Genomic DNA, 60,948 nt, shown 5'->3' on the forward strand with positions numbered 1-60,948 from the left:
GAATCTTCACACTTGACGTTTTTCAAAATAGAAATCCAGGCAACAATATTCTTGATCCTAGTTTATATTCCTACACAAACATGAAAACAAATTGAAGCAAACCAACCGTCAAAACTCAAAATATTTAGGGATAAAAAAAGGCATTTGATAACATTTAGTCTAACTTTACTTAATAGCTGAGAAAAATAAGTTTAAAAAGTGTATGATTTATCTGAATCCAGGAAGTTAGTCAGAGTGCTAGGTCACTTTACTGGGGCCCAGACTATGTGTGAGTACGTACTGTGATCTCTTTATTCTTAACCAACTGCTCCTTCAGCCAGCCAGCTGGCTGCCTCCCTTTTTTTACCCCAGAAATGTCATACTGTAAAACTTCAGTTTAGGGTTTATAAACATATTTTTACATATATATTCTCATCCTTTCCCTGAATGGTAGGATTTATTAATCTCAGTTTTATAGATGAGAAAATGGGAACTCAAGATCACTCAAGATAACCAATTTAAGTAGACAGAACTTGAACTCAGGTCTTCAGATTCCAAACTTGAACCACTTTCTACAGGACTTCAGCTACCTTCCTTACACAGAACACAGGTCTCTCAGAACTCAAAGCCAACTGGACCGCAGAATTGGGGAAATCAGTAATTGCCTTAAGTTGTGAAACCAAAAGCTTCACTGTGAAAGCTGTGTGAGTCACTTAATTTTTTTAAACCAGTATTGTGCTTTCTTCTTCATAAATATAGATAGCATATACATATATAAATATATATATTTATATATATTATATGTATAGAATATATATTTATAAATATATATACTTATAAAAATATATATTTATAATACATTTAAAAATATATATATTTATATATATTTATAATATATTTTTAAAATATATATTTATAATATATTATATTATATATATAATATATATATATTATATATATATATATTATATATATATATATCAAATTCCTACCCTAAATATGGTTAGAGGGTTGTGGATTCTCACTTTGTGGCATGAAAGACCAACTAGCATGGAGCATACCCCTCATGGGGTGAGGTTTTTCAAACACTGTTATTCACTGTTGTCATACTATTGCCTTTTCAAAACTATGAGCTGTCACCAGTATGTTCACTCCTCAGTTAATCAGAGTGCCTCCATCCTTAGGCACTCGGGCTAAGATGGCACTTAGCATTGTCTCATTTCTCATAATAGCATTACAGAATTGGGTTTAGTAAAGAGTATGGACTTAGGAACCAGCAGACCTGACTTCTAACTCTGGCTCTGCCACTTGCCAGTAGGTCGATGTCTAATCTCTATGAGTCTCAGGGTCCCCATCCATAAAATGGGGACAACGAAAAAAATTGCTAGCACTGTACTCAGCACACAGTGATTCTCAGCTTTAGTCATCAGTATTATTAATCCATGGCATTTCATTAATTGGAAGGCATGTCCAAACCATTAAAGCACTGGAGGACAGAGCATTAGATAGGCATAGCCATTTGGGTTCATTCCTTGATCACACTGTGTACCTCACAGGGCATTTTTATTCTGAAAATTGTGAGCGTATTTTATCCCTGTTACCATTTAACAAATTGTGTTCCCCTTTCTGCTTTGATTGCTAGGAAGACCAGAACCAAATTTGTAGCTTCACCCTATTGATTATATAACTAAGTGAAAGTCCTATAGATCTTTGACCAGACTTGCCCTTTTTCTTGATTATCATGCTATTCAATTTATATTTATTCTGATCCTAGTTTCCATTTTTATTGTATCAAAGGGCTTCTTATAAATTACTTTAAGTCTTCTGTGGATAAAGTCAAGTATGTAGTAACTAGGTTACTGAGGCATTTCAACTTGTAGAAGTATCAACATGAAATGTTTTGATTTCTTTCAAATGCTGCTCCCAAGTTCCAATTACATTCCATCAATTCATACTTTATGTATTAACAGCATCTTAGATATATTCCATAACATTCTTTTCACTTTCAGCTGTTGAAATTTAGTCTAGTACAGTATAAAACTTCAATCTCCCACGTGGTTCAAATCTCTAAACCTTTCCTCTCCACTTGTCTGGCTCTAGCTCCTTCACTGTTTTGGGGTGTTGTATTAGTCAGCATTCTCCAGAGAAATAGAACCAATACAATATTATCTATCTATCTATCTATCTATCTATCTATCTATCTATCTATCTATCATAAGGAATTGATCCACGTGATTTTGGACGCTGAGAAGTCCCAAGTCCTGCAATTGACAAGCTGGAGGCCCAGGAGAGCCGATGGGATAGTTCCAGTCCAAGTCCGAAGGCCTGAGAACAAGGAGAGCCAATGGTGTACGGTTCAGTCTGAATCTGAGTCCAAAGGCGGGAGAAGACTGATATCCCAGCTCCAAGACAGGCAGAGAGATCAAATTCTCTCTTACTTAGTCTTTTATTCTATTCAGGCCTTCAAGATAGTGGATGAGGTTCACCCACACTGGGGAGAGCAATCTATTTTATTCGGTCTACTGATTCAAATGTTAATTGCATGTAGAAACACCCTCAGAGACACACCAGGATAATCTTTAACCAAATATCTAGACACCCTGTGGCCAGTTAAGTTGACACATAAAGTTAACCATGACAAGTGGGGAAAAGGGAAGGAGAAAGGACAAAGTTGTTTTTACTTAACTGGATGCGGTCCTCCCTTGTTGTACTGCTAATTATCCAGCTCATGCTCATCAACGTCCAGGCCTCTGTGTGACAGATGTTCATGTAGCAGTTCTTTCGAGGCTCCTGAAGACCCCCTTCTTCTCCTCCTGTTTTATAACTTTCTGATTAGATTTGTCTCCAGCTCCACCTCTTCTACTCCTAGACTCTCCTTCCACCTCAGCTCCACCAAGTGTGAGCAGCATATGCAACACCTTTTTGTTGTTGGGTGTTTGCATTGGACAGACAACCCTCTCAGGTGGGATAATAGCAAGATGGCTCAAACCCAGCTCTCTGCAATGCACTGTGCTGTCCTATGGGAAACTCAAGTTCATTGCCAGGCCCAGTGGTGGGCATGGAGCTGCTCCCCAGTGGTGGGTCATCTCTGCACCCTCCATCTATATCTCTCTACTTCTTGATGCAGAGGTTGATGAGCTGTCTTCTGTGAATATCCAACTGGGGGTGGGGGAGGAGATGCCAGCCTCTTTTTCATGTGGGAAGCCCCAATCTTTATACTCAATTCTCTTGCTGTCCCCTCATTACTTGGTTAGGGTAAGAAGCTGCCCCCTCCGACTCATCTAGGAAACTGTAGCAGTAGACACAGCTGATACTTTCTTAGACTTCCATTCTATTCCCAGTCTTTTCTTATAGAGGACAATGTCACCTCAACAGGGTGACACCATCTCCTAGGGGCAATTTGGAAATATTTGGAGCTGTTACTTGTTGTCACAGTGAATGGAAGATAGCATTGATACTTAATGGGTGAGGCCAGGGATTCTAGACTTCCAGCAATGCATGGGACAATTTCACACCAAGAAGAACTGTCTCACATCCCACATGTCTTTCTGGTGCTCTCCAAGCCATTTTATAATTATCTAAGCCCAGAACCTAATTCTATTTTATATGAAAAATGCAATTTTTCATATGGTGAGTGCTCAATAAATGGTAATAAACAGGTTAGGTTGGGGGAAAAGTCTCATTACAGTTTAGAATTTGTGGAAAAAAATCAGTATTTTTGTAGGGCTCTGATAGATATTGAATATTCCAGAAACATAACTACCATGTAAATCAAGGGAAAATTATATAGCACTTGTTTTTCTAGGAATTTTACCAAGAACTGTTGACCATTTGGGACAATGACATCACTGATGGCAAGGCCAGTTGTGCTGTTTAAGTTGCCAATATATTGATCTTCACTTTATCTGTTTCATGGACAATAAGTCTATATATACAGACGAATTTACTTATTTACTCTTTGTGTCAATATTTTAAATATAAAGACAAAGTGTCAGTGATACTCAAAACTGTCCATTGTCTTACATTTTTAAAAAAATCCAAACTTATTCATTAAAAGTTGACCCAAACAATCAATGACTTCATTATTTCTAGTGTTGGTGTGCCCCAGAAAATACCTATTAAAACACATATTATTTTATAAATTACCTCCCCTTTATTTACATTATTTCTATCAAGTTGGGGCATTCTATTGTTTTCTGGGGGAAATTATATGTATATACAAGTTATATTGCCTACCAATTACATTTTATGGTGGCAAATTGGCATTGAACAATATTTGTTATTAAAAGGAGGCATGCAGTCTGATGGAGCTGATAGTTATCCATACAGAGTGAGGAGGTGGTGTGGGAGAGGTGGCAATGTGGCTTCAGCAGGGCTACTTGTACCATCTCTTCCCTGTGGTAAGGTTTTGGCCCTAACTCTTATAGTGTATGGATGTTCTTCTTGTTTTTCAGTCATAGACGTTAGACAACAAACCTAGGGAAAGAAGGAAAACACTACTCAGTATCTTATTAAAGGTATAAATTAATAATATTTACTATTAGTTATTAGCAATTTCTGGATAGTGAAAATGTGGGATCAGGAGATGCTCTGTATCTCACTTCTTACAAATTTTAGCTCTGTTTCCGTTTTATTTCAATATTTCATTATGTAATATATTGATCACTAGGCCTAACATTACTTACTTTGGTCCAGGTACATTTAGTTCAATTCAATTCAAATCAATTCACTTCACTTTGTTTCACTTCAACTCAACTCATTCAATTCAGTTCCAGTTCAGGTGGAATCAACTCAATTCAAATTCTGAGAATTCTCAGAATTTCTGAGGTAGGGCCTCCATTTTCTCGCCTGTAAAATTATGCAGTTGAGCTAAATAGATCAGAAATGATATAATTGTGTGAGTGTGCTTTTACTCTTTATTCTGGTGTCCATACAGGCATGGCTAATCAATCACAACACTTTATCTTACCGAGTCTTAATCCACCCTAAGACTATTTTTCTAAACAACACTTCAGAGTAGTCATGATCAATTGATTAGAGTTGTCCCAGAAGAAGTAGCTCAAAGGACACTGGACAAAGAGTCAGACAGACCTTGGCCCAAGTCTTGGCTGTTAGTAACCAGGTATGTAACTTGGAGCAAATCACTTAATCTCATTACGTCTTAGTCTCTTTTTCCATTAAACTGGGAACAATAACCCTAACTCACAGAGTTCTAGCAAGGATCATCCAAGATAACAGATATCAGTCTTTGCAACTGGTATAGTGCTGGACAAATCTAAATAGTTCTTACTACAATGATCTCCACAACATTCTGAGATTTACTGAACAGGCCCAGGGGAGAGGAAGCAGGCTCCACATCTGGGATATTTGTTGCCACCGAGGCTCAACCAATTTTCTTTCTGTAGCTGGACACTTAGGTGGCGAGACTGCCCATGAGACAAACATTTATTTGAAAACAGACTGTAAGGTCAGCAGACCTGAGTCTGAATCCCAGAGCTCTTCCTTCCTAGCTGTGTGAACAAATTGCCTTAACCCATCAGGCTCAGTTTTTTCATTTGTAAAATAGTGAATAATTGTATCTGTAGTAAAGGGTGACTGCGAAATTTAAATTAGCTTTTAAACATTTATCCCAGGGTGTGGCATATGATGAGTGCTCAATAAATGGTAATAACAGGTTCGTTGAGGGAAAAGTCTCATTACAGTGTAGAATTTGTCCTAGGTGGAAAGTTTCACACCTTATACAGCCCTTCTGAAAGACTTAAAAACTTTTTCTAATCAATTTCATGAGCCATGAATTTAAGGAATAGTATTCCCTGCCTTTCTTGCTCATAAACACACACACACACACACACACACACACACACACACACACACGGGAAATACAGAAAAATGGAGCTGTACCCTTAACATTCTGCATTATAGCCTGTCCCCCTGGCCTCTCACTGTAGCTGCCTTAGGTAGCCGAAACTGGTGCTGTCCATTTTGAGGATTTTCTGCAGGTTCTAGAAGGAGTCAGTAAAAATGAATTCCCTGAAACGCTACAGAGGAATGCTTGATTTAGGAAAGCTCTTGAATTGAAAAAGTTATTTCCCCATAGGTGGGTTGAAAGCGTTTTAGCTAGCCTTTTGCTCAAGGAGCACCTTAGAAAAATACTTCTCAGATGGGTTGAATCTCAGGCAAATAAAAATATCCTTTATCCTTCACTCTAAGCAAGAAGCAATTGCAGTGTTCTAGAAGGTTCCTGGCTTTAGCCACAGAAAGAAATGAGCGGAACTCTTAACATTCCAGAACTCTTATGTGGCAATTTCTTTGAACATTCTTTTAAAAGAAGGTTTTTTTTTAAAAAAAACTTTCAATAGTTTCATTGTTGTACCTGAGCTTTCCTTATCCAGTGATTTACTCTAATTATCTAAATGATTCTAAGGAAGATGTTTTCCCCTCCAGTAAGGGCACAGCAAAGTGATCATAACAGAGGCATGAACGTAAATTGTGGGATAGAAAATTGACTGAATTGTAACAAGTGGCAGCTGCCAATAGAGAGCTTCTGCCACCTTTTATAAACTGGGGCCTGGCTACACCACTCTTTCCCTCCCTGATCTTAAGTGTCTGGACATACGGTGGGCTAGCGTTTGTGACAGTCCTGAGTTTCCTGTCCACTGTGCAGCATGCAAGCATTGCCTGGCTACCATGAACTCAATGGTGACCGAATCCTGTTACCATATTTGGGCATCCTTTATGCTCATTCCATCAATAGAAAAAGCATCACAGCAGCAGCAGCAGCAGCAGCCGCCGCTGCCGCCACCCACAGCTAGAGGAAAAGGCAGGAATAAGGAAGGGAAGGAGACAGAGAAAGGAAGAGAGAAGGGCAGACAGCCAATGACTGAGAGAAATATGCTGAGCCCCACGGAGAGACAACAGAGACAAGACTGTTACCCACTGGCTGATACTCAGGGAATGAAACAGAGGCAGAGTCAGACAGACCAGAGAAAGGAGAAAGAGAGAACACAAGGAACAGAGAGGGAGAGATAGAAGGAAACAAGAAGTTAATACCTATATATCTCTCTATATTTGTGTGTGTGTGTGTGTGTGTGTGTGTGTGTGTGTGTGTTCAACCCATTCACCCACCCAAAAGCCTTGCTGGTCAGCCCTAGTGGGGTCCACATCCTATGTTGCCACCGAGGCTGGAGGCATTTATTTGGTTTGGATGGAGAACATAAGGCACTAGTGAGCTCACCTACATCAACTGCCTTTTAAGTACAGGGATCTCACCTTAGTGTACCTGACAAAGGATCAGGAAGAAAGTGCTCTCTTCTGAAAAACTTAGAAATTCAGCATTTCTAACCAATTTATGGTCTGATTTACACTTACCAGAAGAAATAAACTCTAGCGCTTACTAGTTTTAGGTTTTCCTTTAGCATAACCTCAGATTGTGTCCTCTGGACGATTATCATTTAGAAACAGAGGTGCCCAGTTCAGAGACAACCTCTCCCCCTCCCTCCTCATTAGTGTCTTGGACCCTTTGCTCCACAGACCCAACCTGTGTCAGAGATGAGATGTGTTTAAGAACTGGGTGCTTTAGCTCCTTAATTTTGGGAGGAATTTCATCTCACTTGTGAGGAGCTCTAAACTGCATCCTTACTCTCTCGCCCAAAAATGGGTTAGATATGAGTTGAAAGGAAGTAACTGGTTTTCTTTGTGTTTATTTCCATTCCTATTAAGAAGGGGCTTAATTTTCTGGCGTAAAAGCCTTTCCTGGATTCATGCCCACAGTCCTGGAAGAGTTTAGCTATCAATCCTCTAACGTTTGATTGATTTGTCATTTTCTGATGCTGGAATGAGTTTTCCAGGGGGATTTATGAACACATTACCCTAACTGGCAAGAGCCTTGAGTGCTTGAGGATTTCCTGACGAGACACTCCAAGAACCAACTGTGGCTTTTTGGTTTTCCTTCGGATGTGGTGTGATTTTCATGGTCTATTTGTTATAATGCTTCCCTGTAAAAATACTCATACAGCATAAATAACCTCTCCCTGAAATACTTTGAATCTCTCAATTCTGGAAGTCTGAGATTAAGCTTCCTGCTTTAAATACACGGCACGTAAATTATTCATGGGAAGAGACAGCAAGTTCCCATTGGGCCCAAACAGTATTTTTTACTGTGTGTACCCGTTCTGCATATTTTGGCAGAATTTACATGGTGTCTCTTTGGCCATTACTTTATTTTCAACCTTTCAATATCATTTTGGTATAAGTGTGTCTCTTATAAATAGCTTATAGCTGCGTTTGTATTGTTTTACCCCACATAAGAGTCTTTATCTTTTATCTGTCTTTTAAAGGAGGCCTTTAACTCATTCATATTTACTGATTTGGACATACTCCTGACATTTTATTTCATATTTATACCCGTTCATTTACTATGTTTGGCAAATATTTTCTCTACTTTCTTGTTTCTCAGATACAGAGTTCTTGTAAATTGCGTTTGAGTTGTGGTTGTAACCATGGTGATGAATAATGGAAGTGTAACTTTTGATCCCATGCCTTGAAGAAAGACTACTACTTGTCTTGATGTTAATGACGTTTGAACTTGGTAAATCTTCCTGACAATGACTGCCGATGGGGTAATGCTTAGTTGTGATGGGTTTCACTACATCAGCGGTGCTCTGGACTTGGAGTGAGTCAGGTTTGAATTCGCAGCCGCCTCCCCCCCGACTCACACTTGCTATTCGACTGTGGATATTTAATTAACCTCGGCACCCACTAATTTCCTCATCTGTTAAAATCCCAGGGTGATTGAGGGAATTAACTGGAACAATATGGGAAAGCACTTTCCACAATTCAAGGCTTATTTCAGAGTCTTAACAATGTCTATAGAAAAATAAAACCCCATCTCCCTTGGTCTGGGGTGTGTTTCCTTTTCGGAGCTGAGGTCTGGTTGGTATGCAGGAAAAGGAGGAGGCATGTGAGCTATGTTATCTGCTTGTCATCACAAGAGGAGCCAAGTGGCAGGCCATGGACTGAAGCATATCCGGAGCACTGGTGGGCCTTGGAATTCCACAGTGAAAACTCCGAGATAAGGAAGCACCAAGGGTGGGGGCTGCTGCATGGCTTGGGCTTCTGCTGACCAGGGCTAGGTTCTTATGTGAAGAGAGATGAGAAGGGAATCTGTCTTCCAGAGCCACCAAATAAGGAAGGACATCATCTCTTTCCAGTTCATCCAAGTGCAGATGTCAGTAACCAGAGCAACTCGGCCCACACCATCTCATACCCCCTAAATGTGGTTTTGAAAGGACCTAGGAAACACAGGAACAAGTCAAACATTGCTTTTCTTTTTCGAGATAATTTCTAAACTTTCATTTTTTCCCCTCCTTTTCGTTCCTTGGCTGTACATAATTTTCCTAGAAAAGACGACAGCTGTCCTTTGAAGACAGGAGTTGCTTTAAACATCACAAAGCTCCCCTGATCCCAGCCCCCTCCCGTGCCCTGCCCAGTGTGATTTGTCCATGTTGGTGGTTCTGATCTTTTACAAACCCAAACTGACTCCGGAGGGAGCAATTGGGTTGTGCCCCCAGAGGTCATTTCCTTGCCAAACATTCCTTTTCGGTGAGGAGGTTTTCATCCCCTGGTAAACAATCCCCTGCCCGCACAAAGCCGAGAAGGGTGCCTGTCCTTCTTCAGGCTCTCCACTTAGTCCTGAGCTGATTCCAACCCTGGAGGCGTCAGTCTGCTCTATAAATTCCTTTGTGAAACCTGAGAGCCTGGGCTCCCAAGGAGAGCAAAGATCTTGGAGGAGTTACAGTTTCCCTCCACCCTACAAGATCTGCTTGTGTTGGCAGCAGAAGAATATGTCTTTCCAAACCAGCTCTTCCCTTTCTTTGTGAATTCAGTTCAGAAAGCACTGCCAGGCTCCTTCCACGTGGGAGAGGAAAGATCACCTCCCGTGCAGGTCTACACAGGAAAAGGATGACATGCCTGGGGGACTTTTCTCGTGAAAAGAGTCTGAAGCTCCTTTTCAAACGGTCACTATTAACAGGAGCATGGCTCCACTTACCAGGTGGCAGGGGAGGTGGAGGCGAGGTCAGCCAGAGCTTCACTTGCTTATAGTTTCAATTACTGTTCTTTTCTTTAAAATCGTGTGTGTGTGTGTGTGTGTGTGTGTGTGTGTGTGAATGAGAGAGAGAGAGAGAGAGAGAGAGAGAGAGAGAGAGAGAGAGAGAGAGAGAGAGAGAAGAGGAAGGATGGATGAAGGAAGGAAAGAAAACAGAAAGGAAGAGGAGAAAGAGAAAGAGGAGGAAAGAAAGAAACTTTTACCTGGCTGGCCTTCAGCTGAGCCCCCACAGTCTGTTGCACACCCAGTAATCCCTCACCAACACCTTGGGCTTCTCCTCCTGCACTAACCTCCCAGCGCATTGTTGTTTTTTTCATATTCTAGCCATTTCTTAATATATATGTTTCTTTAGCCCCGGCATTTGGAAATGAAGTAATAAGTCACGAACTGGTAGAATCTTAGAAAACTCATCTTTTTAAAACAATGTCCTGTTTTGGTGACATTAAAGGAGATAAAATGAAGAAAGAAGTCAGCTGTTGCCTTACTCTAAGCCTTTGAATTTCGCTGTTCGCATGAGGTCTATTGGATCTCGTGACCCCAGAGGTTTCCCAAACGTTCAAGTTGGCCCCTGAACGTGTGTGTGCTGACAAATGCCTATGTTTTTATACTCTTATCAGAAGCATCCTGCCATTTCCAGTTCCATCGTGGCGGCTCCGTGAGAAAGCAGGTCGCGGGCTAAGCCATTCTGGCTGAGTGACTTATTTCCCCAACCTCTGCCCAGCTGGCACCACCAAAAGCAGATGCAGCTGACGGAGCACTGCCGGCAGGAGCCTCATTCTGTGGCATTCCTGGGGCTCTGGCGGAGCTCTGAAAAACACCCACTGGCACGGCACTGTGCCCACAGACACGCGGGCTCCCTGGCTTCCGGTCCCTCCCTCTGACCCCACGCTGGGGCCGCCTTCTTTTTGTTTGTTTTTTATTAGACACATGTTTATTGAGTGCCTGCTATGTACCAGGGACTGCTCCAAGTTCTTGGCATACATCAGTGAGAGAAACGCACAAACAGCCCTTGCTTCGTGGAGCTTAAGGTCTAAGGTACCTATTTTACTGAAAGGTTTGATGTGTTTAGCTTAAAATTTTGAAACATTGAAAAAATTGAAAGACTAGTACAATGAGCACCTGTATACTCTCCACCTAGATTCAATTGTTAATATTTTACGTTTGTGTTCTCTCGCTGTCTCTCCACACACACATGCATACACACACACACACACACACACACACGCACATTTTTGCTGAAGGATTTGAAAGCAAGTATCTTGATGCCTCACCCTTAAAAAATTCAGAGTATATCTCCTAAGAATAAAAACATTCTCCTACATTACCTCAAAACTATTATTACACATAAGAAAACTATCATTAATAATGTCTACAATACAGTCTGTGTTCAAATTTCTTTAATTGTCCCCAAAATGTTTTTTTGGCTATTGTTTTTTAAATTACAGGATCGAACCTAAGTTCACACATTTTGTTTGATTGTTATATGTCTTTAGTTTCTTTTAATCTAGAACCAATTCCCCACTTCTCTTTTTGTTTGGCTTTGCAAGTCATTGCCCTTTTTGAAGGTCAATGAGATGCCCAGCTAGGTGTCTTGTTGAATATCCAACATTCTGGATTTGTCTGAATGTTGTTTCATGATAGGATTCAGGTTGAATGTTTTGGTAAGAATGTTACATAACTGATGGTGTGTACTTATTGCAACACTTCAGAAAATACATAATGTCAAGTGGTTCCGCAGGAATAGGCTAAATAAACATTTGTTGAATTAATAAATTATATATATATATGTATGTATGTATAAATTATATACATATATATATATATATATATATATATATGATGTATGTATTTTTTCCCCATAGTCTTAATAAGGCAGAGCCTTTAACAATCAAAATTCTGAGACCATGATAAGGATGACTTGTTTACTACAACTTCAAGGAAATATTAATATATATGTATGCTTATATACTTATACATATTCGCGTAAATCTAAACCCTAGGATGGTATTCTCAATTCTGGATGGAAATTAGAATTAGCTGGAAAGTTTTTAAAAAAATACTGCTACCTGGGCCCTAGCACTTCCTTTGACAATAAGTTTGGTCCCTTGTGAGGGGGAGGCCTGCTGGCTCCCTCCCTTGTAAAGGCGCTTTCTGCATCTTAGTACTCAATACGTCATCTCCGTGTGAGCCTTCAGCACTAGGAGAACATCCGGACACCCGATGCCGTTTCATAAAATAGTGTGAGCGTTCATTGATGGTCTTTGCTTGAATCAATGATTTCATTAGGGGTTGTAAAACAGTGAACTTTCGAAATTATCTTTTTCTCTAGATTAGCTGGCACTCTTCTGTAAAGAAGAGCTTTTCCTTTTCTCTTCATTGACTTGTTTACCTTATTTATTTATTTATTTGTCACTATGTACTCAAAAGATGATTTGTTTCATTCATAAATTATCATCATTATTCTTTTCCACATTCAACATATCCCAAATTTGGATAGCTGGAGCCCCTTCCCACTGCTCCTTTGGGCCAGTCCCCATTAGTCCAGGAGTACCTGCTTACTTTCCGACAGGGGATAGCCTACACTTAGCTTTTACCTTCTCCATCCCAGACCTGGAATCAGCTATTTTTCCAAGGAATGGGAGCCTATACCTATTTTTTAAAGTGATGGAGCTATGAACCTCTATATAGGAGAAGGGAGACAGAAAACATGAAATATTAATAATGTATGTATAGGTATTTACTTTGAAGGGAATGGAGTAATAGATATCAGCTATCATATGTTTGTGGAGAAAAATACTGACATACTTTTAATCTGGCCTGGAAATAGGGAGACCTAGATTTGTACCCCAACTCTGCATGTGATTTAGGACGAGCCACTTAACTTCTTCAGGTGTCACTTGTTCCAATGTGTTTAATTAGGGGATGGGCTAGACACTATTGAAACCTTTTCTGGGTTCCAAAATTTGATGTTCTGAAGAGCTTAACAATACCGAGTTATAAGAATGGTTTCAGGCTGGTGAAAGGGGGAGTAGTTTCTGTAAGATTTCAATGGCAGGAACTTCATCTTTTAGCTTTTTCTCCCTTGATCTAGCAAGGCTCGTTGTAAAAAGTGCTCGATAAATGTTTTTGACGGTGATGGTCTTTCCTGAAGCTAGAATGAGACAAACAGACTGAACTGCCACACTTTCCATAAACCACAAGGAACTACGTGGCAGTGAGATTTTAAGTGTCGGGATGTTTACAAAGGGAGGTTTTAGTCTTGAAAGTAAGAGGGTCCTGCCTGCCTGAACCTGGCCCTTCGTGATGACCAAAGAATGGACTCAATGACCACGCTGTTTTTAACTGACCTTAAATTTCTCTGCTTCCCGAAGATCCCATACTTATGATGTCTTGCAGGATTTTCTCTTTTATTGGGAAACTCCAAACTACACCAAGAAAATTTTTTCCCAATACTTCTTACTTGAAGTCAGAAATTGCATTTTAAAAATAATTTCCCTGCTTTAATAAATTGGCTAAAAAGGGTAAATGGATTTTCTTTCTATGTTTGCAGTCGCAGAAGCACTTGTCTCTCACTGCAAGCGGATGTCCTATGTAATTGGATGTGAAGTAATTCCAAAGTTGCATCACAATCTTTTCAAAGCGTTACTATGACAATCAGACTTCTTTTTTAAAAAAAACCACTTCGATGCAAATTCTCCATCATCCTACTGTCCATTCAGTGAAATTCCATCTCATGAAGTAAGTTCAGCTTTTCGGAAAGTTTAGGGGCAGGAGAATCATTATGCATTTACATTAGCTGATTCTCCCACACATCCATTCTTCTCGAAGTTGTACTAGAAAGTCCACGCAACCTTATGACAGTCTCAGAAAGTTGACTGTTAAAGACTCTGCCTTCCTAAGACTATTAAGAATTAATGCAGGGGCCTGACAAAGAACCCATTGTTTAAGGAAAGAAGAATTTTAATATAAGTTCACTGACCGCCCTTCCTGACCTTTAATCGCTAACTTTTCTAAACAGATTCCAGCAAAGGCAAGAATTTGGGCAGAGATTCTCAGAGGGCAAGGAGAGAAGAAGGCTTATCAAATTCTCTAAGGTCTGGGAAGTTTGGAAAAGCATATTCCAAACTACCATTGCTTTGATTTGGTTTAGGCCCTAAGTGCATCTTGACATTTCTATTCATGTTAACAGTTTCATATTTATCCTGTGAGGGCCTTAAAAATGGCTGAAACACACTGGGCTGACGAAAGCTTGATGGACCATTTCCTATTTCAGAGGCTTTGGAGAATCAACTCTGCTGTCCGCATGTGCTGCTTCAGTCATTCATGTTTATTTCTACCTTTTGATTCAGTGGTTTTGGGGCCTTGATGACACTTCAGGGCCCCAGAAATCATTTCGTTCCAACCTGTCCTTTGCTAACTTGAGGATTTGAGATTCTAAGAGGCAAGAGGAATTGTTCAACTAGCCACAGGGCAGAGCCAGGATTAAAGGCCAGATTCTCTAATATCTTATCTCATGCCCTTCATTCTTCACAACTTCATGCATATACTGCCTTCCCTGTCCCTCCTTGGCTTTGGTGGTAGAAGTCTGTTATATTGTGTGCAGTTTTCCTTAAATACCTCAGTAGAACTGTGAAAACTCCACAAGAGCAGGGGACTTTGTCTCTTGTGAGCACTGGTATATCTCAACTCTCAAAAAATTCCTGACACCTGGTAGAGCCAAATAAATAGCGAATGAGTAAATTGTACATGTGTGTGTGTCCCACAGTCTTAGTAAAGGGAAAGCCTTTAACAATCAAAATTCTGAGACTGGGCTAAGGATGGCTTGACTGTCTATTACAACTTCAAGAATAAATGTATGCATATTTACATACATATCCATTTAAATCGGTGGTATTCTCACCACCAAGTGGTGAATCAACTGGAGAATTTTTTTAAAGGCCAATACCTGGATCTCAGAGCAAAGATTCAGATTTCATTTACTTGGGGTGAGGCGTGGGCATCAGTACCTTTTAAAAGCTTCATAGCTGATCCTAAGATGCACCCAGGCTTCAGAACCACTGCCCTGGGACAGGTTAGTTGCCCTACCTGGGAGATTATACTTGTGGTTAGTTAGCATTTGAAATATGCTGATGAGCTGCATGTGCTCCACAACGCTACCTCTAGTAATAGAGGATTGTATATTAATTAGCATTAGAAATGTTACAAATTGTCATTGGGGGAGGATTTGAGATCGGTGATTGGCTAGAAAAGAATATTAGACTTGACAGGCGTCGCTAAATATTTGGTTCCACTATGTGTCAGGCACTGTTCCATGCCCTTTGGGAGTCCTAGGCCTATGCAGCAAGTACTGGGACCCTGTCAGATCTCAGGTTGGGCCATAGACGGAAGGTCCTGTCATTTGAAGGCTAGAAAATTAGCTGAAATCTGCTGCTAGAATGTGGTTTCCTTTATCTTGAATTGAACCTTTTATGCCGGACACTGTCCGAGGGCCTAAATGAACAGGGGGTGTCTGTACTGAGTTTACAGGATAGTCTGTGTGGCTGTGTGTGCCTATTGGATGACACAGGTTCATATGTGTGGCAGAATTTGAGTTGAGATACATTATTTAATGTAACAAGGCATGCACTGGAAGGTCTGGGGGCAAGTCCTATAGCTTTGGCCTACCTCTAACGTTGGAGGCCACTGATATCCGCAAGGAAAGGAAGTTTGTACTGTGTTGCTTACAGCCATGTGCGTGCATCTTCTGTCCAGAGCCCTGGGAAGAATAAGACATTAATCTTGACTCTGTGCTTTAAGAGATGAAGGCACATGCCACAATCCTGCTCAAAATGTCTCAGTACTTCTGGCTTTTCAAATAAAGGCAGATGATTCCATTCCTGGTTGGTGGGGGAGAGGAAACAACCTTGAACCTTGTTTGTTTCACTTTTATGACCTCCCTTTGGCATTTTCGAGTGTGTAACTGAGCCATGGCTTGGCCATAAGGATACTTGGATTCCTAGTCAGGCAAAGTCAGCTATTTCTCTGAGCCAGGGAAGGTGAGTAGCAGCTGGGCCTGGGGAGGCTGTTAAGAGCGACGGCAAAATGAGCAATTTTGAGTGCAACAACGGAACAAGGTGTCTTCCAAGTCAGAATCTGGCTCCAGGCCTTGGAGTCCTTCCTTTTAGTATAAAGGTGGGTGTTCTGAGGACAAGGAGTGTTAATAACAATAAAATTTTATGTGCTACAAAATGCCTTTGATAGTAGCAAATAAAAGTGGCCGTTTTGAAAAACAGCTTATATGTCCATAGATAGGAGAGTCGTTAAATTGGCAAGAGTATAGCCACATACGGAAATAAATCTATTAAGTTGTTTAAAATAATGAGACAGATTTGTTTGTGCTACTAGATGATCTTTAAGACATATTTTTGAGTGAAAAAAATCAAGTGCCAAATCAACACTCAGTGAGATTGCAATTAAGCAACATTCGGTATTATTTTAATTTGTAATAAAAAATTTGTACATTACTCCTATAGTTAAGAAAATATTAGAAGAAAAATAAAATGTCTGAGTAGAACTACCTTAACATTTGGACAGGTGAAATTGTCGTAGGGGCTGAGCCATGGCACGTGAACACAGGTAGCATTTGGGCACATCTTTCAAATCCTGCGTGACAGCAATGAGTGCTTTAGATCCTGCTCCTCTGCTTCAGTTTCTCCAGCTGTAAATAAGGTTATAATTTTGGACCCACTGAAATGCATAAATCCTGCAGGAAGAGGGGAGAGGCTCATGAGGAAACTCTGACAAAGCTCAGAAACCATTCCCCTACTCATTCTGGTCACAGACTGTTGACACTGGGTTGCTAAATAATTGTAGAACCAACTTGGAGCTTTGTTGCCTTAATGCATCTTGATAAGAAAAGGTTATGCCTAATTTGAGGCTATGATAAAGCCAAATATACAAATTCCAGAATTTACCCCACTACAGGAATTTTTATGGGAAGAAAACTTGTTAAAAACAAGTGACAGAGAACTCATCTTTCGTTGAGTAGTTTACTTCTCAATTTTGATGAAGAAGAATGATTTGGAAATACAATTTTGTCTTATGTGTTGTTAGGGAGCTAAATGGATCTAGAATCTTTTTCTGAAAAGCAAATCCTCTCATGTTTTCTAATGACAAACGGGATGGGAAAACGGGAAGTAGAGAGGCCCAGCAGTGATTCTGCTGGCCCTGAAGATGTTGGATCTGCCCAGTTCACTCCTTTCTTTAAGTTTGGCCTCATTCCATCAACCCTTCCTCAAGTGTCCTCTGCAAAGTTTTCTTCAAGACTTCCTGGAGCTTCCTGTACAGAACCAGTCAGCAGCAATTAAGGGACTAGAGGAAGGAATGGGCATGCTGAGCTATCCTACCCACTTTCAACTTGCAACTTTGAGGTGATTTGCCCACTGAAGAGCTTTTTAACCAGTTGTGGTAGGGCCCTGAGTGGGTCTAGATATGAACTGCACTAGAAAATCTGCTCTGGCTTCCTCTTCTATTGGATGGAATCCAAACTCTTGAACCTAGCATCCACCAACTAGCTGTGTATCTGCAGCCAAGTTACTTAATGTTTCTGTGCCTCAGTATCCTCTCTGTAAAATGAAAGCATTGGTCTGGCTCGAACATTGAGGGGCACTAACAGCTCTGGGATTCCATTTTCTAGACCCTTAACCCATGACTCTTCCCCAAAGACGTCTCCTAACACTCCCCTCAGTGTAGGTCTGGCCTGGAACAAAGGCATAAGAAATAGTAGGAAAAGCTTAAGTGTAAAAGTGATCAATGAACATGGTAATAACTATCTCTACTTCAAAGAAAAACACCAGGAAACTTCCTTTAAGTAAAACCCCTTTTAGAACCTTAGGAGACCAGACCGGATACAAGAGTTAGTGGGAGGGTCCCTCTTTGCTAGTGTTTAGTTTTGGGAGTCAATGTCTCATTTTGCAAGTTCCAGAAAAACTATCCACGGGCTGATCAGTTTAAGGGGGTGAGAAGAGAATGGCAGCCATGTCCGTTGAGCGGGTAAGTTTGAGGGAGTGACAGACACAGAAAGGTCAACACAACATCCTAATTAACACTCCGCTCCTTAAACACGCCCTTTCTCTCACTCTTTCCTCCTTTTTTTTTTACTGGAAAAAAAGAAAAAAATCAGATTTTAAATAGCTTTGAAGATATAATAACCCGTTTCTCCTTGAACCACAGAGACACCTAACTATTTTTACATAATTTAACACCTCAGAGATGGGAAACCAGAACAGAGGTCTTTTATCCCCCCCTTCCAAAGCAAAGCTCTTCCTTCTCTGGCGATGCATCTCAAACCTGACATGTCAGAATTATCTGAGTGCTTTGAAAAATACAGATTCCTAGGACTCACCATAAATCAACTCAGAATGCCCTGATGTGGGGCCCAGGGATCTGAATTTTTGACAAACTCCCATTGCATCTGAGAACTTTGGTTCTCAAAGGTCATACCATTGCTAAAAACTGGTCTCACATAATCTGTCTCTAGACCATTTGGATCTTTTTTGAATAAAAATTGCTCCAGTAAGTATGCTGTTTTAGAAGACAGGAAACATGTCATATGCTAATTATGGCCCCTGACACCATCAAACAAAAGTGCATTACTGAGTGCTTTCAATTTCTTATAATGATGGTGAGATGGCATGTCATGGGGCCTTTTTAGCCCCAGACATCACTCCAGAGAATTCCAAACAGATATAGACAAGGGCCATGTGGACTCGAATCCTTTGCTCTCAGCATGTTTACCCACAGGAATAGGATGTCCTGAAGCAACACTTCCCCCAAGTGAAGTGTTGATAAGTCTGGTTATCAGAAAGATATTATTGGGAGTGTGATATGCAGGGTATTTACATTTTCTTGATATGCTCAGTCATATGAAAGCTGACAAAGAAGGAAAGGGAGCAGCATTGTGGTGCAATATCAACAGGCAGCTGTCCCCTGGCTTCCCGATAAATAGGATGACTTGCATTGCTGAGCGCTGTGTGGTCACTGCCAAAGGAATGGCCCTCTCACATTTCATCTTGATTCACATATTCAGTGAGGTTACTTGTCATCCCCTCCCTCTTCTGCTTCCCAGACACTGAGTCTGGAATGAAAATTCACCTGCCTCTGAGTTGGCCCCTGGTGGGGGCTGGGGTGTTACTTGGGTTCCCAGGTTGGAAGATTATCTCACCCAGTCCGAGCTATATAAGCTGACCGGTCTGGAGCTCAGCAGGGCCAACTCAAGGGAGTCATTCCACAGGAGGAAACATACAGACAAACTTCGGGCCAACATGATGATGCTGAAAGTAGAGGAGCTGGTACGTAAGACACATTATTTCTACGCAGTGAAAGTTGCTGGTTCAGTCTTAGTTTTTATTTAAAAATTGAAATGTCCCTTTCTTTCAGGCATAAGGCACAGGTACTCTGAACATGTCATATATGGAAAATGGTTGGTTTATGTGATGAAATAAGTGAAATTGGGAAAATGGAGCTGGCAGTAATGAATTTTCTACCTAGTTCCTCTTTATTATCTTCTCCTTTGGTTTTATTAGTGAAGCATAGAATCACATGTAGTTACTGAAATGCCTTAGGGAAGAAGGTCTATTGCCAGAACACATGTCTGAAGACTTTACAACTCAAGGCCAAAAGCCATCAAAAGTACCTAAAATGGAAGAATGTTAAATAATCAGAGGGGAGGAGGGTTGTGATTTTTCTAGGAGAAATGTGATCAAGCAGATTTAAAGTCGATTTAAACATATCAATCTAACCTAAACCTTTACTTAACTAGATAGCACGACAAGCACCTGAAGGCAATCCTGGCAGAGCACAGCAGTGCGCTGCAGCCTGAGGTCTGGCGGTGTGCTGCAGCCTGAGGTCTGGTGGTGCACTGCACGGAGGCAGCTGTCACCAGGGAGAAAGGACAGGAGCCTCCTGCAGCATCCTCTATGGAGAATGAACCCAGGGCAGGCCCCTGCTACTTCTGATCCTGCCATCTTCTTCCCTCATAGGTCACTGGGAAGAAGAATGGCAGTGGAGACACCGGGGAGTTCCTTCCTAAGGATTTCACAGATGGAGAGTATGAGGCTGCTGTTACTTTGGAGAAGCAAGAGGACCTGAAAACTTCCAGCCCACTCCATGATCCTTGCGGAGCAACAGTGGAGAATTGAGAAACAACGAGAGGCAGAGGTAAAAACCTTCTGTGGAATTCACTAGTAGGAGGTTGGGGATGGAGTAGGGGATGGAGGTGCCAAGCAGGAAGGAGGAAAGAAACAAAATGCTACCGTTCCAAAGATGTTTCTTTACCAAATTTGAACCCATAAAGAGGTAACTTCTACGGGACAGGTTATGGGAAATAATTCCTTAGCAAGATTATGACCCTCTGGATTTTGAATCAATGATTGAATATTCAATGACCATGTTCTACTTGAAAGATCTGGAAAGAGAAATGTGTCTAGCGAATTTCTCATGTCACATGCCATCTGGTTAATTCCAAGCAAAGGAGATCTCTCTTTCTCAGTAATGTGGTTTGTGGCCCATGGATCGTTGTTTGACTGTATCTGCTATTTGTGTTGACAATATCTGTGCTACTGGGTGAATTTTCATTACTTACTAACCACAGATAAAATATTCATTAGTTAGCTGTAGTCTCAGGACAGTCTGTTTCATGGGCCCTGATTATGGACCACCAGAAAGAGACTGGCACTGATATTTCAAAGCTTAACATTTATTACAGGATTCTTTTGGGTTAAAAAAAAAAAAAAAACCCTTGAGTGTGATAAAAAATATTCAACGGAAATCTGGGGTTTATGGCAGTAGTTACAAAATTATCACATAGGGACTAGATCCTCCTAGCTAGTCAAAAGCTCAGGCTACATGCAAGAGAAGTGAAGATGAAAGGAATTAGCTGAAAAAATTAGACCCCCAAATACCTGAATAAGAAATCACTGAATCAGAATCAAAGATTTACTTTTAAAAATTTTTTTGCTGAAACTGTTCCCATACGTATCTGAGACCCAGCAGATTTTGTTTAGACACAACCAGAATGCTTGTCAGTAGAACTCACCATATTTTGAAATATGGATTTCTTTTTCAGCTCAAGAAGAAAAAACTAGAACAAAGATCAAAGCTTGAAAATTTAGAAGACCTTGAAACTATCATTCAACTGAAGAAGAAGAAAAAATACAGGAAAGTAAAGTTCCAGTTGTGAAGGAACCTGAACCCGAATCATTGTAAGCGCTATTCGGTTTTGTAGTATGCTACAGGGGAATAAGTATCTGTGGAGAGTTTGATTGGATGTTGGAATGCTCATGGTAACTCTCACTATTTTTGGCTTTAGACAGAACCTGTGGATGTGCCTCGGTTTCTGAAGGCTGCCCTGGATAATAAACTGCCAGTAATAGAAAAATTCTTGTCAGACAAGAACAATCCAGATGTCTGTGATGAGGTAAGGCTTATACAAAGCACTGAAACATCCAGCTCATTAATTTTGTGTTTCTTATGCTTTACTGCAGCCTTGCTAATGTGGTGCCAAAAAATCAGTCCACCTGAAACAGTTTCCCCAGCTGTTGCTACATATGGCGGGCAACAGAAGAGGAGAGTACCATGCACGAAGGAAAAAAAAAATGCTGGATTAGTGCTATGAATTGAATTATTTTTTGCACTCTCACATATTTTTGGCTGATTTTTCAGTTTGTCTTTAACGTCTTACATCCTTGGGACAGACTTTTAATAAGGAAAGGCCCAATAAGTCAGCTTTGCAGAAAATATATTATTAGCCTCATCTCTGATTGGACCCCAAATATCGGTTCTAGACAGGGAATCTGGAGACTGGAGTTCAAGTGCCGGCTCTTTCATTACTTTGCTACTTGATCTTTAGCAACTAATTTTCATGTTCTAGACCTCAGTTTCCTTATCTGTAAATAGAGGGCACTGGCGTGCAATAATGCCTAAAGTTGTTCCAGCTTTAAAAATTTATTCATCCATTCATATGAAGCCAATTTACCAGAAATCACTAATCTTTTTTGTATTCTTTCCCGCCATGAATTGAAATGGGAATTTCTGAAGTTGAACTAAAAATGAGTTTCCCATTTTCTTAAAAATGAATATCAATACTTTTTGATATTCAACATAGCAACAGTCCCAGATGGAAGAAAACTGTCTGATCTGCATGGCAAACACCGCACAAACAATGAACACTGCACACAATAAAGAAAGGGAAAGCCAGCATGTAGGTAGTTTTGAACCTTTGAGTTCACATTCCTCGATGTAGACCTCTAGGCACTTAGAAATGTTCATTGCAGGAAACTCAGATCTCAGTTGCAGGATAATTGTTCTCGTTCTGCAATTTTAGTGAATTTGACATTTCTTTTCTAATTCATAAAGAAGCACTCGAGTTTCTATCAATTAGGTTCATCAGCGCCTCCAGATTCATACCTCCTAGAAAGGATTTATGCACAGTTTTATATGCCTTTTTTTCTCTTTCTCTCTCTCTTCTTTTTAATCTCTATTCTGACAGTATAAACGGACAGCTCTTCATAGAGCATGCCTGGAAGGGCATTTGGCAATTGTGGAGAAGTTAATGGAAGCTGGAGCCCAGATTGAATGCCGTGATATGGTAAATATATTTTTTTGCTTGGAAATAAGCCAAAATGAGTAGACTACATGAAGCTTGAGAAAACCTACAATGAAACACTGGGCTGAGTGGATTGAAAATTGATCTGAGAGAACTAGGCAAAAGCTTATTTCTCTGTACAAAGGAAACTTGGAGATGGGACAAGGTCATGTGGAAAGTATTTTCTATACATACTGAAAAGGAGAGGAGTATTCCAGGGAAAAGAAGGAAGTGAACACTGTTGAACAGAATTCATATCCTCATCAGAGAGTTGGGTCATTATCAAGTCAGTAGCATTACTGAGAAGTAATACAGTCGACACTTGCCTTTCAACATCCCTGTCCTTCTATTATACACGGCCTTCTGCTCTTTGGCTCCTGGCTACCAGCAATGAATCAGAATTCTCTAGCTGCTCACCTTATATGATAGATGCCGAGGGCCCTCAATGAGATTTGGGGCTAGACTGCATACTAAATGAACTGCATCTATGAAAGCAGCCGCTATTCAGACCTCAATAATTCAACCACAGTGATTTCTACAAAGACCAGTGTACAGTGTATTTTACGAACTGAAATTGAGCTGGGAAAATGCTTTATTTATTTATATGCAGCTCAATTTGACTTTATAGCAAAGTGGAAAAGGATATCAAGAGTCCAAAGGATTTGGCCGAAGTTGAACCCAAAGACAAACACACAGAAAAACAATCTAAAGAAACAAAAAAATAAAAATTTGCCATGGAAAGACACTAAAATTCATGAGTGTGGGATTTGGAAGGCCAGGGACATCGAAACAGATCACTGAAGAGGGAATCTTCTAAGTGCAGTGTGCAGTGACCACAAGTGATGGCAGTCGAGGTAAGAGGCTGTGCTGGCACAAATGACAGCAGAGAACCAGCAAGAGGAAAAAACAAGGAACACAGGAAGAGGTATCAGATCGATTAAAACCTTTTGGAAGGGACCATGTTTATTCTGCCCGGATTTTTAAATACGTTTCTCTAGAACTTTTCAGTATACATATTTGGCAAAAGTGGTTCAAGTTCCAAGCAGCTGCGGGTTTGAATATCTATTCTGCCCACTTACTTACTAGCTATGTCCTTGGGCAAGAAACTTGACTATTTTGGAGCCTGCTTTTTCTCATCTGCAAAATGAGCGCAGTCACCACTAACTCACAACGTTGCTGGGAAGATCAGCACAACAGGTCTAGGCATGGTAGCACCATGTTGGCACACAAAATTCTCAGTAAATTATAGTTCTTAGTCTTTTTTAAAAACATAGTTATTAGGTTGATTAAGAATTTCCTAATGACGCACACATATGAGGGTACATACTCACATTCACATACATAGAGTTTAGCTAAAACATTGGCAACGAGCTGAATCAGCAATCTAGACAACCATTGCTATCACAATGCCCTAGCAAATCTGGGGTTCCTGGGCCTTAGAAAGCAAGTATGAATTCATCTGACCGGAGTCTTCTTTACATTAATTATGTCCTTTTTCCTTCCGGTATAGCTTGAATCCACAGCCATCCACTGGGCGAGCGTGGAGGAAACCTGGATGTCTTAAAATTGTTGCTGAATAAAGGAGCAAAAATCAGTGCCCGGGATAAGGTATTTCTCCTCTTTTCCTGGTCCCTTTCCCCCATCCTCCTCGTCCCTCTCTTCCTCTTCTTTTCCCCTCCCCGCCCCTTCTGCTGCTTCTTCTCCCGACTCCCAAACCCACCTCACCATGCTGTGTGAGGCACCGGAGTGGCCACTCCCCCAGCCCCCTGCCCTCCATGCCTTGGGGTCTGGAACAGCCCCCCAGTCCTCACACCCAGTAAATCAGCAGCGTCTTCAATTTCCCAGTTACTCAGCACAGCGCTGCACGTGGCAGTGAGGACTGGTCACTACGAGTGCGCGGAGCATCTCATCGCCTGCGAGGCGGACCTCAACGCCAAGGACAGAGTGAGTAGTTGCGTAGACTTGGGCCTCCTAAAGCTTCACTCCTCATTTATTCGGAATCACTCCCCAAGCCGGGTACCCTCTCGGGACCCACTTCCTGTCTTCAGGAAGCCAAATGTTTATAGCCTGTTCACTCTGCTTCTCTAGGAAGGAGATACCCCCCTGCATGATGCTGTGCGACTGAATCGTTACAAGATGATCAGACTCCTGATCACGTACGGCGCCGATCTCAATGTCAAGAACTGTGTAAGTGCCTCCAAAAAGGGGCCCCGCTTGCAGCCTTCCTAAGCTACAAAGCGTTATCTCACAGACCCGGAAATAGTCCCACAATGGTAGTATTTCAAGATAGGGGTCTTGTCATGGTTCAAAGCCCCTGTCCATTCCGTCATGACACTGCTTACCTTACTCAGGTCACCTGGTCAGAGATGGGGGACGCCACAGTGACTGCTAGGGCTTCAGTGTCTAGGACAGTGGTCTAGGCTTTTAAAATTTGATCTTGAAAATAAAAGGTGGTCAAACTGCTCACCTTCGCAAACACCAGTTGCCATCTGCCTTGGCTGAGCAAGGCCTGGGCTGTCAGGAGTACAGACACCCCTCGTTCCTGAAGTGGTCCGCGCAGCCAAGAGCCAATGAACTCAAGTCAATCCATATGTAATCTGAGTCAATTGAGAAGTCCTTCCCTCCTTACCACAGCATGACGCGCACCTTCAGTGGGAGCTGTGCTTCTGCCTATATTTTTGAGATAATTTCCATCTATTCTCCACTTTGGTTTATCTGCACATCCCTCAAAATAACTTCCTATATTTAGGCTCTGAAATGCTTGTACAAGTGCCTTCTACAAGTACGTATTAATTTAGCTTCATCTGTAAGCAGGAAACCATAACCGACTTCTCATGGGTCCCAATTCCCAGGCAAACATCATCTATATAAGCTTTAAATATATCACCAGAGGAATGGGTGAAAATTACTGAAGAAATAATTTGAAAGCTTTTGGAGAATCACTTTAAAAAAAAAAGGAAAAGAAAACCCAGTGATCATATAATGTGAATAATTTCTTCTCATTGTGTTACTCTGAGACTGAGAGGAATATTTCATCATTAAAAAGAACTAGCTTGGTAACAGGAACAAAGAATAAATGCAAGGAATAGAGACTGCTTAGGGTATTAAAGTGTTAAGAGTAGGGTTCCCTTATCCTTGATATTGGGATTGGTTTTTATCTAGTAATTTCAATAAAATATCAGAAAAAGGGTAGATTCAATGACACTCCAAAGCTGCAGAAAATATGATATTTTTTCGCAGGCAGTGAGACAAGTATCAGCAGAAATACATAGCATACTGATTTGGGGAGAATGTGTAAGTAGCCAGAAAATCAGGAGATAGATTTCAACAGGAGGAGGGCAAGGAATTTGTGGAGGAATAGCCAAAATACACACATAGGGCTCACGGCTCTGAATATGTTAGACTCAGGCATAAGGGTTCTGGAACTATTAATGTCATGACCCAACGATCATTGTTCCCCCAAAAGACCAGTAAGCTATTGGCCACCCCTTGAGGGCACTGGAGACAACACACACAGTATTGTTGTCAAAACTCTTTCTTCACGCCTGCTGCTAAGTGTTCTCAAGGAAGATGCTAGAGGCGGGAAATTCCGAAGTGAAGTCCACAGGACCACTAACGCAACACGCACAGGGCAGGCAGATCATACAAATGACTTACATGGGTGGCTGCGGAAGTCTGTGCACGTACCTTGGAAAGGCAGAGGTGCAACCCAATCCAGTCCATTGTTGCCCTAAGGAACCACGAGTGTCAAACTGTCAACTCTTCCATTTTTTTCAGAGATCACAAATTCAGTTGGAAATCTCTAATTCGACTGTTGCCAATTAATTCCAACTAAAAAAAAAAAAAATCGAAGCTCTGTTTGGGCCAAAACAGGTCTCTACACTGATTTTCACCTCAAAGTTGCCAGTTTGCAATAGCTGGGTTAAAGAGAGGCTTCTGAATAGAGATGGAAAAATTCAGGGACTTCCCATATTTAAAGACAAGAATTGAGAGGTGGCATGGTTTTAATTTTTGTAAATATCTTGAGGACAGGTTCATAGAGAAGAAAATGGAGGTCTCAAAAATGTAATCACATATCATTGATATCACCTCCAAGAAAAATAAATTTATGGGAGAGCTGAATGCAAATTCTGAGCAGTTGTGAAAAACCTACCCCTGGAGGAGGAATAGTACTGAGAAATACCTGAGTACTTAAGCCAAGGCTTTGAAGCACCTTGATTACCATCAGTTTTTATCACTCAAGGAATCATTTTCCAAATTGACAGGAACTGGTTTTTGACTACAAGGTCAAAACTATCGTGTTTTCCCAAAAAATAAGACCTAACCAGAAAATAAGCCCTAGCAAGCTCTTTCAGGATGACATCCCCTTGAACATAAGCCCTAATTTTGGAGCAAAAATTAATATAAGACCCAGTCTTATTTTCGGGAAAACACGGTACCACCCTGTGCCCATTCTGCAGAATACTGGAGATTATGGAGGCATTTTTTTGAACCTCAAAATGACTTGGGGTGCTCTTGCCATGTTTGTTCTAAGGACCAGGAATTTTTATCAATACCTGAAATAGTCTCATGGGTGGGCGGGCGGGGGGGTAACACTGCTAGTCTGAAATGACAAAGCATTCCCGTGGGAACCAGTGAAGGACGGGTTTGACAATAAACAGCAAATTACTCATAGAGAAAAGCATAAACGACTTCAGTGCCACACACCTACCCATTACCTCATTAAACACACACAGAGACGTGAACTTACAGATGCCTCCTATCTGGAAGTCAAATTGCCTCATGTTTCGATTAGGCTGGGAAGACACCGATGGATCTGGTGTTACCTGGCAGAATGGAACCAAAGCAATCTTTGACAGCCTCAGAGAGAACTCCTACAAAGCCTCTCGCATAGCTGCATTCTGAGAGAAACGACCACGGCCTCTTTCATCAGCTGTGCTTCCCTGGCATTTGGAAGGCACAGCCCCGAAGAGCAACTAGTGGGTAAAACCCAACCTCTTTTATCAACCTGTTGTCAAGCGGCACCTCATGAAGTTTGGAGAAAGCACGAGGATCTAGGTATTGAAATTTCCCTTAGTGAAACTCACTCTATTTATTTGTATTTATTCTTGTTGTATTTATTTATTTATTTTTAAGTGTACTTCGATACCGCTGATACTCAGACCCTTTATGGCCATCCATCTGGCGAGCAAAGCTGATTCACATATAACTCTTCAGAGCCTTCCTGTAGATAGCTCTTAAACCATGGTGGTGAGCAGTGTTCTCAGCACCTACGTATGGGTTACCTCACTCAGGTGGGCCATTGCAAGGGTGTTTTTAGAAAGCAAAGGTGATTATTGCAGCCCCTCTTTTTATTCTGAAGTCTGAGGCAATGGAAGGCATGTAATAACAGAAAAGGAAAACAGTAGAATGAAAGAGAGCCTGTGAGGACAGGACAGCCAGCCCGGTTTTTTGTCTGGGCCTGGTATTTCTTACCAAGTCACACACTGCACCAATGTGAAAGGAACGTCCGGAGAGTACGCGGAGCGCCGTGGAGGGAGTGGGGAGTTGGGCCATGCTGAACGGAATTTGCTCAAAAAAGATGAAAGCAACTGCAAATTGTAAATGTGTAAATGTATAGTATGTCATACGTATATTTTATATTCATAATAAAAGCAAACAGATTCTAAACCTCTTTCTAAGTACTTCTTTAAGTATAGTGGGAAAGAGCCGTGTGAAAAAGGCCATTTAGATGTTTTTCAGATTAGGAATGTCGTGTTCTCAGTATCTATTATGTATACAGATCACCTGAGTATCTTGTTAAAATGCAGATTCTGGTTCTGCCCATCTGAGGCAGGACCTGAGATTCTCCATGTCTGATGAGGCCCAAGGTAATGCAGAGGTAGTGGCAGGCCACAATCACACATAGAGCAGCCAGGCTGCGAAAACCCTAAAGGTAGAAAGGAGTACAAGTTCTTTTGCCCCCATGATGGGGGAAGAGACCCCTGGTGGACAGAATTATTACTGCAAGTTCAACAAGTGCTCCCTGAGACGTTCCATCCAGGCTCCACTAATGAAGTTGAACAATTCCTGTGGACTGTGGCTGATAGTGCCAAAGCCCTCACACAAGAAAACACACCTGATCAATGATTTCTGACCTCCAGGGATTCTGTTGCCAGGTGCTGGTCCAGGTGCTAAGACCTGTGATGAGAAAACCAGATTGTCCCTGCCCTGCCTTCCTGGAACAGGTGAATACTAAAGAAATAATCACAGAAATAAATATTAATATATAGCAAATATTTGTGATAAGTACAATGAAGCAAAAAGTACAGAGTGCTGTGAAAGTCTCAGATGTGGAGGCACATCATTTGACGTGGGAGGGGATTTCTACAAAGACTTCTTTGAGGTGGTGGCTTTTCAGCGGAATCTCAAGGGTAACCTGGAGTTGTTCCAGCACAGAATATCCCAGGCAGTAGAGAGAACATAGGAAAGGGCAACGTTATGGGAAAGAACTTGGCACTTTAGTAAACGTCTGAAGGCCAATGTGAAACACTAGCACTGGTACACCTCCCCCAAAACTCACTCCAGACAGGATCATACACATAACCTCTTAGCTTGCCTCTAACACGGAGAGGGCGTATACGCACAGTCCATACCCAGGTCTCCCAGATAGCAGGCCATGGACACACTGGGAGTTGTGAGGATGGTCTGAATATTTTTCAACCTTTTCTTTCTAGTCCTCCTAACAATCCACAGTCCGAGGCCCAGGGGCATTGGGAACTTCCTTCTCTGTTCTCTACCCCCACCTCACTCCCTTTTACCACCCCTCTGCCCTCCTTCTAGGGTCCTGGCTCTAACCCTCTCACATCCTTAAAGCGCAGGGTCCTGCCATTTCTTCCAAGGAAAGCACCTGCAACACAGGGCAACCATTCTCCTGCTAACAGTGACGTCTCCCGTGGCATAATTTGGGTGTGCTATTACGTGACCAAGTTCTCTCTTTAGGATGTCTTCCTCAAGTCCCCCTCCCCACAAGAGCTGGGAGGGTGACAGGAGAGAAGACAGGAAGGGGTTAAAGCATGTTTGTGTCTTCACATATAAAGATGTGCACTAGTACAGAGGGTAAAGGGCAGGACAGTCTACATGGAGTACTTCCCACAGAATAAGGCCAACTCAGTAACCTCTGCTAAAGGAAAACATAAACACTTCAGGCAAAACTTCCAAGTTTTCTGTCACACACAAGTTCTTTAAGCTCCTGGTCTCCCAACTTGAGCCAGCTCTTTGCCCACAATCTGTCTGTGTTCTTTTCTTAGAACAGAAGAGAACATCCCATTAGCCATAGACTCCTGGAAGTTGTCCTCGATATTCTTCGCCTCACCCCTCTCTCAACCAACCACACGATTTTTGTATCAAGCGCACTGCCCTCTAAGCTGCCCACTTCCTCTCACCCCAAGGCCACTCTGCTAGTTCAGATCACCACGCATTTCCCTGGATTACTCAAATGGACCTCTCTGGGCTCCTGGCCTCTGGTTTACTTCCCTCCAGTCTGTTCTTCAAGTTGCAGCCAGAGTTATTTTTCTAAATGCAAAACCGGTCAAGTCACTCTCCCCTTTAAAAGCCTCCAATGGCTTCCCATTTCCCTCAGGATGAAAACTCCTGATGTTTTTGAAATCCTAAACTCTGTCTGTTAAGTCTACTGTTATCACTTTCCTAACTACCCTCTAAATTTCAATTCTAATGAATTTTCAGTTCCTTAAAAAAACCAGGCACCTGTTTTTTGTTTTTACATACTGTGCCAGCTCCCTGAAGGGTATTCTTCCATCCCACCCCAACCCAATGCATGAACTTTTCCTCCTTCCTCCCCTTCAGGTTAACTGGAAGTCATCTTTGACCCTTACTTAGACTTTGTTATTCCCAAGTGTGTTCCTGTTGTACTTTTTTCTTCCATGTCATAACATCTATCATAGTGCCTTTATGCCCAAATGAAAAAAACGTCGTCTCCCCTTAAATAATACGTACTCATGAAGTTATTAAGCCAATTATAGAAATGGATAATGAAAAACGCAAACATCTCTAACAATCTTAATTTCATAGCACTGATTGTTTCTGTGCACATTACATAGTTTTATAACTTCGTTTTCAACTGAACGACTTATTCTGTACCTCTTTATAAATGGTATTCTTATGTTTTGATGTACAATGGATCATTTAACTAATCCTATAATTGGGCATTTGGGTTGTTTCCATTTTCCTGTATTTTAGACATTGTTACAACAAATATCCATGCACCCTTTAAACCTAACCAGTTATTTCTAAAGAAATACATTTACAGAAGTTATCTATAAGATTGGTATCAAATTACACCCCTTCCATTTTACTTGCCTTTCCCCACAATCATGAAAATACTCATTTTATAAATCTTTATCTTTTAACCTGATCAGCAAAAGATATATTTTTGTAACTTTCCCCCAATTACTAAAAAGTTCAGTATCTTCATGTTTACTGAGCTTTTCTGGGTCAATCTTCTTTGCCCCATTTTTTATTAAGTCAGGTTCCTGGAAGCGGCGCTGGAAATGAGGATTCTTGTACTTGTTGAGAACAAATGAGAAAAACAGGACAGGGCAGAAGAAGTGAAGCTGTGGTTTCGAGAGAAGTCCCTTCTCAGCCTAGTCCCAGGGAAGCTTGGAGCATAAATTGCACCACTTGGGCAGAAAGGCTGGGCTCAAATGCCTGGCCATCTGGCACTGGCTGTGGGCCGACCTCAAAGGGTAGGAGTAAAACGTCCCAGGCATCTCTGGCTTCCAGCAGGTGACTTCCAACAGGCCAGGACAATCCTCTGAGGATGAAGAGAAACCATTAGTTCCCAACATCTGAAGCAGCTGAGGAATGGGTCCATCAGTCTGGTAAAACGGATCTAGGTGAACGCTAATGGCCTTTGTCAGGTGGGCATGTTTTTTAAAGTAATTTCTTAAAAGCTTCAGGATGCTAACCCTCTCTGGAATACACATTGTAAATGTACTTTCCTAGTTGTACTTTTCTAACAGAATACTTTTATAGAGACAAAGCATTAAGTTTTTTGTTTTCTGGCTTGGATGACCACATTTAGATCTTTTCTAATCCAAGCTTACTAAAAAAAAGTATTTACATTTTTACATTTTTTAAAAAAAGTGTTTCGGGCTGGCCTAGTGGCTCACGTGGTTGGAGTGCAGTGCTCCTAACGCTGAGGTTGCCAGTTCGATTCCCACATGGACCAGTGAGCTGCACCCTTTACAGCTAAGACTGTGAACAGCTCTCCCTGGAGCTGGGCTGCCCGTGAGCAGCGTGACCAACTACCACCGACTACCTCTGCTGAGGGGAGCAGAACTGAGTTGGGACAGGGGGAGGCAGACGAAGGGTGGGGGGAGTTTTTCTTTAATCCACCTGAATTACTGTGTGTACTGAGTATGAGATAGGAATTAGACTTTGTCTGTTTTTCCCTAAATGATAGAATGATAGCTGATACTTAGTAGGTACATCCTCTGACAGGTCCTGCTCTGAGCTTTCTACAAATATTAATCTACTTAACTCTAGCAATAAAGATGAAGAAAGTGAGGCACAGAGTGGTTACGTAATTTGACCAAGATCACGGGGGGTTTAAGTACCAGCAAGTTGGGATTTTAACACAAGTAGCGTGTCTTCAGTCTTTGCACTTAACTGGTATGCTGTTATTGCCTCTCCCACATAAGTAACCAGTCGTTTCAGTATCACATACTGAACAATCCATCATTTCTTCTTATAAGTGGAGTGGTTCTGGACTTCCAACTCTTTCATTTATCTTTAGAATTTCTGCACCAATTATAGTTTTATTAATAACTACTAGAGTTCTGTTGTACTCTGTACTACTGAGCAGTACAAGTCCCTCCCCTTGTTTTCCTACAAAATTTCTTAGCTATTCTCATATTTATTCTTTCAAAATACCAAGTCTAAATCCCAAGCCTAGACACAAGAAAACAAAAACATATACTTTGTTTTGTAAAATCATAGATTAGAGAATTTGATGTATGTCTCCTTCCCTGTATCCTGTCTTTATTAATTTCCCTTATTATTTTCATTTAAGAGTTTTTTTCATTATTTCCTACATATTTGTTGGTAATTTATGTCTCTGTGAATAGGCTAATATTTTATAACACATTATTGTTAATTAAAATTATTGGTTTTTGTGTATGTATTTTACAACTAACTTGCTGAACTTTTATTCAAGGTATGGTCATCTTTGTTGCAACTGAGTCAGCAGTGTCATGTTCTACTAAAAGTACCCATTAGAAGGAAACCCGCTGGCTGCCATTCACTGGTGACCAGCCATCACGCCCTCCTATTTTGAACAATGGGATAAGCACATATTCATAAATAGGAAGGCAGGCACAGCTGCAAATACATAACAAATGTGCGTAACTAAGAAGCATCTGTATTTCTGATTTCTCACAGTTGCTTCTCGTTTTTCAAGAAGACAGTCAACATCTGCAATAACTTTACCTTCTTTCAATATAAGATGAAAGTCCTCAATATTATATCTGGTTGCAACTGGGGCTAATATACATATAGTCAGTTGGCTGAAAAAGTAGATTAAGGTGAGCTTCAGAAGAATCGAACATACACCCCCTTCAACATTTGAGCTTAAAATACATAAATGTACCCTCATGTGCCATTCTTTTAAAGAAAGGTCAAAGCCTGTTCTCGTGAGCATTGATGCAATGATGGGAAATCCAGGGATTTTTGAGTTCCAGTCTCTTTAAGAAGAAAGAGAACTTAAGACTCTAGTGAAGCAATCCAAGCGCAGACTTTTACTGGATCTCTCCCAAATCTTATACTGCCGCTCACACCTTTTTTGACAGTTCTTTCTAATGACTCATCTTTTTCAAACCTTTCAAAAGCATCAATTTAGTTTTCCTGGGAATTCTTCTTTTGTCCCTCACAGTGCATCAGTTTTCATAATTTTTAATTATATAATTTTACAATGCTAAATATGATATAGACAGACTGTGTGTAAACACACAGCTAACTTTTGGTTAATCCTCCTGAGGCAGAGGAAGAAGCAAGGCTTCCTTAAGTGGCAGACTCCTGGTGTGCGGGCCAGCGGCTGTCAACTTTACAGAGGAAACGGCGGAGGCTAATCCACCAAATCGCTCAAGTGCTAGTCAGTCAAAAATGCTTATTTTGAGAACCACCATGGTTAATATATACAACATATAAGTATACATATATGAACATATATATGTATGTGTATGAAACAGACTTCTACTTTTGCTTAATTTTAAATCAGGAGTGGATTTTAAATTTTATCAAATGTCTTGTTAGCATCTATTAAGATGATTCTGATTTTTCTCATCTGACCTATTAATATGATCAAGTACAGTACATTAAAAAGAACTGAAATATCCTTATATTCTTAGAATAAATCTCACCTAGTCATGGTATTGTTTTAATGGTTTCTCTTTACCAATATTTTATTTAAGTTATCTATATATATCACGAGGTTCATACGAAACTTTCTCTTTTTAAAATTATCTTTTCTCTGACTCAGTGTTCTTTTTCTTATTTAAAGAATTCTTTATATCAGCATAGCAAAAATGAAGATATTGCAAAAAAAAAAAGGCTACTTCTATTTAATATAAGATCCTGCTCTTAAAAAATTATTTCCAAAGTTGGTTAAGCCTAAGGCTTTGGTTTTCTTAATACAAATATTAGGAAAATCAACATTAAGTTTTCATGGGCTCACAACTCAACGGAGGGAATCCTATTTCAAGGACATCATGGAGTAAGAAGCAGCAAAGGAAGAAGTCAGGTGTGATTTTGTGCGCACGTTCCCTCTCCTCCCAGAAATTTTTATAGCAAGTCCTTTTAGAAAGAACTTCCACTGATGAATGAAAGAGAGGCTTAAAACAAGAACAAATCAACTAAAAGCCAACCTCTGAATATAAGTTTTAACAGTCCACAAACTAACCACTTTTTGAGTAGTAATGTTAAAAAAAATAATGCACATTAAAGCAAAAAGTATGTTTTAAATGAACAAGGAATATTTTTAAGAGGCTCTTGAGATATTAAAACATTTCTAACTTAATTATACCTGCCATTTTATCACTTACCCAAGAATATAAACTAGACTGTTTTTTCTCTTAAAACATATCTAAATTCATTAAGCTGAGTCTTTTTTTAAAAAAGCTTCATCAGGTTTTGTTTGTTATTTTAATGGCTTGACTAAAAATCGTTTTGATAGACTATTGATTTCTAGCACCATGAGAAAACAGTATATCACACAAAGATTTTATTTCTGTTGTGGCTGATGGACTACAAAAGGGAAGAAGGAAGTGTTGACAGAGACTGGGCGATTCTTTTCAGTCCTCACACTTGGCTTTTTTGCAGGCTGGAAGAGAATCATCATCTCCTTCTGATGGCCGAGGTTTCTTCACTGTAGAAATAATCCCAAAAGCAGTTTTCCTAGTTTCTATAAACAAACAAGGCAACCACAGTGCTTGAAGTTAACGCATGATTTAAAAAGGGGTTTAACAAGTATCACCACGTTGCTCTGGTTCACAGCACCAGTGAATGATAACACCATGACGAACTGCCGAGTGCTGACAACATTTACTGTTATTAGCTCTCCCCCCTGCCCAACACATACAAGTACCAATATATCATTAACATCTAATTCATTCCTAAGCATGACCTCAAAAGTAAAAATGCAGGACAGGTGATATCTAATGGCTTGCCCACGGTATCTTATGCAGCCAGAACCTAAGTCCTAGACCTTGGTACAACAGGTGCTTTACGTATGGGAGAAAGACGGATGAATCCCAGCAGGAAGCACAACAGTCAATGGTAGTGCTCCTACGGTGGTGTGTGTGCTCACTGCCTATCTGTTCAATGTATCTCTGAAGAATCGGTCATATTGTACTGCCAACATCCTGGTTATGTAACAGGTGTTTAATAAATACTTGTTGAGTGAATGAAGAAAGCAAACTCACGTTTATTGATCTCATATATTGGTGATGATGGAAAAAGAATAGGATTATTAGATGTTTAGGTCAGATGGCAGCAGAGTTCAACTTAAATTTGGCCAACTTCTGCTAAAAAGTCTAACAGGGCAGGCACTGTGTTATCTATAGAGGGTACAGAGATGCCTAACACAGTGCTTCTTCCTACAACACACTGAGATAAGTACATTGGGGCAGAAATAATAGGAATGGAGGTACCCACAAGAATTAACTCTGCCTGGGTCAATCAAGGGAGGTATCATAAAAGAGGTGACACTAGAAATAGGGAAGAAAAAAAAATACGGAGAACTATTCCTTTGCAAAGGCATGGAGAAAGGGGTAAGAATAACCTACTACGGTTAGGGAACAATATGGCTGGTGTGAAGGAGGAATGTGAAAAAATTAGGGGGAAACGAAGTTGGAAGGGTAGCTTGTAAAGGGCCATCAAGAGATTCAAACTTAGTCCTTAGGAAATGAGAGGAACTAGGGAGAAGGGGAGAGATCATTAGGTATGAAGGGGGTAGAGTTAAAAGAACTCAATGAAATACGATTAAAGAATAATTTCTTATTTCAAGTAATGAAAGTAAAGTCAATTTTAAAGAGTTAAGCATTACCCTTTCATTTGTCAGGATTAACTTAACAAGTCTACTGTATCTTTGCCAGGTATTGAAAAGCTTTTTTTTCATTTATAAAAGGAACAAACTGCTCTCAAGGTCATTAAAATGCCAACATAATCAGAGAGCCTCAAAATAAGTAGCAACTGCCAGTTCACCACGTGGAAAATGTTGCATTTAGAGATGCTTATTTGTATCACTATGGTTCTGAGTAAAAGTCTAAAAATCAGTTGAATAAATAAAAAATATAAAAATTAAATTGTGACAACCAACACTTTGTAACAAAACAAAAGGCATTAGTTTCAAACTTCTTTTAGTTCCACCTCAGAAATGTTCCATCTTTTATTGTATGAACATTTACTTCTTAAGCAAAGCTGACAATTATAAACAAGACTTTTATAGTTATTCGATAAAGTAACTCTTTTAGTGTAAGTCTTTCATAAATAAATTTACTTTTTGTACTAGCAATAAGTTACACTTGTGTAGGGCTTTAGTTGATAAAGTGTTTTCACATACATCCTTCACTCATCTTGTCAAGGAAAATCTACAACTAACTCTAAAGGACTTATTGATGAGTGGACTATTCTTTTTGTTCATGAGGAACTAAGGCAGGTGTCCCCAATCTTGGTTCAAGGGCTGACTGGGGACATCAACCCCGTCCATCACAGGCTGAAGCCTCTGGCCTTCAACCACTTTCTTCTGTCCTTTCTCTACCACATCCTTGGACCTGCTGTTCACTGGTTTCTGGAACTCCACAGGAGCTCCACAGGACCCACTGAAGGCTGATTCCCTGTGGCAAGTCTACCAATGTTGAAAGCCAGCTACTAGTGTCCTACCTAAGTCTTCTGTGTTCCAGGTATCCATTCCCGCATTGCTTTCAACAATTCCTCTCATGAGACGGTTTTCAGACCCTCTAAGAACCTATTAACTGTCTTCTGGTAGTGCTCCAGTGCATGGCTGTCCTTAAATGTGGCACTAAGGATGACAGCAGGGGCTTCATCGGCACAGAGGGCAATAATGAGACTTTGAATCCCCTTGCCACAGAATCCTTTCTTTCTCCTCATGTAACCTAGGGCTGAATTAGCAATCTTAGGAATGTACCACACAACTGTCTCATACTGATCCCAGTGTCAACTAAAACCAGGGTAACTGTCATTTATCCTCTAGACGTGTGGGTGTCTGCAGGGACAGCAGGCATAAACGAGGGCTGTCCTGGGCACCCTAGGGTGAGCTGTAATGCTACCTAAAGTCCACAAGTCTTGGAGTTTAGCTTCCATAAAAGCCTAGCTTTGTCTATATCCTATGTTGAATAGTTGAGTTTTTTGAAGTCAAATGAAGAACTTCGTATTTTTCCCTCTTACATTTTTTTTTTAAGTTTCCCTTTCTTGTTTTAGTCTTTGGAACACAAACTGTTATCCAAAATCTTGATGATTCCTTACCTTCATTTAAAATAGACAAAAATCATGGCAAAACTACCAAAGTATGAATCAAGTCTTCCTCAATTTTCATAAAATCCTGATTAATTTCATCATTCCCAGAGCTTAAAGCTATATAATACAAAATCTCAAACTAAATATTTTGAAACCAAAGCAAAATCATTTAATTCGTGGTAAGTGACTACAGTAACCAATTCACTCAAGTAGAAATCAGATCTTTAAAATCCACACACAACAGCACAAGACATCAATAACCTAACTTGCATTTGTACACAAAATAGCATTGTCTATGTGTATCAACCTATTCTGATGTGTAAAATTCCTCTAGGTGATACCAAGTAAATTACTTGTTGACCACTCCAACGAGTGCTAAAAAATCCAAAGAGAATGAAGATAAAACAGCAAATCAAAAGTGTAAATTTAAAAAAAATAAAATCTCATTTCACTCTCTAAAGTCCAGGCATACCAAATACTTCTAATTCAATTTTTATCATCTGATGAATACGAAATTCAATGGCTTCTAGTAATGGAATTAATGTGAAGAGGCAGATAGACATAAATGAAATGTGAGTAAAAAAAAAATGTATAGTCTGCACTACTGGAACATGTAAACAAAAAATGAGAAAAGAATCACAAGCTGTAATAAATGCGAAAAAGTTACAATTTGAGTTTGTTAGTTAGGTTTTTTACATGTGTTTGCTGTTTTTGTGTTCTTAGTAATGCCCCCATGAAGAGGAGAGAGGAGAAGGGAAGTAGAAGCCTACCAAAATGTAGGCAGGGACACACGTGTAGATCTTGAAAGAACACATTCAGCACTCATTTCTGTAATACAAACTATATTCATTCCACAAACTACAGAAAGTAAAGCCTGAAGTGAAGGGTAAGAAAGCACTGATGGTCAAAACAGGTCGAGAAAAGATGACCCTAAAGGAACTCTGTGTGGCAGGATAATAAAAGTAGATATGGCTCAACTGTCTGATGAAAATGACTGGCTCCTCACATGACCATTTAGTGTTTTTCCTGGGAGAACGTGCTCACCTCCGTGGAGAAGCACTGCTCGGCAGTGGGTGGACACGGCAGCTTTGGCATCACTTTCAGACAGCCCAAACAGCAGGCCCCTGGGGATCACTAAGGATTTCAACCCAGAGTCAGCCAAGGACAGGAGACTAACAGACATAATGACAATGCCACTTCACCTGGTCATATAGTGAGAGATACTTTAATGCCACAGCAGTTCTTAGCCCAAAAGAAACATGCATCTGAGAAGAGGTTTGTTTAACTGTAAGCTTTTATAATACAGAGTCCCTCGTTCTTATTCTCCTTTTTCTATCTCAGCCTTAATTTAGAAAAGGCTGAGAAAAGATGAAGCTCTCTACAACCTAATGTAATTTGTTTTTGATTAATTGGTAAGCTTATAGTACAAGGTTAGGAAAAATATCTTGTTAAAGTATATTACCTTACCAAATTACAGATTTCCGAAAAGAAAATTTCAGTAACTTTTTACTCAGAAAAGGATACAAGTTTGCCACGTCATACGGGCCTCTTATTTCTAAAGGCTAAAATAAAATGAACAAAAGATAGACATGAGATAAGTTATTCGTAACATTTCAACTACTTCTGTTGTTGTAAATTAATAGAATGTTTATGTATCCAAAAATAAGGACATTCTTATAAATTTGAGTCCTTATCATTTTGATGGTTTTCTTAAGTTTTTGAAAATATAAAATAACCTTAAAAAGCATTCTGTAACAGTATAAATAAAAAACTATTTATATGAGCATAACTTGAAGCCCAAAAGGAATGGGAATAAATTTTACTCTTCAGCAATTACAATGAGCAAATATAGGTATAAATGAAAACATGCAAAAAAGTTCATTATAATACTATTTTCATTTCTCCCCTAGAAACTTTTCAAGGTTTTATAACTTGAAAAGTGAAAGCAAAGTACTTAGTACCAGACTTACCCTTTCTGCAGCACTAGATAGAATTACATTCTACAAAACAGAAAGTGATCAATATTAATTTTAGATAAATGTAAAAAAAACTGAAATCTTATAACCAGTGATCACATTTTTACATTTAAGACATTATAAATACCAACTTCTTTTAAAGATAAAGTAAATAATTAAAGTGAAAGAATGAAAGACTTCACATCAAACTAAAGACAGCTGAATAGGCCTTTCCAACAGAAAAGATGAATTAGTTTTTAAAACTAGTCGAAATGGTCATATAACGTAATTGATCTCACTGATGGTAATTACTATCTAGACTATTCTTTTCACAGTGAGTGAAGGGCAAATTCCTTATTGAAAGATAAAGACTTTCAACACATCTTTTCCCCCCTCACATAATTCTTCCCGAAATATATATCTTCACCTTAAAACTTGCAGAGCTCATTGAAATGGGGGAATTTATTCCTATACCTTGAGAACTTTCTGCTTTCAGGAAAAGGATTCGGTTTGATAATCCAGTGTATTAATAATAAACTGCTAGATTTAAAAAACATCCTAAAATTATGGATTCATACCTTTCCTTTGCAGACCTGCATCAAATTGAGAGCATTGGAAATTGTGTACCTTCTCATTGTGGAGTCTTTGATAGCAGGGCTGTAGACAAGTTCAAAGCCCACTCCTCGTTCAATTGCCTTCACAGGAGATAAAGAAAACAAACTGTCGAGGATAAACACACACTGTCCTACTCTATTTTCACTAAAGTTCTGTCTCACCCCCACTGCTCGCCTCCTGCATGTCAAAGAACAGCCTTAAACTAAGGTGGATTTACGCCCCAATGGCACCATCCACAGGAGAAGAAAACAGATCTGTGGCTCTATTTGATCAACAGAGTTTATCTTAGCTGTGGGGAAGCTGATTTTATATAAATAGGAATCATGAAGAGGCTACAGAGAGCAAAGTCCCAGTGGGGTGGCAGAAGGGCTGTTATTCTATGAACTCTCAAAAGGAAAACAGAGATGTGCTCCCTATACTTAGGGTCAACTGTCTGCAAAATAGCAAACCAAGTAATCTGACCCAAGAATGAAGAAACAAAGAAATGAAGAGCTGAAAAATGTTTAAAGAATGGGGGTGGAAAGGCCTCTCAGGTAAGTTGTTTATTGCGTGAATGAAGGAATACAAACAGCCACGGCTGAGTGCTATGCCAGGTACTGTGCTAAGAGTCTTATGGATGTATGTAACCCTACAATACATTCATAAGGCATTATGGCAGAGACTGCTAATTGTCCCTGATATCTGTTCTCTTTTTTTTTCACTAATAGAGCTCTGATTTTAAGCTGGATCCCCAGAAAAAAGATGGGAGAAGCCTAGGGTCTTGAGGATTTTGCCCAGCTCACTGTACAAACTTGGCCGTTTACATGAGTAAAAAGAACCTTCTTTCTTATTTAAAGCATTCTTAATAAGCAGCCACAGGTAAGAAAATGGCCTAAAAGGGGTGGAAATGGGGTTGAAATACACCACTATGCTATTCAGCTTTCCTGATGAGTGACTCAGTTTCTTCCTCCATTCACAACAGATATGCTCTAAGCTAACTGCATGGGAATGGTGAGCAAAAGCTGACAGGGTTCCTCTCTTCTAAGAGCTTATAATTTAGTGGGAGAGACCATCAAACAATCAACACAAAATTACAAAACTTCAACTGTGACAAGTGCTGTCCAAAAGAAGTTTGGGAGTGGGCGAGGGAAGAATTAAGTAGCTGAATAGCAGAGGGAGGAGCATTTGCAGAGGGACGGAGGAGTAAGTGGAAAGGCTCAGGGTTAGAGGGAGCACGGCAGCACACAGAGGTGGTCACAGGCTGGGGAAGAGAGAACGAGGGGGAGCCCTGTGGAGAGAGTGGAGGCTAAAGAGAGGGGAAGGGCAACTGTGCAGGCCTTCAGAACTGGGGACAGGATTACCCTTCCAACAGCAATGGGACGCATCTAAGGATTTCAGCGTGAAGGTGATAAGCAGACTCACAGTGGCAGTCACGTGGTTACAGTGGTCTTTTGAATGAACAAAGGAAGATACACATGCACAGGCCAGGTGGTATGGTCCAAGCCTCTGCCTGGCAAATGAGTTTCTATTACCCAGGGGACGAGTTGGGACAGGTCCAGCTGTGACGGCTGGAGGTCTACTCCTGAGTGTGTACAGGGAATGGAAAAACCTGTCTTCTTCCAGAACTGGCAGCCCAACTTGATTTAATTCCTTCTACTTTCCCTTTGTAAACACAGATTTCCTTTCTTCTATCCACCAATCTTCCCTTTCCTTACTGTCTTGAGGTTTCCAGATTTCATTTTGGATTTCCCTACATATCTGGTATTAGTTTAGTTAGAATTTACATGCCACACTATAACCTTCCCCTCTGCCCTTTTCTGATGATGATGTGTATTACATTTTTTGTGCCATAATCAAATGTACACACCTCATTCTCCCTGCCTAGCTCACACACTTCTTGAGAGCTGGTATCATCATACTTTTTTGTAACACACAACTGCCTTTTATACAAAAGTGTTTATATCCTGAGTGAATAAATAGTAGCTTAGGGAAAAAAGGTCATGTCATAATACTGTTCACTATGGATTTTTCATCATGTAAGAAACCAGGATGAACTAGGCAAACTAAAATTCACAAACTGACACATCTCCTTTAGCTCTATCCGCAACTATCCCGTTAGCTACTTCTCTTACCCAAACTACTAATTAGCCAAAGAGGCTGACATACTTCTTTTTCTCATACTTTTAGTTGCTAAACTACAAGACTGTAGGATGGAGAAGAGGGGAAATAAAAGACGTGGATGACACACAAAACTAGGTAACTAAGTCCCAAAGTATTCTTAATTAAATCTAAAGTTTTAGCTCCTTTCAAATGGGGAACAGATCAAAATACATTCCCTTTTTTTTTTGGGAGAAACAGGGAAGAAAAAAAGGGACAAAATTATCAGCTTATTTTTTTAAAAAAAGGTGATTTTGATCTTAGTACATTAATGAAGTCCTCTTTAAAATTGCTAAAAAAAAACCTCTGAGGCAGAAAAATTAAAGAAATTAAAAATATGCTACTGAAGGTTGTGAACATTTCTTTCATAACATCTTATTTAAAATTTTTAGATAGATAAAATACAGACTCATTACCTGGACTCCTGCTTCTAAGACCATTTTAATGTAAATTGCTTTAAGCTAATCAAATGATTGTTCTTAACAGCCTTTTTATAAAGAATGGCAGTGCCTGCCTGATTGGCTTTTATTCTCTTTTCTGACCCAAGGTTCTGGAATAGGCAGATGATTTCTTTACTAATGAGAAGTAACAGTCATACCAATGCACAAACTAAGGGCAGGCGTGTGATACTTGAATCAAGAGGTATTGGTAGTAAATTCCAAGAACTAAGCAAAGCTTGAGAGAAAGAAAATAGGGAGTTGATTACTGGAACAATATACTAATTCCCTGTTAATTTCATAAAAAATTAGCTATTTACTGAAATCAAAGGATGACGACACTCTTGGTGTGTCATTATTTAAGATAGGTAATTTGTCACATGAGTCACAAATCAAGTAACAGAAGAAAGCAAGAAAAAGTCTCACTTGTATCTCTACTCCCACCTGCCATATCCTCATCTCCCATCATTACTGTTATTAGTATCTTGTGTCTTCTTCCAGAGTTTCTTCATACAAATATAAGCAGATACGAATATATACATCATATTACTTTTTCTCTTTTTTACCCAAAAGGTAGTCTGCTACATTTCTTGACTGACTTGAAGGGTTTTCCATGTCCACTCATAACTTCTGCATTGTTTTATTCCTGCACTCTATTCCACTGTAGAGGTATGGCATGTATTTAACCAAGCCTCTACTGACAGACTTCGGATTGCTTCCATATACCTGTAGAATAAACACTAAAGTGGGACTGCTGAGTATTGTGGGTTGAATTGTGTCTCTGCATAAAAGGTATGTTGAAGTGCTAACCCTCAGTACCTCAGAATGTGACATTTGAAAACAGAGTCATTATAGATGAGTTAAGATGAGGTCATACTGGAATAGGGTGTGCCCCTAATCCGATATGACTGGGGCCCTCATAAGACGACGGCCGCATGAAGACACAAAGACAGTGAGAACACACTGTGAAGATAAAAGCAGAGATTGCAGTGATGCAGCTGTAAGCCCGTGACCACGGAAAATTGCCAGCAAACCACCAAAAGCTAGGAAGAGGCCAACGATTGATTCCCCTACAGGTTTCAGAGGGAGCATGACCCTGCTAACATCTTGATTTCAGACTTCTAGCCTCCAGAACTCTCAGACAATAAATGTATGCTTAAGTAAGCCACCCAGTTTATGGTACTCCATTATGGCAGCCTCAGGAAACGCATACACTGAGTCAGGGGGTAAAGCATTTGTAACTTTCATAGTTGTTGCCCAAGTACCATTCCCCCCCAGAGATGTTCCAATTTACACTGTTCCAATCCTATATGAGAATGCCTGCTTTCCCACCGCATTACAGCAGTGCATCATCAAATGTCTGGCTTTGTGCCCATCAGATAGGTGTTTTTAATGTGAATTTATCTTCCAATGAATTTAAGCATCTTTTCATATGTTTAAGGGTCATCTGCGTTTCCTTTCCTGTGAAATATCTTTTTCATATTCCTAATCATTTTTTTTGGATTGTTCATCTGTTTGTTTTTTTTTTAATTTGTCAATCTCTAGGCGGTCTTTATCTATTAAGGACATTAGCTTTTTGTCTATGACATGAGTGAAAATATTGCCACCAGTCTGTCACTAGTCTTTTAACTTTGTTTCTGGTGGGATTTTTTGTTTTGTTTTGTTTTTTAACCACACAGAAATTTTTGATGCTGGCAAGTTTGCTGGCACTGGTTCAATAAAGTACTTAACACATTTAAGTTCCCAATACGTATGTGTGATGAAAAATAAAGTTTATAGAACATTCATATCCAATCAAATATATGTGGCTTGATTCCTGGAACAATCTCACTGCTTCAGACACTACTTAGTGGATATCTGTCAGTAGGGACTAACTGGACCATGAAGATAGAAATGGATTAGGATTAAAGGAAGTGCTGAGGGGAAAACATCAGAGAGTGAAAAACATACCATCCCTTAAATAACTCAACAAAGTTGAAGCCATAGCTGAATGGCGATAGCATTGAAAAAAAAAACCAAAGGGAAAGTAAAAGTATGTGCTGCTTAAAAAAAATTATTTTCAAAATCTGAATTTATAAAGATTACATTTTAAAATATCAAATTATTCTGTGCTTAATGAAGAGCTCTTCTGTAAAGTAATTTTAAATAGCATTTCCCAGTGGGAGATGACAGCAGATTAGTATCAAGGCTTGAGTACATATCCCAAGTCAACCCTCTGAAAGAGAAATGTATCCGTGTGACTCACAAACTACCTGAGTCTCAATTCCATTACCTGCATACTGGAGATAACTCACCTAAAGCTGCTGGGCTGGAGCAGGTGTGAATGTGCTAAATTATAAATGATAAATAACTAGAAGTTATTTGATTATCTAAGAAGAGGAGCTAAATTCAATTGTTTAGAAACCCAGTTATCACATGATTAAGTTGTGGGTCCCATATAAGTTACTTAGACTCCAGAAGAGGTTTGTAGGAGACTCTAGAAGGGAATTACATAATTGAAATTATGGTGCCCCGAGTATATGAAAAGAACAAAAAGGACAAGAGCTGCAATTTATACAAATGGAGTGCTTTCCTATGATTAGCTCCTGCGTGCTCCTTCATAATCCCAACCATCTAGACTGATAATTCTCACATGGCTTCTAGCTTCCAGGTAAACGACTAATGAATTCCCTATTCTAATGCTCCTGCTTCTCACCACCACAAAGGAGTACAAACGCTAAGGGAAACCAAAGGGAAAGTAAAGATTGTTTCTTCATGTGCCCAATGAAGTGATCCTTATAAAGCTAATTTACCAACTTTTCATGGCCAAAGACAAGTTTATCCGTAAGGGCAAAGGAACAGGCAAGGACCAAGACTTAAGACTGAACTGTAAACCACATTCACAATATGTTCTGTGCCCTCACAGTGAATATACTTCCATACATTAATGAAAACATACAGCTCCATATCCAGATTAGCTATTATCAGAAACAATACATATGTACCATACAACTATTATTTACCCTGAACAAGCAGGTGGATACCTTTTATTGTATGTTTCCAGCTTCAAAGCTTAAATGAGAACTAGGTGAATAAATTAATAGGGATGTTTCTGCTTCCTGACCAATTCATACTGCAGACTTACTTCTACATTAGATGAAGACTAAAAATAATCTTGTACAGCTTTTCCCTCCACTCCACCATCTAGTTTTTATTAAATAACATATGTAAAATGTTCGCACCAGATTTTTTAAAAAGCAGACACTGTGTTAAATATTGCATATCCCTCTCACTTGTCAAATTGTTACTTTTCAGAATTCTTAAATTGAAAAATGTGGGAATTAAGCCAAAAATATCCATCAAACAGCAGCAGCTTTCCTGAACTTAATAGATGGAGGGGGGGGGGGGGGGGGGGAGGTCCTAGTGCTGCTGTCTCCAGTGCCATTTTCCTCCTCATGCCACCCCAGTGCCCCACTCCCCTATACTTCCTGCGAATGCTGACAACCAGCTAATGATAACCAGCTAATAACAACAAGCAGGATTTGGCTAGGTTCCCCAAGCCAAAGCACTTTGATATGCTAAGTTAGACATCCACTCATTCGACTGAGACATTTTAGGGAGAGTCCATCCATTATAGGCAAGATATTGGGCTAATTAAAAAAGGACCATGACACAGTTGGTGCTCTCTAGAAGTTCACAGTCTGGGTTGAACAGTAGGGCACATTCCTGAGAAACCAAATGAAAGCCCTCACCAGAACAGCTCCTGGGAAGCGTCCCACTGCCTTGGGACGTGAGGACTTACGTGCACTGCTGTCCCTTCCATGGACAGCACCACATGCTACTGTCTCCTCCCAGCCAATGGCACAGTATCGTATGTGGGCTTACGCAGGCAAATCTCTAGAAAATAGCCTTCCTGGACCATTACGGTGAAGAGAAAGGTAAAAAAGTTGTAAGTTTAATAGCAATTCACAGAGTCGTTGCACTGCCTATCTCCAGAGGGTGCCACTGACACAGAAACGGGATTGACAGTATGAGGTTGGCCAAAAGCCTTGGCAAACTTCTAGTTAGTCACTGCTACCTCTGGAGAGGAAGAGTATAGGAAGCCAACAAGCGTGTCATAGCCTTGGGGACTGTATTAGTCTGTGCCTTTTATCACAGGTAGCTGGGGCACACCAGGGAGCTCAGGTCACAGGGAATCCACCGCACAGCTCAGTGGCTTCTCCTTACTCATCTTCATTGTACCACATTTGGTAAGTGAGCTGTTAACTTATCAACATAAATCTCCAACTCTAAAATGTGATGATTTGGGGTTTTGTTTTTTTTTTGGTGTTTACTTATTTATTTATAAATACTGGCAAGAAGGTGGGGAAGTGATTTGAGCTTAAGCCATACTGTTATATGTTCAGTAGTGCTCTCAATATTTATCAGAAAAGAGCTGTTTTATAGTTTTCCCTTTAAAAACGTAACTTTAGAATTTTGGATACTTTTCAAGTACCATTTTAGCAGCATATTTTTAGGAGTAGAACATAAGCCAACTAAAATTTTTCCAAACTGGATTCAATTTTTCCACACCATATAGATCAATTTTCTCCTCATTGTCTCCCCCTATTCTTGGCATCAAGCCAACTCCTTAGCAGCAGAGACAGGAAAACAGAAATTGAAGAGGTTGTGATTCTACAAAAACAAAAGAATAGGGGAGTCATCTACCTTGAAAAAAATATATACATTTTTAATTTCCCAATTCTGAAAGGATGGGGTACCTTGATCTGGACTGTTTATTAAGCTCTTTTCCTCTTTGCATAGTAGTTTCTGAGGATGGGAGCCTGAGCTGTGGAGGCCAGTCTTCTAAACCAGCATCCAAGTCCTTCGTAGGATCTGGCTGCGAATGAAAATGGTTGACAGCTGGGCTGACCTTATCGTTACTGATGTGAAATAATACCTCCTTTATGATGGAATAAGACTGACAAGAAGGTGTGACAGACGGAGGATGAAGGGTAGGGGAAACAAGAGACACTGTAGAAACACGAGAAAAACTATAGCAGAGGAAGGAACAAAAAAATTCCCTGAATGCATGGCCACTCTCTTAGGTTATGATAAAAGTTTACCTGGGCTTTTGTGTGAACCAGCATGTTTTAATGCAGATTTTAATTTTGCAATGGACCATGCCTATGATGCTTTCCCTGTCCTGCTTCCTCCTGCTCCCTCCCCCACCCAGCTCACTGGTGCCTCAGAACACCCATTTTTTTCACTTCCCCTTCTTTCTTGACTGCTCTGTCCTCTTAATGTCCAACGTTTGGGCTGTAAGTGTCCACCACTGTTATCTACACTTTCAAGAAATACCCTACATAAATTTTGGTTTCTAAGGCCTTTTAAAAACATATCTTACTGAGTATTTAGTATTTTAAGCTTTCTTTCCCCCTTTGGTTAGCTTACAAAAAATAAAATCCTCTTTTAAATTGCTTTCTATTTTATTCCCTAGCCTTGTTCTTTTTTTTTTCCTCTAAGAACACTGGTTTTCTTCTGCCTCTTGTCCAACTTATTAATCTAAGTCTCTACAGATTCAAGTATAGAATGGAAAATGTAACACTTACCACATTAATAGGGGGTCTTTTGAAGTAAAATGGTAGTTTCTCTGTTACAGTTATGCACACTAAATCCACATCTAAATGTGTACAAGCAACCTGTCAAGGAAAAAAAAAACCAGGTAAAGCCAAAAGGAAAATTGGCACAAGTTAAGAATGGGAGATCAAGTCAAATCCAATACAGAGAAATATAAATAAATATTGTTCATTCCAAAGGTGTTATGATTATGATGGTTCTGTGTTGAAATACATCTGACCCTTTACAAAGTCAATGGTTAGCCATTTCTTCACATTTGGTTTGAATGGTTTCATTGTAAACTACATGAAGCAGAGTGATATGTACATAGACCCTCTCAGAGGGCAGGGTCTGTTAGGTAAGGATGGGTTGCTAAGAGAGACTCAGTTTGTGAAAGTGTAGACTATCCTACAAAGGGGAAACTGACTGTCAATTTCTTGAAATCCAAGGAAAAAAATAAGCCAAAAAGCATGTTCCACTTTTTCCCACAATTTATTTTTGTGCTAGGAATTGTCCCAGGCCTGTGGCTCCGATCAGTCTATTGAGTGGCTGAGGAAACATTAACACAATACTCATGGCATTTTGTTCAAATACTAATAGAAACAGTTTACACAAATGGTCAAAGCAGAGCTGTTGCAAATCAAATGATACTGAATGCATCTTTCATCTTGTAATTTCCCTTTCCTTTGTTCTAATTTTTGCTATCACTTGTTGATCAATACCCTGCATTTACTTCCCAAAGAAATTTGAAACTGCTTACAAAAAATGCATACAAGATAAAATAAACAGATAAAGAAATCAGGATAAAAGGAAAACCAGGGAAGGAAAATAAATTTGGGGAAAGGTTACTAGCATGAGAGTACAGGCCAAAAGACACTGTTAGAAGATGCATAGCTGGCTCTGATTTTTGCTATTATGAGATAAAAAAAAGTATTGTACTGCTTTGTACTAGATTAAAAATAAGACATACTGACAATGATGATATATACAGAATTAATGAACAAATTCAAACTGCCAGGTGGCTGGCTATGCTGACAAAGCAACATCAGTGGCACGGACCAAAGAAAAGGATGGAGTAAGGAAAAGGGGTCAAAGAGGGGGGTCACTCCCACCCCAACCCCAGAGCTTTAGGAAGCAAGCAGTGATCACGGTCGGGTCGGCCTGGCTTTAAGTCTTAGTAACTTAGTAAGCCTGGGAAGTAATGCTGTTTTGGCAAAAACACTTGGCTCATAAAGAATCTGCCCCATCCCAACTGCTGCAGCTGTCCAACTCTTAAAAGCTTCCTTGAAAATTTGATAAGAATGGATGAAGAAAAGCTCTGAATAGTAGATAATGCAAGTTCAGCTTCTGTTCACCATCTTTTAACTATCAGAATGGCAAAGATCAAGAAGTTCAGGAATATACTGCTGACACAAGAATGCATAAACAGGTACTCACAGGGTCTTTAAATCAGTAGTCTTAAAAAGCACTTTAGCGATAGGTATCAAAATTTTAAATGCACACACCTGCCACTTCACCTATAGGAAGGTATCCTATAGACTCTAGAAACCTATTGTATAGGTATGTACTGTAGAAATGCTCAAGGATATTAGTACAACGATAGTCACTGCAACACCAATCACAGAAGACAAGACGCAATTAAACATCTGTCAATTTTAATTAAGTTAAGGTCCCTTTATACTATATAATACGCTGACTCCTAAAAGGGAATGAGGTACGTCTCTAACATTATGGAACCATCTCCAAGATACACTGCTAGGTGAAAAAGCATGGTGGTACATAAGAAGGAAGGCAGGGAGGGAGAGGGGAACGAAGGAAGGAAGGATTAGGTAAATAACATTTCTGAAAAGACACACAGGAACTATTAGCTGTGGTTGCCTCAAGAGAAAGGTGGGAGGAAGGTGTACTTTTCAGAGCATACTCATTTGTACTGTTTGCGGTTATTATCATGAACATAAATGATTTTTCATTAAAAGAATCTGTTTCATTTTTTAGAAGCCTGCTAAGCATTCTTCCCCAGACTAAAGGTTAAATTAGGTCCCTTCTTACTTATGCACTGATCCCTTTTTCCCTCTTCTATATAACAGTAGCTAATTAAAAAATATCCCTTGTGTTGGTTTAAGGACATGCTTTAGAATAAACTTACAGTAAGTAACAAAGGACAACTCTGCTTCGCTCCCTCTGACACCTCAAACTTAAAATGTCTCACACTGAATTGTTATTTAGTTTCCTATTAATTCAAATATTCAATTGATACATTTAGATAACTATAAAATAAGAGCTAATGTTCACATTATAATGAAATACCTTCTAAATCACTTTAAAAGATTAAATTATATTCAAATAACATTTATGGTTAAGAATCTTATTATAGTGGTTTTGGTAGGCTGTATATAAATTCGTATCACTTGTTCTTAACCTTTTTCATTTTTTTGGCCAAGGTCCCCTATGGGGAGTTAAGGAAAATATATTCTCAGAAATGCACACGTATACATTTATTTTCGATTTTACAAAACAAGGGGAACCAGAGGGTAGGAGTTCATAGTCCTCCCCAAATCCACTTCATGGATGTCAAGCTAATACATCTTGGTATTTCATGATAAATATGACACAAGGGAGAGTCAGTCTCACCCTGGGAAAAGAGAGACGCCCATAAACAGTGCCTGTCAACCTAAAGTGTGTAAAAAAAGTTCCCCTGAAGAATCTATTAAAAATGGAGACTACCAGGCCCTACTCCCAGTGAAAAATTCAGAAGCAGGGCCTAATCATCTGCACTTTAACAAATATCCCCAGGAATTCTGAAGCTGCCTTGAATGATACCCTGTTTTCTCAAGAACCTCAGGTGTTGGGAACATACTCTACAGCAGTACTCTTACAAGGTAGTAGGCATGGATTTTGGAAGCGGGAAGAAAATAAAACTTCTATTTCCATTTATTTTTTTAATTCTTAAAATTTGTATCGTTTTGTGTGTGTGCGTATTATTTTAAAAAGCACTCTGGCATAACGAAACATGCGAATAATTTATAAGAAAATAAACATACATATATACTAGGGCTGCAGGCTCAATATAGTTTTGAATTGACAGGGTGTACAAAGCGGTTTGGAGGTAACTGGGCTAAATAACCTCAATGACCCCACCCAGTCGCTTCCAATCTTCAGTCGGAATAACTAATTCAGAAACTCCTACAGCTGCCACGTGACTCTCTTTCTGCATATCCCCCCACCATCCCAAGAAGCCCTGCCCAACGGACTCCCCTCACAATCTTTCATCTTTGCCTTATTCCCTGAGGTAGCTATGCAGAGGAAGGGTTTATCTACGAGACATCTTCCAGACACTCCTAGTGGAAAACAGTGTGTTATTTCCCATGGAAACGCTATTTAAGGTGGTTAGATTTTATATTACTAATTATTAACATATGTGCATGTCTATGCTTTTATGACTCATCTTAGAGACTTTAGTTTTAGAACATCATATCTACAGGGATACCTGCTAAAATAATCAACTTTCAGGCCACACAAAACCAATCATAGAATGAAACCTCTTGAACAAGAAACTGCTTGCATTTGACCTGGATTCCAGATCATGATACACTTAACAAAAGCTTTATTTAAATTGATTTTCTATAGACAATAGGGAGAGCACTAACTTTAACTGAGTCTTAAAGAATTGGTAAGATTTGGACAGATGAGACAAGTTGTTCCAATTTTAAAAACTGTTTTCATGTAACTTTTTGAGTATATCTGCATAATCAATTCCAAACAAATACTTCATGCATTATTTATAGCTTCCTCCCATCTCCTAGAATACTTGACTGTTCCACTCACCATCGTCAAGCATGTGCTCATGCTTTTACATTCATTTTTTTGAACAGTCTGAGAAAAACAAGTAATAAGATAAACAACAAGGATAAAACTGCTGTCTGAAATTATAATGTATTCTAAAACCTACTACATACTACCCGAGATTTAGAGCAAATCACATAGCCTGAATCTCAGTTTTCTCTTCTACAAAATGGGATAGCAACAAATATATGTCCCGATTGTCCCTCAGGATTGTATTAAAGATAAAAGATATGTAAAAGTCTTTGGAAGGTTATATGAATGTATGTCTTGCAGCCATGTTACTTTTTAAAGGTTCTGTTTGTTTCTCTGATCACCAGGAAATGGCTATGGAAATAAGTTGTAAGCTCTTCTAAATCAATTGTGGAAAAATGCACTACAACAAAAATTGAGTATGTTACAAACGTTTAGTGTACAACATAGCTGAGTTGCTATTCAATAACAAAACTAAGTCACTGCTTAACAAATATGGAAATGCCCAAGGTCTTCCTTACACTGTATACCATGGTTCCATTACTGAACCAGAAATCCTCTACGGAACTTGAAACAAACAGACTCAATCGCAAACCTACTGGATCAGAATTTCCAGTGGTGAGGGCGGAACACCCCAATTTTAAAAAGTTCACAGGGGTCTCCCATGACCAAGAACTACTTGCTTCTACTCACCTCTTTTTCTGAAACGAAAGTGAAAATTACTATAATTGAACATTTTATGAGAAGAGTTACTCATAGATAGGTTGTGCTGTTTCCCTGCAATAATATAAACAATTAAGAATTGATAGATAGTGTGCCTTGAAAACTAATTTACCACACATCAACTTCCTTAGTCAACAGCTCCATCTACTGGACAAACTTAGGCAAAACCTTCCTATAATTTTCGAACAGACTACTTAAAAATGAACTATGCGGTAAAACTGAAACATCAAAGATCAGTACTTTTTTTTCATCCAAAATATCCCTTTAGTGAATATACTTTCTGCAGATGGATACTTTTTTGAACCTAGGTAAAGACAACATTCAGAACTTTCTAAAAGTACCTATACCTTATTTTACAATGTAAAACATACTCCTGAAAACTGTATTACAGTTGATTTTTTTCCCTTTTCTGTAATCATTTAAGATGCCCAGAGTGTTATGTCTCAAGTTGACAAAAATGAGCATACCCCTGTTAAACAACCCTCCCTCTTGAAAAATCACAGAAATGGCAATTTTAAACATACAAAAGGAATTAAATTTATAAAGGCTCTAAGATCAGGAAGGGGGATAGTATCAGCAGATGGTTGACTGTGGAGAATTTCTAGAAGACGGACAGGGGACACGATAATGCTGGCATATGGGCCGCACCTCAGAGCATGCAGAGAAGAAAGATGAAAAAGAGGTCGGAGATTTTATGCCACCACCGAACCTTATACCTTTCTTCCCTACCAGGCAGCAGCAAATAGTAAGAAAGGCAGACACTGAAGTGATTTTAGGACCAGAAAGAGATGGACCAATATTTACTAACAGAAGTCTCCAATGAATGGATGAATGAAGTAGAGATAAAGAAACAGAAGAAAACTCGATGGGCTCTTCCAATCTGAGCCCATCAAATGTTTAGCGTAATGAATAAGACAAATCAAAACAAAACAACACATGCCACCCCTGTGAAATCCCAGAACTCTAAATGAAAAGTTCTAAAAGTTTCAAGATAGGGCAAAATAGAGGCATAACAATCAGACTTCCTTTATAAAAATAATAAACACTATTTTCTTTTTCTTATTATTTTACTTACATGAAAAAGTTTTTCTGTCTTTGGAAAAACAGCAACAATATCATACAGCCGGACCCTCGAAGAAGTTGCTCTCTAGTAATATGAAAAGAATGTTATCACACAGTAAAAAAAACAATACACATGGGATTCCATGTCCTAGTGTGGCTGCATTTCTAATGTGCCATTTTTGCTTTGCTTTGTATGTTGGCAGAAAAGACCTTCTAAGCACCTGAGAATTTAGATGCCAGCATCCATCCCATCAAACCTCCTTCCTTCTTTCCCACGTTGTTACACTTTAACTGTATACCAAACACTTCATTTGAGATACAAAAATCAAATTAGATAGGCTTTGGTTTTACAAGCTGGTGGAGGAGCCTGCCAGACATTTACTGAGTACCTGCTGTGTGTAAGACGCTGGGGGTACAAAATCATTTAAGGCATATATGTTTGCCCTTCATGGAATTCACCACTTTGTTGTAAAATAAGAAATACACGTGGCTAATTGTGTGACGCAATTAGTTTCACAATGACAATACTTTTAAATACAAATCAAACTGCTGTAAACATCTGAGAGGTGCAGGTAAACATCTGAGAGTCCAAGGACAGAAAGAAAGAAACATATCGGTTAAAGATAGTTACTATTTAAAAAAGATAATTTTAAATGTATATTGTATGTGTTATATATGTGAAAAGACAGAAAAAAATATATTCAAATGTACAATCTCTGAATGATGGGATATGTGGTATTTCTTCTTTGCTTGTTGGCACCTTCTAAATTTTTACAACCTCTTATTTTGTAAAATGAAAAGGCACCATAAAACTTAGAGAAGCAAAGAGGAGGGTTTAAGAGAGGCAGCAGGTGCTGCGCTTAAGCAGGTAAGAGGGCCTGTTGGGCAGGGCCTGTTGGGCAGACCTGTGCTGAGACAGGGCAGGCTCCAGGTCTTAGAGAAAGCCAGGCTCCAGGATTCTCTGCCTTCTGCCTGCCCATTCCCACTTGGGAAGGGGAGCAAAAGGGGCCACCGGGATGTTCATAACTAGAGTATGAAATCTGCAACCTACCAAAAGTCAGTTTCATTTAAGTCTACCTGGGCCTAGAGAACCAGAACGTTGCCTAGCAGCAGTGTAAAATACCAAAATTGGCTTTCCACAATTTCTTGAGCAATGCTAATTATTACAAAGGAGGCTAGCCTTTCCTTGATAACTCCTGTTCTCTGATAGAGCAGTCCATTCTAGCTAAAGATAAAATAACTCACTTTCTCAGGTATTTCACCTTCTCTCTCCCCTTCCAGATCCTTCTTATCATTGGCAGGCCTAGTCAAGTCTCTCCTGTCTAACAAACAAAATCTTTACAGCCGGTTCTCATCCACCAACCTCCTTATGGCTTCTGTTCCCCTGTAGAGTCAAATTTCTCAAGCAAAGTCAGCAGCACACACACTGTCTGCATTTTCTCACATCCCTATCGTTTCCATAAAAATGCTTTTTGCTACGGTAACCAGTGGCTTCCCTGTCAATAGATCCAACAGGTGTTTTGTAGCTTGCTCCCGCTTGACTACTCACGTAGGCACATTGATGCTGTTGAGCCTTCCTCCCTTTTCCCTTCTCACTTTGCTCATTTTCCTCCTACTTCTACGACAATCCCCCTCAGCCTCAATCCTAACTCATCCTCATCGACTCCACCATTCAGCGCTGCAGTTTCTCAGGACTCTGTCCTAGACCTCTTCCCACATCACTCTGGGACCAGGGAGTCTCATGATTCCCAAGATTTCAATTACTCTCGACAGAGCAACCACTTCCTAGTCAGTATCTTTAACGGGGATCACTCTTCTGAGGGCCGCACCTTTCTTTCCAACTGCCATTTGATAGGCTCCATTGGAATTTCATAATAACCCGTCAGGTATCAAACACAATACCCTCAAATCTGCTTCTCTTTGTATGTCCATCTCAGGAAATGGTACCTGGCCGGCCACTCAGGCCATGCTGGGGAGTCATGGTCCCATATCCAATCAACGATCAAATCCTGTCAATTCTCCCACCTGGTGCCTCTCAGATCCCCTCCTTAATCCCCTCTGACCCAGTCTCCATAATGCAAACTATCCTTAGTTAAGATCTTCAAGGGCTTTCAACTGCTTGCTCAGACCAACTTCCCTAACCTTATCCCAGGTTAGCCAGGAGGCTCAGCCCTACTGGTGGTATTTCATTTCCCAGAACACACCATGTTTTCCTCAGCTTCAGGACCTCCGCAGAATCCATCCTGTCTGTGGGAACAGTTTCCCCCGCTCGGCACCTATGTAACACTTACCGGCCCCCCTACACATTCCCAGAGCGTCCTTTATTAACTACCTCCACCTGTTTAAAACATTCCTCATTTTTTAAAAGAACTGTGTCTGTATCATTCACAGCAATATTCCCAGCACCCACCTTATGTCTGGTTCATGTGAGTTCAATGAATAACAGTTGCCAAAGGATTCTTTAACTGTGGTATCCCTATACATGTGTCACGAGTAGAAGAGACTCTGTTATACTATGTGAATTCTGAGGACAGGGAGAGCAGGCAGGTGTCACTCACTGAGGGACAGGGATGTAAGAACAGGGTGAGTTGAAAATGATACTGCTCAACATTAACCAATATAACTACATAAAGGCCAAAAAGAGAGAAGATAATAAACTTACCAAAACATTGCAGTGAGATGGATCAGAAACAATAATTGTCAGCCTAGTTAAAATTTTTATTGGTCTTGATTTCCCCTATAATGAAAACATGTAATCAAAAACCCACAAAATACAAATAATTGATTTTCCTCTTCACCAGTGGAAGTGTTCGTTTAAAAGTATGAACAATAAGGGATAGTGAATATCAGTAAAACCTAGTCTTGATTCTCAGGGAATCTGTAATACAGGTAGAGAAAAAACATGTATGCATATGAAAGTATGCTTGAGGTAACAATGAGGTAATCTGAAGGTTGCAGGACTTCAGCAAAGAAGATCACCAAAGAAGTACAGAATCGATAGTAAGAGGATAGGAAGTTTCATGGAAGAGCTCAGTCTTGATGGAAAGATAAGACTGGTAGACAGAGGAAAGGGCAGTGCAGATCAGAGAATCACACATGTAACTGGGCGTGTTTGCATCCAATGAATAGGTAGTAGGCTTCTTAAACAATAAAACACCTACCTGTACAATGGGCAAAGTTGTAAAGAGTTCAGAAACAGCTACTGGTTTTTCAATTTCCTACAACAAACAATAAACAGTCACTCTAGATTGCACACGTTAGTGGGATAAAGCATAACGGAAAACTTACAAGGGGTTTGCAAAACAGATAATTAAAAAAAAGAGAGAAAGAAAAAAAGCCAATTTCTGGTATTCAGAGGCACTAAGTTAGATTTTTTTTTTTTTTTAAAGAAAGTTGAAGAGCAGGGAAGCAGCTGTAAATACCAATAAATAGGAGGGATGAAAAATAATTTTTAGACTGAGAGAATCTGTAAGGTACAGCTGGTGGCCTAAAGACATATATGCATATTTATTAGTATGTTTACGAGGAAAATCAATTAGTTAAGGAGTTCATGACAGTTTAAAAACGGGATTAAATATTGGAATTACAGTTCAGTCAATAACAATGCACTTTTTAACTTATTGAAAGTGACTTAATTAACATTAAATAACTTTAAGAATCCTCACATCACACACAAAAAAACTATCATTTGTACAAATATGCACCAGCTCAACATTATGTAAAATAAGAACAGTGCACAGAGAGTGCTCTTAAAAAGAAATGCAAATAAATATGCTCATCTGTAGCTTCCATATTACCAATATAAACATAAATAATTATAAAAACTAATTACTAACTTCAGAAATTGTACTTTACCTGTTTCTTTTCCTTAAATTCAACAATGTGATTGATGGCAACAACTGAATAGCCAACTGAAAAGAAAAATTGAACATTCTTGTTAAATATGACAACCTCTCTTTCCTATACACATAGGCCCATCCCAATTCTGGACGTCAAGACTAGGAGGAAGTTTGCAGAGTGACATGGGTATGGACTCTGTTGTCAGACTGCTTGCTTTCAAGTCTAAACATTACCACTTAGAAGTTTCAGGTTCTTCAAGTATCAAAATGGTGATAATAACGGAACTTATCAGATGCCTGGTATGAGAATTAAATGAGATAATACACTTGGGTGTTTTAGAACAGTGCCTGGCAAAAAGTTTTAAGGCTTTGTTTGACTTCTGTAATGTAGTATTAGCATGATACTAAACACCCTTCACTTTGTGTGTCTCCTTCCCAACCACCATTCTCTTTCAAGTTCCTTTTTTCATTTTCGTCCCATCAACTTTATACCTTTTCACCGTCACCTTTATTCTCATTCATTTCTTTTGCTTTTTACCCTCCCGACTTCCTTCAGAGGCCTTTCTCCTAAGGAGAAACAGAGTAATGACTCCCTGACACCACTGTCCACTTCCCCTTTCGAGCTACTCACCATCAAGACTGGGAACCCTTTGAGGCCAAGGTCTTGCTTTATTAACATCAACACAGATCACTGTTTTGTACACCATGACTACCAAAAATGTCAAAATCATGACTCCGATCTTTAAGCTATTTAAATAACGGGGGTGACAGGATATTAAAACATAATGTATATTAATGCCAAAATAGTGGTTCTTCCTCTCATCAGTTTGTCCAACTTCCTTCTTTTCTTCCTCACTCAAATATTTATTGGGTATTCATTACTTATCAGGCCCTGTGCTACATGTTGAGCATACAGAAAAACCAGAAGATAAGAGAAATTTGCCTGTACAGTACTTTGGGCTTCATCTTTCACTCACTCAGTCAAATCAACCAACCTGCACCTGACCCCCCGCCACCACCATTCTTCTTTACCATACTCCCAAGTCTTCTCTAAGCTTTTTTGTTATACACACTTGTATATAACACACTTGTATATAACTTATATATAACTTGTATATAACTCCCCCTTCTGGCCACTAAACAATGTCTCTACTGTTCTTCAGAAATATCAACTAGAATCAATTTCTCCACCAACTTTTCCTAGACTACCCATCTGGCATCTTAAGAGTACTTCCCCAATCAACCTGTGGTGACATTTTTATTTATATACCATATTTCTAAAGCTTATCATTGATTTGTTATATCATATCATAAACTAAGAACCAGGGCTCTGTCTTCATTATTCTTTGAAAATTTCCACTCACCAATTTCTACCTTTGACTTATAAGTTGGAGTGACTTTCTGTCATGTCATGACTTTCATTTAATTTTTAAAGAAACAGACTAGGTAACAACGTATATACACCTTAATGTATATTCTTCCACCACATTTTACATCGGGGCAATTTTCTAAACAAAATATTACAACTTTTGTGTATTTTGTAAAAGGTGTTCAGTTTATTAATTTATTCCATAAGCATTAACCGAGTAACTACCATGCCACAGGGCTGCTGAGTGACTGCTGAGCACAGGAAATAAATAAAAGAATAAATAGAAAGCCATGGCCCCTCTCTAAAGAAAATCATGATTCAGGCAGCAAGGGAATGGCATCAGGAAAAGCTTCATTGAGGAAGTAATACAAGAGAAATTAAATTACAAAATTGTTTTTTAAAGGAACCATCAAAGAATAGTAGGGCTAAACTACCCAGATCATCATGTCTACCCCGCTCCTTTCTACTTGTGCAAAGTATTCTTAGAGAGACAATGCTAATTCGTGGCTGCAATGGAAAGAGACCGTCAATTCCCTTGGGACACTTAACAAAGGGGACAAGAAGAAATGGTGTAATCCACTTTGCCAAGGAGTGGCTTTATCTAGCACCATCTATGAAGCGTATCATTACCAGCTCTCACAGAGCTGAGAACTGAGGAATGGATCTTACTGCAAAAACTTCTTTATGTTTAAACTTTTCTATCTCCAAATCGAAGGAAGAAAACAGCAGTCACAATTCCAGTAATTAAACAGGCTCTTATCTCTCAAGGATTCCACTTACCTTGGATTCAAATATGAGTACCATTCTAGCACTTTGGCCATGCTGCTTCCTTCGCCCCATCCTAGTACGTTCTCCCCTACCTACCCTCCCTCTAAATATTATTCCAACACTCGCACTCCCACGTCCCTCCCCGTTCTCTAAGCCCACACAGTACTCCCAGTCTGCACCAGCTTGCCGCATTTGCTCTGACACTGTCCTGAGAGGCAGAAAAGGGTGATATTAAAAGCACTGGGTGAGAGACTACACTTGGAAGCCCTGGCTTCTGCCATCCATCAATTGTGGGGACTTATGCAAATCCCCCCACCTTCTCAGGGAGGGCCCCAATTTCCTCAATTTGCAGGTAAGAAGGAGCTAGATTCGCCAACAGCTGACTTTGAGTTTCCAGCGCTCGGTATCCGAGCAACAACGCGATGGGCATCAGTTTCCAGGGACGTCCCAGAGACACGAACGAGGACCGGCCTGGCCGGGACACTCCCGAATGTAGCTGGGCAGGCACCACGATCCGCGAAACCGGGGCAACTCACCATGAGCGGCGTTCTCCACGAGACCACGCAGCGCCTTCAAGTCTGAACTCGCTCTCAGGTCCAAATCTGCAAATACCGCCATGCTTAAGTCACATGACCGCCCGTACGTCCGTTTGCGCCGGGGCTGGGCCTGCCTTGAGGCATGCTGGGAATTGTAGTTTACCTGAACGATAAGTCCCTCCCTTTAGTTGACTATTCAAGGTTCGCAGGCACTAGCCTCACTTTCAAGTACCAGCAAATATTAGTGTATTGAAACCAACAGCTTCACTTCAATCCTGTGTTGTCTTCTTTTGAATGAGAACGTTGTTTCTCACACCGGGGTTCAAATTTCCCACCATTCCCCCTATAAAATATTGTAGAAAGTGATTTCAAAATGCTTGTA

At 39.8% G+C, this 60,948-nt stretch overlaps 2 protein-coding genes across 2 annotated transcripts; one reads left to right on the plus strand and one right to left on the minus strand.

Moving 5' to 3' along the window:
- The first annotated feature begins 19,184 nt into the window (after nucleotides 1–19,184).
- Nucleotides 19,185–28,144, plus strand: ANKRD1 (ankyrin repeat domain 1). The gene is given in 13 exon segments (XM_033129717.1): nucleotides 19,185–19,413; nucleotides 20,104–20,219; nucleotides 20,221–20,281; nucleotides 21,189–21,282; nucleotides 21,285–21,346; nucleotides 21,432–21,539; nucleotides 22,611–22,709; nucleotides 24,217–24,241; nucleotides 24,244–24,314; nucleotides 24,552–24,650; nucleotides 24,795–24,893; nucleotides 27,502–27,529; nucleotides 27,532–28,144. Coding segments are annotated over 13 exon segments (969 nt in total). The 5' UTR covers nucleotides 19,185–19,386; the 3' UTR covers nucleotides 27,612–28,144.
- Nucleotides 28,145–34,970: 6,826 nt separating this feature from the next.
- RPP30 (ribonuclease P/MRP subunit p30) lies at nucleotides 34,971–60,676 on the minus strand. The gene is made up of 11 exons (XM_033131260.1): nucleotides 60,567–60,676; nucleotides 57,910–57,965; nucleotides 57,216–57,272; nucleotides 56,717–56,791; nucleotides 54,068–54,139; nucleotides 48,450–48,539; nucleotides 40,270–40,386; nucleotides 39,707–39,736; nucleotides 39,261–39,298; nucleotides 38,781–38,860; nucleotides 34,971–35,163 (listed from the first exon to the last, which is right to left on the minus strand). The coding sequence occupies exons 1-11, from the start codon at nucleotides 60,646–60,648 to the stop codon at nucleotides 35,054–35,056; spliced, it is 807 nt and encodes a 268-aa protein (XP_032987151.1). The 5' UTR covers nucleotides 60,649–60,676; the 3' UTR covers nucleotides 34,971–35,053.
- Between the last annotated feature and the right edge of the window lie 272 nt (nucleotides 60,677–60,948).

Source organism: Rhinolophus ferrumequinum, chromosome 16 (genome assembly GCF_004115265.2).
Source record: "Rhinolophus ferrumequinum isolate MPI-CBG mRhiFer1 chromosome 16, mRhiFer1_v1.p, whole genome shotgun sequence".
Taxonomy (NCBI): Eukaryota; Metazoa; Chordata; class Mammalia; order Chiroptera; family Rhinolophidae; genus Rhinolophus; species Rhinolophus ferrumequinum.

Bases quoted from the DNA above. Each gene is read 5' to 3' on its own strand.
- RPP30 (XM_033131260.1), bottom strand. From the start codon at position 60,648: ATGGCGGTATTTGCAGATTTGGACCTGAGAGCGAGTTCAGACTTGAAG. The intron at 57,966-60,566 runs GTGAGTTGCCCC...TTTTCTTTTCAG, and splicing joins CGTGGAGAACGCCGCTCATG to TTGGCTATTCAGTTGTTGCC. The intron at 54,140-56,716 runs GTAAGTTTATTA...TCATATTACTAG, and splicing joins CATCTCACTGCAATGTTTTG to AGAGCAACTTCTTCGAGGGT.